Source organism: Pleurodeles waltl, chromosome 10, assembly GCF_031143425.1.
Source record: "Pleurodeles waltl isolate 20211129_DDA chromosome 10, aPleWal1.hap1.20221129, whole genome shotgun sequence".
Lineage (NCBI taxonomy): Eukaryota > Metazoa > Chordata > Amphibia > Caudata > Salamandridae > Pleurodeles > Pleurodeles waltl.
This window is the reverse complement of record NC_090449.1, coordinates 46,216,998-46,287,649: the sequence shown is the minus strand read 5'-3', so window position 1 is coordinate 46,287,649 and position 70,652 is coordinate 46,216,998. Positions and strand designations below refer to the sequence as shown.

General features: G+C 47.1%; 1 protein-coding gene across 1 annotated transcript; it reads right to left on the bottom strand.

The window, feature by feature from the left end:
• Positions 1-27,602: 27,602 nt before the first annotated feature.
• Positions 27,603-31,459, bottom strand: LOC138262351 (olfactory receptor 5F1-like). The gene is made up of 3 exons (XM_069212249.1): positions 31,449-31,459; positions 30,007-30,106; positions 27,603-28,559 (listed from the first exon to the last, which is right to left on the bottom strand). The coding sequence occupies exons 1-3, from the start codon at positions 31,457-31,459 to the stop codon at positions 27,603-27,605; spliced, it is 1,068 nt and encodes a 355-aa protein (XP_069068350.1).
• Between the last annotated feature and the right edge of the window lie 39,193 nt (positions 31,460-70,652).

Here is a 70,652-nt window from a genome sequence, read left to right as displayed (position 1 = left end):
AAGCATTAGGTATGCCGAAGGACATGGTAAGATGGTTGAGGTTCATTGGAGAAACAAACATGAGTGTCACAAAAACAAGCAGTTGTGGTTTTCCATGTTTGCTTGTGGCAAAGTAGAGCATATCTGTACTTCTCTGTGGCTGGGTGCCTGGATGAAAAAACGCAGCAGAGTAATATGAGACTGCAAACATATTACATACTAATGGATTGTTCAGGTGTTATGTGATGAGAAAACTGTGCCCCCCACCAAATGCCTCATCCAAAGTCAATTACTTTGCAATATTTTCCAATTTCATATTCCCCTGTCGTTCTCTTAACCAGCAACAAACAGAACAGACACTTCCTTTTTGTAATGTTTGTAATGTGTGTGCTCCAAGCAGAAAGTAGAATGAAGGAAAGAAAAGCCTGATGTATTTATAAAAGGGAATAAAAAAAGAACATGGGAGATGTATAGATTTTATTTTTGGAATGTTAGAAAAGGCTAATTTTGGGGTTGGACATTTAAAAAACTTTGTTTTGTAATGTAGTTTGTAGAAGAAACAAGGTAAAACAAGTTAATTACTCAATTTTCCAGCCAAGCTAACCTTCCAAACAATAGTCTATCTTTCAGCTGCTAACTTTCAACAGTGCAATATCATGACTCTAAATGTGTTGCTTCAATAAAGCCCTCTTTGGCCACTTGATGCTCAGCATTCTCCCGCTCATAATATTGAAAAGGGGATGCAACCAGACCTTCAAATTAGTCAAGGAATTCTCCAACCCACCAGCCGCAGAGAATATCACCCACCGTTCCCAATAATTCTGCGAATCCTTCTCAGAATACGTATACACCAGGTTTCCTTAACCAACAATTTTGACCCCAACCCACATCTCTCATCCTCAACCACCTCAACAAACCAATGCACACCAGCAGAATTATTACCACCTTGTCTCCGCTCACCACTCAGACCATCATGGCCATCATGTCTTACATCCACTCTGGTGCGCCCATTGACCCCTGTCCCCATGGCTCTTCAACCTTGGGACCATCCTAATCAGCACCAAACTCACCAGCATCATCAACATCTCCATCTCCATGGCAGCCTTCCCGGACAGATGGAAACTCGCAGAAGTCAGACCCCTTCTAAAGAAAATCTCTACCGACCCTAGAGATCTAAAAAATTATTGATTAATTTTTCCGCTCCCCTAACCATCCAACATTCTCAAGAAAGCCATCAACCAATAACTCACTAAACACCTGGAACAAAACCACCTACTTGGCACCACACAATCAGGTTTCCATGTCAACCACATCACTGAGACCACGCTGACTGCTACCAAGGAAAATATTTGTGCCCCGATCCTCCTTGACCTCTCTGCTGCATTTGACACCATCTCCCAACACACCCTCATCATCAGACTCTACAACATCGGCATACAGCTAAATGCCCTCAAGTGGATCGACTCTTTCCTTACAGGTCGCATACAGAGCATTTCGCTTCCTTCCTTCCCCTCCGAACCAAAGGATATCATATGTGGCATACTCCAAGGATCTTTCCTCAGCCCCACCCTATTCCTCACCTATATAACTCCCCTCGCAGACATCATCAGATTTCATTAACTCAACATAATCTCCTACGCTGACAACACTCAACTAATCCCATTGCACACCGAAGACCCCTCCAAAGCTAAAAACAACTTCCATGACACCATGACCAACGTAGCCAACTGGATGAGAGACAACGGTCTCAAACTCAACTCTGACAAGACAGAAGTACTGATCTTGGGGAACAGCACCTCCACTTGGGACCACAGGTGGTGGCCAGCAGAACTCAGATCAACACCCATACCCACAGGCCATGCACGCAACCTAGGCATCACCCTCAACAACAAACTGACGATGAATCGACAAGTCAACTGAGTTGTCTCCTCCTGCTTCCACATGCTCTGCAGAATCTTCCGATATATCCCAGTCAACAGCGGAAAAACCATCATCCAGGCCCTCGTCACCAGCTTCCTCGAGTAGCCACATCTCCTCCCGTCTCCACATAAGAATCCAGACCATACAGAATGCAACAGTCAGACTCATCCTGGATCTTCCCAAACAGACCCACATCACCTCCCTTCTCAGAAATCTCCACTGTCTCCATATCCAGAAGAGTTGCCAGTTCAAGATCCTCATGCACGCCTACAAAGCTCTACACAATCACCGACCGTCCTACATCAACCATAGCCTGAAGTTCCATCTACCTTCGAGGCACCTGCGCTCCTCCTTAACACACTGCTGAATGTTTTTCATGCATATTCACAGAGGATAAAGTATGAATTGAAGTAAATAAAGATTTCAATTACAATGCTAGAAGAGTTTTGATATTGACAAAAACTGAGAATGAATGACCCTCAAGGGTTTGAGGCAAAGTGTGCCGAGGCGCAGGCACTAGATGGGACTCCCTGCCAGCACATGCAATAGTATCTGTTTGTTTACCACACCAGGTGCTCTAAAGAATGATAGATGAGTCAGATAGGTTTCCCGCATCTGCCTCACATACGGCTGACGGGAACTTTAGGACAGCTCCTATATTTTCTAAAGTTATATTTTTGTTTAACATATTTTCTGATACCATTAAGTGTGATATTTTTAATACTACTAATATTAGACAAAAGTGTGGAGACATGAGCTATTGATCAAAGTTTTCCAAAGTGAATATGGTGCATTACATTACCAGTGGGTTTGGAAAGCCTAACGTGAACTTTCTACAGAAACTAATAATCTGTGAGTATCACGCCTCTGCAGTGAATGGTGGTGGTGGTGGATACTAAGATAAGCATATAGCATGTCGACTAGCTGGTGAACGACTCCTCTTACATTCATTACTTTAAATGTACAGGTCCTCAAAGCCCCTGTAAAAAAGGAAAGCATTAGTGAAATAGTTACACTCAAAAATGTAGAAATAGCATTGGTCCAGGAAATCCATCTGAAAAGTGAAGATGTTGTACGCCATGGATCATGCTTGGAACCTAAACTGTTCCATTCTAATTCACTCAATATGCCAGAGGCACTTCTTTTCAACTTAAAGAGAACCGAAAGCATAAAGAGGCTACAGCAGTGGGAATTAGAGGAAAACCTGGGAATGTATCCTTAACCTTATTCGCGGTATCTGTTTTCAGCTGAAGGCAGGGAAAGGTTTTACAAATGACAGTATAAGATCTCTGCGCAGTGGATATGTTAATGCAACTTTGAGCCCCAAATGGGTCCTATCACTACATGGGACATTGTCCCAGGACCCCAAACTTCCTCACTCAAGAGGCATATTTAAAATATATCTGCAAAATACTTGAAGTACTCAGCAGGTACATGAAAGAGACTATACTATTAAAATTGTCATAAATACGTCGCCAGGATACTCTCTGTTTTGATAGGTGATACTCTCAGCAGTTTGGCTCTAGAAACTGAGATCAACCCTCAGGCTCTGAACATTCATTCTTTCTTTTCATCAAGATCAATGCTGCAGACAGAATCAGTGCTTACTTTGTAACAATCCACCACCAAACACCTTTATCTCACTCCTGTGGGCTCCTGTCTTCTTCCTTCTTTTACGGTATGTGTGGTATCCCCTTTCCTGTTCTCGGGGAATGTCAGATAAGGAATAGTGAGCGCCCACCGGCATAAAAATGAGTGCCAGTGTGACCCACTGGCGGTCACCGGGACAAATTAATCACTGGCACTGCTAGTGGGGAACAGAAGGGACTCCAGTGGGTCTTTTTGGCTGAGCAGGGAAGGGTCTTCTTCCTGTAGGTGGCTATGTGTGACTTGAGTGTAGCGCCGCATATTCTGTAGATTGATTGAAGAAGCAGCTTAGTTCATGTGTGCATGGACTTTCATGCAAATGATGTACTAATGTGAAGGTCACTATCATGCAGGTGCATTTGATTATGTTAATTACTATTTAAAGGTGTATTTATTTTTTAGCAGTCTTTGAGATAATCTTCTCCCTAGTAAGGTTCAGTTATGACTCAGCCACATGGATGCCTCCTGCAAGAACTAAGGGCCTGATATGCATGAGGGAAAGCGCGAATATTGAGTGCAAACTGTTGAGTGACTATTTGCATCCCACCGTGCAATGCGACCTGTGTGCACATAGCTTATGTCACAAAATGCCCATTCGCAGAGGGTTGCAAAATAATAATTAAGAAGATCACTCTTTGCAACCCTCTGTGATTGGCTGAGAATATAGGTATTGTGGTATGCTGGGGAAAGCAAATCTTCATTACTGCATTTGCGTTCCCAGATGGGAAACATGTTTAAACCAACCTTTGTCTGTTAAAGAGATAGGTGCTGCATTATAAAAATGTTTCCGCTTTGTGAATCCATTAACACCCCATCTTTAGAATCTGTAACATTTCAATGGTTTGTGACCACAACTGAGGTCACACACAACTGACACATTTCATTAGGAACCTTAAGGGGGGCAGCCAATCAACACCTCCTCTAATCAACTTTCTTCACATCACTGAGTACATTAAACTTTACAGTATGGATCCTGGTGTTTAAGCCTCTCTAGCGTTTTCTGCTTTTGTTGCCAGGTAAGACATATTGAATATGATGGCATAACAGCTTTAACATCCAGTCAGCAATTTAAGTGATCCATCAGGGTGTCACTCAGATGTGAATCTCACTGTTGTTTACAGATATGCTTTATCAGTGGTGCAGATACACATGTAGCAGTACAAAAAGTGATATGGAGTTGGAGGTACTAGCAACTTATTCTACTAGAACAAGTGTGTCAAAAGACAAATGTCACATTAAAAGCTTTTTATGCATGTTAGTGTAGGCTGGCAGTTGGAACTAACTTACTCAGGCTACACATTTTATTGTAGTTCCCAGTTTTCTGATTTGTTACCTCCTCCGATTCCTAATTCTTCTCAAATCACTCTGATGCGCAGTGATCTTGTGTGATGTGTGGTCTCTAGTGCTGAGTTAGATTAGCCTTCTCTTCTCTAGTCTCCGGGAGGCATCTGAGATAGATGGTTTGCACTTCTCCTTTAGAGTACATGGCATCTTATGGATTTAAGGAGAGAGGCTTGATCATAGGCAAGAAGACATTTGGTGTCTCCTCTCTTCTTCCATGTTCTTTGTATAAGTGTGGCCCAAAGGATTTATGGTATAATCCATCATTAGGAGAGAGAGGTTTACAGGCCTCTTAGAATGTCACAATTGAGGGAGCACAAATCACACTGCTCTCTTATAGTATAAAAGGCCTCTTTATTGAAGCAAGATGAGCTCATATCCTGATAAGCATCCTTAGGCTTAACGACACAATCAAAATATTCCTCTGTCAGAACTAACATCAACAACTCAGTATCCCTGGTTACTCTACAATTTGCCCACTCTTCAGCCTACTAAAGCTCTCAACATCTTATTTCTTATTCTGCCTCGCTATGTAGGACTAGGACTTCCTCCTATTCTTCCCTATTTAAACCTGACTTCCTCCTGCATGCGTGATCCAAAGATCATCTTTGCTACCACTCTGACTAGTGTGTCCTCTCTGTCTTTGCCTGATTCCAGAGGCAACATACAAAACATGGTCCCCACCCATCAAGTGTTCAAACAGCACCACTTAGGTACCATGGGAGCCGCTTACAGACAGGACAGGCTTCAACGCTGGTGGGGCTGTAGGATGTCAGACCACTTTACATCACACACGCATTATACAAAGACAAGGAATGTGTGAACCAGTCAATAGGAAATGTTACTTAAAACAATGAGGATTACAAGGTGTAGGAATTACATGTCATCCATACTAGAAGGCAGTGTTTTTTGGTCTGGAAAAGTACAATCTCAGGATTTAACAAATATCACAGAGATTGGGGAGGGGATGGCTTTAATAATAAGAATGTATATCTACCCAATCAAGCAATTTTTATCAGCATTATGATACTAAAAGAGAGGGGGAAAACATAGCTTTCTAGCCTATATCATGCAGTTTCCATGCAGCTGTTTGATGACTGTTCATAGATCTTTGTGCAGTGTTAGAATTGTAACTTAACAACTGCAAGTAACAAAAGGACCTCTTCAATAAAATTGGTAGCCTACTGAGCTATCCACATAAAATACAGCTTTGTGATCTGCATGGTACCCATTCTTTGCAGCAGGCATTTTAACCCTTTGGACTACTTTAGGATGTGTAAAAACCGTTGCTAGGCAAAACCCCAATCTCTCTCCAGCAGGAACTTAAATTACTTGTGTTATATTATCTTTATATTTTTATTGTTGCCTGAAAACTGCTGGACACACAAGGAACTCTAAGGCAGATGCTTTTAAACTCATAAGTTATTTCTAAACATAGTGCCCTCTGAGCTCAGTGCCAGGTGCAGTTGCAACAGTCACACCACCCTAAAGCTGGCCCTGGATACAGATGGAATTCAATGGCCAAAGGTGTGAATGCACATGACAGCATGCAAAATGGCAGTGCATTAGGTGGCAACTGGGGGTGTGCAAAATTCACATAATTTGTTTTCATGTAATCTGACAAAATTTTGTCCAAATTACAATAATTAGTCAACATGCACGTCCTTCATTTCACACTGTAATGATATACTCGCCTACATTTTTAGATGTGCGGGTGCATTTAACAAAAACACTGGAAACAACAGCTGTAAATGGTGCATTTTATGGTACATTTCTACCATTAATGGTGCATAATTATGTAAAGTGGCATAAGGGTGTAAAGTGAAAGTCACAAAATTTTGAACAGTACACCAGCATAATTTAAATTTCACCCAGGCATAGTGGTGACATGTCCCTCATGCCCCACAATCTCCCTGTTATGGAGGGTGATATTGTCAACACCAGGTCAGTGCGCGCTCTACGGGCATCTAGAATGCAAAAACCCAACACTTGCAAGATAAAGTAATTTATGCATTGTGATGATATGTTATTGTTTAACCTTTTGCATTGCAGAATTCCATCCAAAAGATTAATTTTTAAGGTGCTTATAAATACTGTACATTTACAATGTATTGCTGAAGACATTCAGAGTGTGTTAGGGTGTGGTCCCTTTCCAGGGCCTTCTGGAGACTTTCCCTGCAACATGCCTGGGCGTGGTTCTAGGCTGGGCCAAGACTCTATAAAAGAGAGTCAGCCCAACTTCCAGTGCTCACTATTCAGAGGTCCCGGTGCAGAGCAGCAGCTTCTTCCTGAGCTCCTGTCCCGGTGGCCTATTTGGATTTTCTAGTCTTCTGCACTCATCTCTCATTGGTGATCACTGTTTCCAGGCGGTAAGACGGTGTTTGGACATTTCCCAACACCGTAATTGAGAATCTTCATATTCTTGATTTTAATTCTTAAATGAATAACAGATCACTTGTGCGCTGCCATTTTTTGACATTTGTATAGTGGTTTGCAAATAGGGAGGACACGCAATTTATTCCATAAAGATTTGACTTCGTTATTACATTATTGTTCATTGCGCGCTGATATTTCTTGACATTTACATGATGTTTTACGAGTTGGCAAGACGTGCAACTCGTTTCATGAGCATTTAACTTTGTTGTTCATTGCGCGCTATCTTTTCTTGACATTTACATGGTGGCATTCGAATCGGCGAAACACGCGATTCACTTCTCGTGTGTAATTCATGCTGTTCATTGTGCGCTATCATTTTCTGGCATTTACATGGTGGCATTCGAATCGGCAACACGCGCGATCCTTTCCTTGAGTGTTTTTTCATGTTGTTCATTGTGTGCTACTATTTCTTGGCATTTTTATGGTGGCATTTGAATCGGCAAGACGCGCAATTCTTTCCTCGTGTAGAAATAATGTAAGTTACTGTGCGCTACCATTCTAAGACATTTTCTTGGTAGCATTTCAAGTTGACACGTCGCGTGATTTATTCCTTGAATCTACGTTATGTGATTTCATGGTGCACAAACCCTTATGGTGTTTAATACTCATATAAAAATCTGCAATGTGCGCAATTTACTTCCAAATGTTTTTTCTGAGATGAACACAACAATACCAGAATTTTAGATGTAATGCTGTGTGTTCCTGATATGTATTCATAAAAGGAGATTCATATGGTTGTTTAGAAATTGCTCAGAGTGTTTCCTGATTCTCATGCTAAAGAAAGTACTTGAATCTGAAAGTCCTATTTTACTTTTCCTGTTTCCTCCTCAGGTATTCGGTCATCTAAAGCCTAGTCAGTTTTAGGATTATTCCAGGGTTGTTCATGTTTTTTCGGAAAAGACGAAGCTTAGAGTTGTAGCATGGTACTGATTTCATGAGATGTAATTTTGATGTTGTGTTTTAACCTTTTGCTTCCTACAGGTCTCCTTCCCAGCTGTTCCCGTCCTAATCCCCTTTTCCCCACTTGGACTCTCTTAGACTCTGTGATAAATCTAATCAGAGTATTGGAGCTGTCTTGTGGTGGAAGTGTTGGGAACGTGCACGGACCCCGAGGATCTGGTGACTCTGACAGAATAGTGAGCCCACAAATTATTATCCTCCTGGTTTGTGTATGTTCTCAGCATGGCCACACTGGACGAGCTAGTCATGGCTATCACCCAGCTCCAGTCAGAAGTGGTATCATCAAAGGATTTGACAAATAGTCTAGCTGAGAGGGTGAGTCAGTTACAGAATAAGGTTGAGAATAAAGAACAAAGTCCCACAGGTGTGTCTTGGCCAGGTACTTCTTCTCAGACTTCTGGAGGTAGTCTGACTAACATTTCCCTCAATGTTCTGTCAGCCATTCCTTTAGCTCCCCCAGAAAGCTTCTCAGGTGATCCCTTGAAAGCGCAATCGTTTCTGGTTCAAGTGGAACTTCACTTCACCTGCAGACCACATACTTTCCCCGATGCCCAGTCTAAAGTAGCTTTCTTGTTGTCATATCTGTCTGGAGATGCAGCTTCTTGGGCTATTCCTCTTGTGCGTAAAAATAGTCCCCTGTTGTACAACTGGAAAAATTTTGTTCGTGAATTTGAGAGAGTTTTCGATCGTAGAACTGTAACACAGTCAGCAGATCGTGAATTATTAGACTTACGCCAAGGGAATCAGGACTTAGGGGGTCATTCTGACCCTGGCGGTCATCGACCGCCAGGGTCGACGACCACAGAAGCACCGCCAACAGGCTGGCGGTGCTTCCTATTGTACAGCCGCGGTCACCCAGCTGGGTCCGGCGGTTTCCCGCCGGATTACCCCCGGCTGGGAGAATCCTCCATGGCGGCGCTGCTTGCAGCGCCGCCATGGGGATTCCGACCCCCTTCCCGCCAGCCTGTTTCTGGCGGTTTTCACCGCCAGAACCAGGATGGCGGGAACGGGTGTCGTGGGGCCCCTGGGGGCCCCAGAAAGATTTTCACTGTCTGCATTGCAGACAGTGAAAATCGCGACGGGTGCAGCTGCACCCGTCGCACCCCTACAACTCCGCCGGCTCCTTTTGGAGCCGGCTTCATTGTTGCAGGGCCTTTCCCGCTGGGCCGGCGGGCGCTCCTTTGGCGGGCACCCGCCGGCCCAGCGGGAAAGCCAGAATGGCCTCCGCGGTCTTTTGACCGCGGAGCGGCCAAGTGGCGGTTCCCGTTTGGCTGGCGGCTACTGCCGCCAGCCAAACTCGGAATGAGGGCCTTAGTGTCATATTTAGCCAACTTTAATCGGCTGGTCGCTGAGACATCCTGGCCTGATAAAAACAAGCGGTCTTTTTACAGGGGACTCAAAGAGGAGCTAAAAGACATCTTAGCGCAAATCGACCCACAACCTGCAAACTGTCAAGATTTAATAAACCTTGTCTTGAGGCTTGATCATTGTTTAAATGAACGAAAAGGAACGCGTAATAAGACTGAAAAACATTCTTGGCATGCTCATGATAACAAAGACCCAAGAACTCAGAGAGAAAGAACGCCGGAACCGATGGAAATTGGAACCATCAGGAGACCTGTAGGAAGTTGGCTCTGTATGTGCTATTTCAAAGTAAGGAATAGCATGCACAGAGTCCAAGGGTTCCCCTTAGAGGTAAAATAGTGGTAAAAATAGATAATACTAATGCTCTATTTTGTGGTAGTGTGGTCGAGCAGTAGGCTTATCCAAGGAGTAGTGTTAAGCATTTGTTGTACATACACATAGACAATAAATGAGGTACACACACTCAGAGACAAATCCAGCCAATAGGTTTTTGTATAGAAAAATATCTTTTCTTAGTTTATTTTAAGAACCACAGGTTCAAATTCTACATGTAATAGCTCATTCGAAAGGTATTGCAGGTAAGTACTTTGGGAACTTCAAATCATCAAAATTGCATGTATACTTTTCAAGTTATTGACAAATAGCTGTTTTAAAAGTGGACACTTAGTGCAATTTTCACAGTTCCTGGGGGAGGTAAGTTTTTGTTAGTTTTACCAGGTAAGTAGGACACTTACAGGGTTCAGTTTTTGGTCCAAGGTAGCCCACCGTTGGGGGTTCAGAGCAACCCCAAAGTTACCACACCAGCAGCTCAGGGCCGGTCAGGTGCAGAGGTCAAAGAGGTGCCCAAAACACATAGGCTTCAATGGAGAGAAGGGGGTGCCCCGGTTCCGGTCTGCTTGCAGGTAAGTACCCGCGTCTTCGGAGGGCAGACCAGGGGGGGTTTTGTAGGGCACCGGGGGGGACACAAGTCCACACAGAAATTTCACCCTCAGCAGCGCGGGGGCGGCCGGGTGCAGTGTCGAAACAAGCGTCGGGTTTGTAATGGAAGTCAATGGGAGATCTAGGGATCTCCTCAGCGCTGCAGGCAGGCAAGGGGGGGGTTCCTCGGGGAAACCTCCACTTGGGCAAGGGAGAGGGACTCCTGGGGGTCACTCCTCCCGTGAAAGTCCGGTCCTTCAGGTCCTGGGGGCTGCGGGTGCAGGGTCTCTCCCAGGCGTCGGGACTTTAGGTTCAAAGAGTCGCGGTCAGGGGAAGCCTCGGGATTCCCTCTGCAGGCGGCGCTGTGGGGGCTCAGGGGGGACAGGTTTTGGTACTCACAGTATCAGAGTAGTCCGGGGGTCCCTCCTGAGGTGTTGGATCGCCACCAGCCGAGTCGGGGTCGCCGGGTGCAGTGTTGCAAGTCTCACGCCTTTTGCGGGGAGCTTGCAGGGTTCTTTAAAGCTGCTGGAAACAAAGTTGCAGCTTTTCTTGGAGCAGGTCCGCTGTCCTCGGGAGTTTCTTGTCTTTTCGAAGCAGGGGCAGTCCTCAGAGGGTGTCGAGGTCGCTGGTCCCTTCGGAAGGCGTCGCTGGAGCAGGATCTTTGGAAGGCAGGAGACAGGCCGGTGAGTTTCTGGAGCCAAGGCAGTTGTCGTCTTCTGGTCTTCCGCTGCAGGGGTTTTCAGCTGGGCAGTCCTTCTTCTTGTTGCAGGAATCTGATTTTCTAGGGTTCAGGGTAGCCCTTAAATACTAAATTTAAGGGCGTGTTTAGGTCTGGGGGGTTAGTAGCCAATGGCTACTAGCCCTGAGGGTGGGTACACCCTCTTTGTGCCTCCTCCCAAGGGGAGGGGGTCACAATCCTAACCCTATTGGGGGAATCCTCCATCTGCAAGATGGAGGATTTCTAAAAGTTAGAGTCACCTCAGCTCAGGACACCTTAGGGGCTGTCCTGACTGGCCAGTGACTCCTCCTTGTTATTCTCATTATTTTCTCCGGCCTTGCCGCCAAAAGTGGGGCCTGGCCGGAGGGGGCGGGCAACTCCACTAGCTGGAGTGTCCTGCTGGGTTGGCACAAAGGAGGTGAGCCTTTGAGGCTCACCGCCAGGTGTGACAATTCCTGCCTGGGAGAGGTGTTAGCATCTCCACCCAGTGCAGGCTTTGTTACTGGCCTCAGAGTGACAAAGGCACTCTCCCCATGGGGCCAGCAACATGTCTCGGTTTGTGGCAGGCTGCTAAAACTAGTCAGCCTACACAGATAGTCGGTTAAGTTTCAGGGGGCACCTCTAAGGTGCCCTCTGTGGTGTATTTTACAATAAAATGTACACTGGCATCAGTGTGCATTTATTGTGCTGAGAAGTTTGATACCAAACTTCCCAGTTTTCAGTGTAGCCATTATGGTGCTGTGGAGTTCGTGTTTGACAGACTCCCAGACCATATACTCTTATGGCTACCCTGCACTTACAATGTCTAAGGTTTTATTTAGACACTGTAGGGGTACCATGCTCATGCACTGGTACCCTCACCTATGGTATAGTGCACCCTGCCTTAGGGCTGTAAGGCCTGCTAGAGGGGTGTCTTACCTATACTGCATAGGCAGTGAGAGGCTGGCATGGCACCCTGAGGGGAGTGCCATGTCGACTTACTCGTTTTGTCCTCACTAGCACACACAAGCTGGCAAGCAGTGTGTCTGTGCTGAGTGAGAGGTCTCCAGGGTGGCATAAGACATGCTGCAGCCCTTAGAGACCTTCCTTGGCATCAGGGCCCTTGGTACTAGAAGTACCAGTTACAAGGGACTTATCTGGATGCCAGGGTCTGCCAATTGTGGATACAAAAGTACAGGTTAGGGAAAGAACACTGGTGCTGGGGCCTGGTTAGCAGGCCTCAGCACACTTTCAATTGTAAACATAGCATCAGCAAAGGCAAAAAGTCAGGGGGCAACCATGCCAAGGAGGCATTTCCTTACACAACCCCCCCCCAAACGAAAGAGGATGAGACTAACCTTTCCCAAGAGAGTCTTCATTTTCTAAGTGGAAGAACCTGGAAAGGCCATCTGCATTGGCATGGGCAGTCCCAGGTCTGTGTTCCACTATAAAGTCCATTCCCTGTAGGGAGATGGACCACCTCAACAGTTTAGGATTTTCACCTTTCATTTGCATCAGCCATTTGAGAGGTCTGTGGTCAGTTTGAACTAGGAAGTGAGTCCCAAAGAGGTATGGTCTCAGCTTCTTCAGGGACCAAACCACAGCAAAGGCCTCCCTCTCAATGGCACTCCAACGCTGCTCCCTGGGGAGTAACCTCCTGCTAATGAAAGCAACAGGCTGGTCAAGGCCATCATCATTTGTTTGGGACAAAACTGCCCCTATCCCATGTTCAGAGGCATCAGTCTGCACAATGAACTGCTTAGAATAATCTGGAGCTTTGAGAACTGGTGCTGAGCACATTGCCTGTTTCAGGGTGTCAAAGGCCTGTTGGCAGTCCACAGTCCAGTTCACTTTCTTGGGCATTTTCTTGGAGGTGAGCTCAGTGAGGGCTGTCACAATGGATCCATACCCCTTCACAAACCTCCTGTAGTACCCAGTCAAGCCAAGGAATGCCCTGACTTGAGTCTGGGTTTTTGGAGCTACCCAGTCCAGAATAGTCTGGATCTTGGGTTGGAGTGGCTGAACTTGGCCTCCACCTACAAGGTGTCCCAAGTAAACCACAGTTCCCTGCCCTATCTGGCATTTGGATGCCTTGATAGAGAGGCCTGCAGATTGCAGAGCCTTCAAAACCTTCCTCAGGTGGACCAGGTGATCCTGCCAGGTGGAGCTAAAGACAGCAATATCATCAAGATAAGCTGTGCTAAAGGACTCCAAGCCAGCAAGGACTTGATTCACCAACCTTTGGAAGGTGGCAGGGGCATTCTTTAAACCAAAGGGCATAACAGTAAACTGATAATGCCCATCAGGTGTGGAGAATGCTGTCTTTTCTTTTGCTCCAGGTGCCATTTTTATTTGCCAGTACCCTGCTGTCAAGTCAAAGGTACTTAGAAATTTGGCAGCACCTAATTTATCAATGAGCTCATCAGCTCTTGGAATTGGATGAGCATCTGTCTTGGTGACAGAATTGAGCCCTCTGTAGTCCACACAAAACCTCATCTCTTTCTTTCCATCTGTGGTGTGAGGTTTGGGGACTAAGACCACTGGGCTAGCCCAGGGGCTGTCAGAGCGCTCAATGACTCCCAATTCCAGCATCTTGTGGACTTCCACCTTGATGCTTTCCTTAACATGGTCAGACTGTCTAAAGATTTTGTTCTTGACAGGCATGCTGTCTCCTGTGTCCACATCATGGGTACACAGGTGTGTCTGACCAGGGGTTAAGGAGAAGAGTTCAGGAAACTGTTGTAGGACTCTCCTACAATCAGCTTGCTGTTGGCCAGAGAGGGTGTCTGAGTAGATCACTCCATCTACTGTACCATCTTTTGGGTCTGATGACAGAAGATCAGGGAGAGGTTCACTCTCTGCCTCCTGATCCTCATCTGTTACCATCAACAGATTGACATCAGCCCTGTCGTGGAAGAGCTTAAGGCGGTTTACATGGATCACCCTCTTGGGGCTCCTGCTTGTGCCCAGGTCCACCAGGTAGGTGACCTGACTCTTCCTCTCTAGCACTGGGTAAGGGCCACTCCATTTGTCCTGGAGTGCCCTGGGAGCCACAGGCTCCAGAACCCAGACTTTCTGCCCTGGTTGGAACTCAACCAGTGCAGCCTTTTGGTCATACCAAAACTTCTGGAGTTGTTGGCTGGCCTCAAGGTTTTTGGTTGCCTTTTCCATGTACTCTGCCATTCTAGAGCGAAGGCCAAGTACATAGTCCACTATGTCCTGTTTAGGCTCATGGAGAGGTCTCTCCCAGCCTTCTTTAACAAGGGCAAGTGGTCCCCTTACAGGATGACCAAACAGAAGTTCAAAGGGTGAGAACCCTACTCCCTTCTGTGGTACCTCCCTGTAAGCGAAAAGCAGACATGGCAGGAGGACATCCCATCTCCTTTTGAGTTTTTCTGGGAGCCCCATGATCATGCCCTTTAATGTCTTGTTGAATCTCTCAACTAAGCCATTAGTTTGTGGATGGTAAGGTGTAGTGAATTTATAAGTCACTCCACACTCATTCCACATGTGCTTTAGGTATGCTGACATGAAGTTGGTACCTCTGTCAGACACCACCTCCTTAGGGAAACCCACTCTGGTAAAGATACCAATGAGGGCCTTGGCTACTGCAGGGGCAGTAGTCGACCTAAGGGGAATAGCTTCAGGATACCTGGTAGCATGATCCACTACTACCAGGATATACATATTTCCTGAGGCTGTGGGAGGTTCCAGTGGACCAACTATGTCCACACCCACTCTTTCAAAGGGCACCCCCACCACTGGAAGTGGAATGAGGGGGGCCTTTGGGTGCCCACCTGTCTTACCACTGGCTTGACAGGTGGGGCAGGAGAGGCAAAACTCCTTAACCATGTTGGACATATTGGGCCAGTAGAAGTGGTTGACTAACCTCTCCCACGTCTTGGTTTGTCCCAAATGTCCAGCAAGGGGAATGTCATGGGCCAATGTTAGGATGAACTCTCTGAACAGCTGAGGCACTACCACTCTCCTAGTGGCACCAGGTTTGGGGTCTCTGGCCTCAGTGTACAGGAGCCCATCTTCCCAATAGACCCTATGTGTTCCATTTTTCTTGCCTTTGGACTCTTCAGCAGCTTGCTGCCTAAGGCCTTCAAGAGAGGGACAGGTTTCTTGTCCCTTACACAGCTCCTCCCTTGAGGGTCCCCCTGGGCCTAAGAGCTCAACCTGATAAGGTTCAAGCTCCAAAGGCTCAGTTCCCTCAGAGGGCAGAACTTCTTCCTGAGAAGAGAGGTTCCCTTTCTTTTGCTGTGTTGCAGTTGGTTTCCCAACTGACTTTCCTGTTCTCTTGGTAGGCTGGGCCATTTTTCCAGGCTCCAGCTCTACTTTTTCACCCTGTGCCTTGCATTGTGCTCTTGTTTTCACACACACCAGTTCAGGGATACCCAGCATTGCTGCATGGGTTTTTAGCTCTACCTCAGCCCATGCTGAGGACTCCAGGTCATTTCCAAGCAGACAGTCCACTGGGATATTTGAGGAGACCACCACCTGCTTCAGGCCATTGACCCCTCCCCATTCTAAAGTAACCATTGCCATGGGATGTACTTTTCTCTGATTGTCAGCGTTGGTGACTGTGTAAGTTTTTCCAGTCAGGTATTGGCCAGGGGAAACCAGTTTCTCTGTCACCATGGTGACACTGGCACCTGTATCCCTCAGGCCCTCTATTCTAGTCCCATTAATTAAGAGTTGCTGTCTGTATTTTTGCATGTTAGGCGGCCAGACAGCTAGTGTGGCTAAATCCACCCCACCCTCAGAAACTAGAGTAGCTTCAGTGTGGACCCTGATTTGCTCTGGGCACACTGTTGATCCCACTTGGAGACTAGCCATACCAGTGTTACCTGGATGGGAGTTTGGAGTGGAACCTTTCTTGGGACAGGCCTTGTCTCCAGTTTGGTGTCCATGCTGTTTACAGCTATGACACCAGGCCTTTTTGGGATCAAAGTTTTTACCCTTGTACCCATTGTTTTGTGAAGAGGCTCTGGGCCCACCCTCCTGTGCAGGTTTTTGGGGGCCTGTAGAAGACTCTTTACTATTTTTAGTTTTGGTTGTCTCATCACCCTTCTGCTGGGGAGTCTTTGTGACCCCTTTCTTTTGGTCACCCCCTGTTGAAGTCTTGGACACCCTTGTCTTGACCCAATGGTCCGCCTTCTTTCCCAATTCTTGGGGAGAAATTGGTCCTATGTCTACCAGATGCTGATGCAGTTTATCATTGAAACAATTACTTAACAGGTGTTCTTTCACAAATAAATTGTACAGCCCATCATAATTACTTACACCACTGCCTTGAATCCAACCATCTAGTGTTTTCACTGAGTAGTCAACAAAGTCAACCCAGGTCTGGCTCGAGGATTTTTGAGCCCCCCTGAACCTAATCCTGTACTCCTCAGTGGAGAATCCAAAGCCCTCAATCAGGGTACCCTTCATGAGGTCATAAGATTCTGCATCTTGTCCAGAGAGTGTGAGGAGTCTATCCCTACACTTTCCTGTGAACATTTCCCAAAGGAGAGCACCCCAGTGAGATCTGTTCACTTTTCTGGTTACACAAGCCCTCTCAAAAGCTGTGAACCATTTGGTGATGTCATCACCATCTTCATATTTAGTTACAATCCCTTTGGGGATTTTCAACATGTCAGGAGAATCTCTGACCCTATTTATGTTGCTGCCACCATTGATGGGTCCTAGGCCCATCTCTTGTCTTTCCCTCTCTATGGCTAGGATCTGTCTTTCCAAAGCCAATCTTTTGGCCATCCTGGCTAACTGGATGTCCTCTTCACTGGAGTTATCCTCAGTGATTTCAGAGTTGTTGGTCCCTCCTGTGAGGGAACCAGCATCTCTGACTATTATTTGTGGAGTCAGGGCTTGAGAAGCCCTGCTCTCCCTAAGTAGGACTGGAGGGGGGGAATTTCCCTCCAAGTCACTATCTTCATCCTCTGAGTTGCCATCCTCAGAGGGGTTGGCCTTTTCAAACTCTGCCAAAAGCTCCTGGAGCTGTACTTTGGTAGGTTTGGGGCCCATTGCTATTTTCTTTAGTTTACAGAGTGACCTTAGCTCTCTCATCTGTAGATGGAGGTAAGGTGTGGTGTCGAGTTCCACCACATTCACATCTGTGCTAGACATTATGCTTCTAAAAGTTGGAATACTTTTTAAGAAACTAAAACTGGTTCTAGAATCTAATTCAAACTTTTACAAACTTTTAAACTCTAAAAGAAATGCTAAACAGGATCTAACACAAGGCCCTAGCAGGTCTTTTAAGAATTTAGAAAACTTTTCAAATTGCAAAAATCAATTTCTAATGACAATTTTGGAATTTGTCGTGTGATCAGGTATTGGCTGAGTAGTCCAGCAAATGCAAAGTCTTGTACCCCACCGCTGATCCACCAATGTAGGAAGTTGGCTCTGTATGTGCTATTTCAAAGTAAGGAATAGCATGCACAGAGTCCAAGGGTTCCCCTTAGAGGTAAAATAGTGGTAAAAATAGATAATACTAATGCTCTATTTTGTGGTAGTGTGGTCGAGCAGTAGGCTTATCCAAGGAGTAGTGTTAAGCATTTGTTGTACATACACATAGACAATAAATGAGGTACACACACTCAGAGACAAATCCAGCCAATAGGTTTTTGTATAGAAAAATATCTTTTCTTAGTTTATTTTAAGAACCACAGGTTCAAATTCTACATGTAATAGCTCATTCGAAAGGTATTGCAGGTAAGTACTTTGGGAACTTCAAATCATCAAAATTGCATGTATACTTTTCAAGTTATTGACAAATAGCTGTTTTAAAAGTGGACACAGTGCAATTTTCACAGTTCCTGGGGGAGGTAAGTTTTTGTTAGTTTTACCAGGTAAGTAGGACACTTACAGGGTTCAGTTTTTGGTCCAAGGTAGCCCACCGTTGGGGGTTCAGAGCAACCCCAAAGTTACCACACCAGCAGCTCAGGGCCGGTCAGGTGCAGAGGTCAAAGAGGTGCCCAAAACACATAGGCTTCAATGGAGAGAAGGGGGTGCCCCGGTTCCGGTCTGCTTGCAGGTAAGTACCCGCGTCTTCGGAGGGCAGACCAGTGGGGGTTTTGTAGGGCACCGGGGGGGACACAAGTCCACACAGAAATTTCACCCTCAGCAGCGCGGGGGCGGCCGGGTGCAGTGTCGAAACAAGCGTCGGGTTTGTAATGGAAGTCAATGGGAGATCTAGGGATCTCCTCAGCGCTGCAGGCAGGCAAGGGGGGGGTTCCTCGGGGAAACCTCCACTTGGGCAAGGGAGAGGGACTCCTGGGGGTCACTCCTCCCGTGAAAGTCCGGTCCTTCAGGTCCTGGGGGCTGCGGGTGCAGGGTCTCTCCCAGGCGTCGGGACTTTAGGTTCAAAGAGTCGCGGTCAGGGGAAGCCTCGGGATTCCCTCTGCAGGCGGCGCTGTGGGGGCTCAGGGGGGACAGGTTTTGGTACTCACAGTATCAGAGTAGTCCGGGGGTCCCTCCTGAGGTGTTGGATCGCCACCAGCCGAGTCGGGGTCGCCGGGTGCAGTGTTGCAAGTCTCACGCCTTTTGCGGGGAGCTTGCAGGGTTCTTTAAAGCTGCTGGAAACAAAGTTGCAGCTTTTCTTGGAGCAGGTCCGCTGTCCTCGGGAGTTTCTTGTCTTTTCGAAGCAGGGGCAGTCCTCAGAGGGTGTCGAGGTCGCTGGTCCCTTCGGAAGGCGTCGCTGGAGCAGGATCTTTGGAAGGCAGGAGACAGGCCGGTGAGTTTCTGGAGCCAAGGCAGTTGTCGTCTTCTGGTCTTCCGCTGCAGGGGTTTTCAGCTGGGCAGTCCTTCTTCTTGTTGCAGGAATCTGATTTTCTAGGGTTCAGGGTAGCCCTTAAATACTAAATTTAAGGGCGTGTTTAGGTCTGGGGGGTTAGTAGCCAATGGCTACTAGCCCTGAGGGTGGGTACACCCTCTTTGTGCCTCCTCCCAAGGGGAGGGGGTCACAATCCTAACCCTATTGGGGGAATCCTCCATCTGCAAGATGGAGGATTTCTAAAAGTTAGAGTCACCTCAGCTCAGGACACCTTAGGGGCTGTCCTGACTGGCCAGTGACTCCTCCTTGTTATTCTCATTATTTTCTCCGGCCTTGCCGCCAAAAGTGGGGCCTGGCCGGAGGGGGCGGGCAACTCCACTAGCTGGAGTGTCCTGCTGGGTTGGCACAAAGGAGGTGAGCCTTTGAGGCTCACCGCCAGGTGTGACAATTCCTGCCTGGGAGAGGTGTTAGCATCTCCACCCAGTGCAGGCTTTGTTACTGGCCTCAGAGTGACAAAGGCACTCTCCCCATGGGGCCAGCAACATGTCTCGGTTTGTGGCAGGCTGCTAAAACTAGTCAGCCTACACAGATAGTCGGTTAAGTTTCAGGGGGCACCTCTAAGGTGCCCTCTGTGGTGTATTTTACAATAAAATGTACACTGGCATCAGTGTGCATTTATTGTGCTGAGAAGTTTGATACCAAACTTCCCAGTTTTCAGTGTAGCCATTATGGTGCTGTGGAGTTCGTGTTTGACAGACTCCCAGACCATATACTCTTATGGCTACCCTGCACTTACAATGTCTAAGGTTTTATTTAGACACTGTAGGGGTACCATGCTCATGCACTGGTACCCTCACCTATGGTATAGTGCACCCTGCCTTAGGGCTGTAAGGCCTGCTAGAGGGGTGTCTTACCTATACTGCATAGGCAGTGAGAGGCTGGCATGGCACCCTGAGGGGAGTGCCATGTCGACTTACTCGTTTTGTCCTCACTAGCACACACAAGCTGGCAAGCAGTGTGTCTGTGCTGAGTGAGAGGTCTCCAGGGTGGCATAAGACATGCTGCAGCCCTTAGAGACCTTCCTTGGCATCAGGGCCCTTGGTACTAGAAGTACCAGTTACAAGGGACTTATCTGGATGCCAGGGTCTGCCAATTGTGGATACAAAAGTACAGGTTAGGGAAAGAACACTGGTGCTGGGGCCTGGTTAGCAGGCCTCAGCACACTTTCAATTGTAAACATAGCATCAGCAAAGGCAAAAAGTCAGGGGGCAACCATGCCAAGGAGGCATTTCCTTACAAGACCTTTGACCAAGGACGAAAAGGACCTACGCAGAAAAAATGGGCAATGTCGCTTTTGTGGGCGGAAAGGTCATTTCGCCAAAGATTGTCCAATCAAAACAAAGAGCAAGCGAGGCCCAGTTCAGAAAGTTGCGACCAATGCATCAGTCGAGTTGGAAAATCAAAAGCACCCAAGTGGCAGAGAAGGGTTGCTCTTGGGTGTCACCGTGGATCCTTCACAATCCAAACATCTAAAATTGGGAATAAGAGTTCAGGTCAAGAAAAAGACCTAGTTCAAGAAGGCTCTAGTCGACTCTGGGGCTACCGGAAACTTTGTTGACGCCCAATTGGTTCGTGCATGGGGGATCTCATGTATTGAAAAGAAGACTCCAGAAACCATCCAGGCAGTTGATGGAAAACTCTTGACTGGAGGTCCGATAACTCTTCAGACTGTCCCCTTGACAATAATTTGTGAAGGTAAAAATCAAAGAAAGAAACATAAAGAGGAACTCATCCTTGGCGTGATCCATGCTCCCCAGTATGGGATCATCCTTGGCTTGCCATGGTTAACTCATCACAATCCAAAGATTAATTGGGCTGAACGAAAAATCATGTTCTCATCAGTGCTATGTAAAGAACATTGTCTCCAAAGGACTCAAGAATCGGAAGTTCACCATTCTTACATAGCTACCACCGCAGAGAAAGAAGTTCAGTTGCCCAAACAGTATTCGTCTTATGAAGATGTATTTGATGAGAAGGAAGCAGAGAACTTACCTCCTCATAGATCTTATGACTGTCAAATTGATCTAGTCCCAGGGGGGATACTTCCCAACTGTCGTGTGTATGCCCTGTCAGAATTTGAAAATCAACATTTACGAAAATACTTGGATAAATTCTTAGAGAATGGTTTCATCCGCCCCTCTAAGTCTCCTACAGCTTCTCCTTTGTTTTTTGTTCCAAAAGCGAACGGAGTGCTTCGAACTTGTATCGACTATAGGGGCTTGAATAAAATCACCATCAAGAACAAATATCCTTTGCCTCTAATTCCGGTCTCACTGGAACAAGTAAAGAAAGCAAATATCTACACGAAGCTTGATCTTCGAGGTGCTTACCATTTGGTCAGAATGAGAGAGGGTGACGAATGGAAAACGGCATTCAAAACAAGATATGGCCTTTTTGAATACACCGTCATGCCTTTTGGTCTGTGCAATGCTCCAGCAGCATTTCAATTTTTCTTAAATGACGTTCTTAGAGAGTACCTCGATATCTTTGCCATAGTTTACATTGAGGACATTTTGATCTACTCAGACAATGAGAATGAACATGTTCAACATGTCAAGAAAATTTTGACAGCCCTTCATAAACACCATTTATATTGCAAGCTAACCAAGTGTGAGTTTCATGTTACCACAGTTGAGTTTTTAGGGGTTATCCTTACCCCTCAAGGTATGGTGATGGCAGAAAGGAAAGTAAAAGCCGTATCTGAATGGCCCATCCCAAAGACTGTTCGTGATGTACAATGTTTCCTGGGCTTTGCAAATCTTTACCGGAGGTTCATCAATCATTTCTCCCAGACAGTAACTCCAATTACTAAGTTATTAAGAAAGAAAGAAAAATTTGAATGGTCCCCAGAAGCAGACCAAGCCTTTTCAACTTTGAAAGAAGCTTTCTCCACTGCCCCAGTCTTGACTCATCCAGATGCGGATCGACCTTTCATAGTGGAAGCTGATGCTTCAGATGTGGCGATAGGAGCAGTCTTGTCACAACGAAACAAAGACACTGGTCAGCTTCATCCTGTAGCTCACATGTCTCGGAAGTTGAACGAAGCCGAACAGAACTATGTCATTGCTGAAAAAGAGCTTCTGGCGATTCGTGACGCCTTTAAAGAATGGAGACATCATTTGTTGGGAGCTAAATATACTGTCACAGTATATACTGATCATCGCAATCTTCAATTCATGAGTTCTGCCAGACTTTTGACTCCTCGGCAATTACGCTGGATGCTGTTTTTTGCCGAGTTTGATTTTGTGGTAACCTTCCGGCCTGGTAATGATAATCGCAAAGCTGACGCCTTGTCCTGCCAAGAGTCTACCACATTGCCTGCAGTTCAAACCTCCAGAGCTATCATTGCTCCTGACAAGGTCCTATGTATCATAAAAACAGAAGATTTCTTTGAAGACATCCGCTATTCATTCACTGTTGAAAAATGGCAGGCGTGGGCCCAAGCAGATCCGAAAAGATCAATCAAGCAAGGATTACCCTTTTACGATGCTCGTTTGTTCGTGCCCACTACCAAACTTCGCAAGATAGTGTTTGATTGGTTGCATGTTATACCTACAGCAGGTCACCCTGGTACTCCTAAAACTCTTGAACTAATCCAACACTATTTTTGGTTGCCTACCTTAACAAAGGATGTAAAAACAATGGTAAACAACTGCGAAGTCTGTGCTCGCCCTAAAACAAGTCATTCAAAACCAAAAGGGTTGTTACACCCACTCCCAACCCCAAGTCGTCCGTGGGAACACATCTCTTTAGACTTTATTACAGGTCTGCCAGTGGTTCAACAGCATTCAGTAATTCTGGTGGTAGTAGATAGTCTCACGAAATATGTACATTTCATTGCCTGTAAGAAATTACCCACCTCTAGTGAACTGGCAACTATCTTACTGAACAGAGTGGCTCGTTATCATGGACTGCCAAAAGTGATCCTCTCCGTTCGGGGATCGCAATTTGCCTCCAACTTCTGGAAGACATGGTGTAAAACACTCCAAGTGACATCTACCCTATCTACTAGCCACCATCCTCAAACAGATGGTCAAACGGAGAGACTAAGGGGGTCATTCTAACCCTGGCGGTCCAAGACCGCCAGGGCTAAAATGACGGGGGCACCGCCAACAGGCTGGCGGTGCCCCGCTGGGCATTCTGACCGCGGCGGTTTTGCCGCGGTCAGAAGTGGAAAACCGGCGGTCTCCCGCCGGTTTTCCGCTGCCCATTAGAATCCTCCATGGCGGCGCAGCTCGCTGCGCCGCCATGGGGATTCTGACAGCCCATACCGCCATCCTGTTCCTGGCGGTTCTCCTGCCAGGAAAAGGATGGCGGTATGGGTTGTCGTGGGGCCCCTAGGGGCCCCTGCAGTGCCCATGCCAATGGCATGGGCACTGCAGGGGCCCCCGTAAGAGGGCCCCACAAGGAATTTCACTGTCTGCATTGCAGACAGTGAAATTCGCGACGGGTGCAACTGCACCCGTCGCACCTTCCCACTCCGCCGGCTCAATTCTGAGCCGGCGTCCTCGTGGGAAGGGTGTTTTGCACTGGGCTGGCGGGCGGCCTTTTGGCGGTCGACCGCCAGCCCAGTGCAAACCCAAAATACCCTCAGCGGTCTTTCGACCGCGGAGCGGTATTTTGGAGGGGGGAACTCTGGCGGGCGGCCTCCGCCGCCCTCCAGGGTGAGAATCACCCCCTAAATCAGACTTTGAAGCAATACCTACGTGCTTACGCTGAAAAAGCACTTAATTCATGGACATCAATGCTCTGGTTAGCTGAGTTAGCCTACAACAACTCCTTCCACACTTCTACTGGCGTTACACCCTTCTTTGGTTTGTTTGGCTATCATCCTGACACCTTGCCCATCACAATTCCTCAAGAAAGCTCTCTCACTCCAGCTGTGTCAGAAATCATTCAACATTTGCATCAAACTCAGAAATCGATTCAACAACATTTAGAAAAAGCCAAACAAAAATACAAAAAGCATTATGACAAGAAACATTGTGAGGGACCACAGTATCAACCTGGTGACAAAGTGTGGCTTTCCACAAAACATATAGACTTCAAGACGAAGCACATGCTCAACCCCAAATGTATAGGTCCTTACACTGTTCTTCAGCAAACCAATCCTGTGACCTATAAACTACAATTGCCAAAATCATTACGGATTCATCCAGTGTTCCATACTTCCCTCTTCAAAAAGGCAGTCCAAAAGGTCCGCCCTCATCCAGCTCCTGTTCTAGTACAGGGGGAAGAAGAATATGAAGTCAAGAAAGTGTTGGACTCTAAACTGAGAGGGCGTAACCTATGGTACTTAATCTCATGGAAAGGTTATGGCCCTGAAAGTAATTCATGGGTTTCCGCATCTGATGTTCATGCTCCAGTACTTGTGAGACGCTTTCATCATCTCAATCCAGATAAACCAGGCCCTAGATCGCGCCTGGGAGAGGGGAGTACTGTCAACACCAGGACAGTGCGCGCTCTACGGGCATCTAGAATGCAAAAACCCAACACTTGCAAGATAAAGTAATTTATGCATTGTGATGATATGTTATTGTTTAACCTTTTGCATTGCAGAATTCCATCCAAAAGATTCATTTTTAAGGTGCTTATAAATACTGTACATTTACAATGTATTGCTGCAGACATTCAGAGTGTGTTAGGGTGTGGTCCCTTTCCAGGGCCTTCTGGAGACTTTCCCTGCAACATGCCTGGGCGTGGTTCTAGGCTGGGCCAAGACTCTATAAAAGAGAGTCAGCCCAACTTCCAGTGCTGACTATTCAGAGGTACCGGTGCAGAGCAGCAGCTTCTTCCTGAGCTCCTGTCCCGGCGGCCTATTTGGATTTTCCAGTCTTCTGCACTCATCTCTCATTGGTGATCACTGTTTCCAGGCGGTAAGGCGGTGTTTGGACATTTCCCAACACCGTAATTGAGAATCTTCATATTCTTGCTTTTAATTCTTAAATGAATAACAGATCACTTGTGCGCTGCCATTTTTTGACATTTGTATAGTGGTTTGCAAATAGGGAGGACAAGCAATTTATTCCATAAAGATTTGAGTTTGTTATTACATTATTGTTCATTGCACGCTGATATTTCTTGACATTTACATGATGTTTTACGAGTTGGCAAGATGTGCAACTCGTTTCATGAGCATTTAACTTTGTTGTTCATTGCGCGCTATCTTTTCTTGACATTTACATGGTGCCATTCGAATCGGCGAAACGCGCGATTCACTTCTCGTGTGTAATTCTTGCTGTTCATTGTGCGCTATCATTTTCTGGCATTTACATGGTGGCATTCGAATCGGCAACACCCGTGATTCTTTCCTTGAGTGTTTTTTCATGTTGTTCATTGTGTGCTACTATTTCTTGGCATGTGTATGGTGGCATTTGAATCGACAAGGCGCGCGATTCTTTCCCTGAGTGCTTTTCATGTTGTTCATTGTGTGCTACTATTTCTTGGCATTTTTATGGTGGCATTCGAATCGGCAACACGCGCGATTCTTTCCTTGAGTGTTTTTTCATGTTGTTCATTGTGTGCTACTATTTCTTGGCATTTTTATGGTGGCATTTGAATCGGCAAGACGCGCAATTCTTTCCTCGTGTAGAAATAATGTAAGTTACTGTGCGCTACCATTCTAAGACATTTTCTTGGTAGCATTTCAAGTTGACACGTCGCGTGATTTATTCCTTGAATCTACGTTGTGTGATTTCATGGTGCACAAACCCTTATGGTGTTTAATACTCATATAAAAATCTGCAATGTGCGCAATTTACTTCCAAATGTTTTTTCTGAGATGAACACAACAATACCAGAATTATAGATGTAATGCTGTGTGTTCCTGATATGTATTCATAAAAGGAGATTCATATGGTTGTTTAGAAATTGCTCAGAGTGTTTCCTGATTCTCATGCTAAAGAAAGTACTTGAATCTGAAAGTCCTATTTAACTTTTCCTGTTTCCTCCTCAGGTATTCGGTCATCTAAAGCCTAGTCAGTTTTAGGATTATTCCAGGGTTGTTCATGTTTTTTTCGGAAAAGACGAAGCTTAGAGTTGTAGCATGGTACTGATTTCATGAGATGTAATTTTGATGTTGTGTTTTAACCTTTTGCTTCCTACAGGTCTCCTTCCCAGCTGTTCCCGTCCTAATCCCCTTTTCCCCACTTGGACTCTCTTAGACTCTGTGATAAATCTAATCAGAGTATTGGAGCTGTCTTGTGGTGGAAGTGTTGGGAACGTGCACGGACCCGAGGATCTGGTGACTCTGACAGATATGCCCTCCAGCCATGTCCCCATGTCTGACATTTCTCAGAGCTAGAATTCTGTTGATTAATATATCAAATGGAGAAATAGAAGAAAGTGTGTATATGGACAAACAACAGAGTGAAGGTGACTGGTGAATAAAAAGAAAGGACAGAAATAGGGACACAAAATTTATAATGTGTACTGAGAAGTAAATGGATTTAAATGAAGAAACATGAGAGCAGGATATTTCATGTTAGTAAAACTGTATGGCAAACACATATATAATGATTTGTTCTGTGGAAGTGGGAAAGCCTTTTTAAATGTATAGATAGTCTGAATAGACATAGACAATTATTTATGGCCATCCTTATATTTGTTATGATTTTTTTTCATAGAGCTATTAAAATTGGTGTAAAGCATTACAGTAGATGTATATGAAAAACAAGATGTATATGAAAAACAGTTGAATTTTGTATAAATCTCCACCTGGCCTAGCATAAGTGTCTTAATAAAAGCTTGTGACACCATTGGTTAAAATGGAAACTATGTAGATTCATGTGCATAAACACTTAAAATGCAAGTGGTTAAATATCTGGATGATATGTTAAATAGTTAATCTTGCTTAGCCTCACTGATTGGTAGGGGTGGGTGAAACTGATGAAGTTTCAGTCTGTGGAATTCCACAGAGTACATTAAAACTCTGTGAGATTCTGAGAAGTTCTGCGAATGGGCAGAAATCTGCACACTGCACTGCTTGCGCTGATATTTGAGCAGGAGCTCAATCCACAATAAAAAATCAGTACAAACTGCAACACATGGCATGCCATAGGGTGCTGCTGCTTGAGTTGACTTTGCTGCGCCCGAGTAGATTGTCTACTTGAGCAACAGCTTTCTCACCACAGTAAATTGCGAACTTCTGCTTTGTAAAAATCTCGCTCAGTGCGCTCTTGGTGCCAAAAATTGTACTAGAGGATGCCAATTCTTACTTGTGCTCACAAACTTACCATTGGCAAGGTGCGCACAAGAAAAACTCCCTCATGCAGTGGTTGGCAGAAGTTGGCCAGAACTCCATGTTACAAGCATAATACGAAGTGGCCAAAATTCCCCTAATTCAGCAGGCAGAGCAGAATTTAACTCCCACCCCTACTGATTCTGTGTTACTGAAAAAATGAAGAAGTCAGGGAATATAATTGTGAGTGCTTTGAATACAGTATCTGAAGTCAATTGAGAAAAATGCAGTGGCACCACCTCTATAGTCTGCATTAGGTATCAATTTTTTGGGGAAAATGTTTTTCTCTGGATAAGTGCTCTAATTGCCCCTTTGACCTCCTTGTTTTGGAGGCAGTAGATAATTGGGTTCAGCAAAGGAGTTATCACTGTGTAAATAACACTCAAAATCCTGTCATAATTTAGTGCATAGCGAGAGGTAGGTCGGAAATAGATAAAAATGACAGTCCCAAAGAATAAAAAGACTACAGTCAGATGAGAACTGCAAGTGGAGAAAGCCCGGCGCTGGCCTTCTACTGAGCGCAGTTTAATTATAGAAGAGATGATACGAATGTAGGAAACTACGACAAACAAGCTGGGGACCACGATTACCATTGTCCCTTCAGTGAAAATTACCAGCTCATTTTCTGATTTATCTCCACAAGCAATCTTGAGAATGGCCGCTATGTCACAGAAGAAATGGTGGATGTGATTGTCCCCGCAGTAGGGCATCCTGGAAATAGGGATGGTGTGCAGCAGTGAATGGCACCAGGCAATGACCCAGGATCCAGCTATTAATCCAATGCGGGCACTGCGGTTCATCACCTGATGATATCTCAGTGGGTTGCAGATGGCCACTTGGCGGTCATAAGCCATGACTGTGATGATAAAAATCTCAGTAATGCCAACAGCCACAGAAAAGTACATCTGGCTGAAACAGGCCAGAGAGGAGATGACCCTTTTCTTGGTGAGAAGATCTGACAGCATCCGAGGCACTGTGACTGTTGAGAAACAAATGTCTATAAAAGACAGGTTGGCCAGGAAAAAATACATGGGTGAGGATAGTCTGGAGTCTTGTTGAATTACAATGATTATAACAATGTTTGCCATCAAGGACAGAGTGTACACTGTGAAGAAGAACAAGAAAAGGCTAACTGACTCCTGTTGAAAGTCGGAGAATCCCAGAAGCATGAATTTCACTGTGTGGTTCTTCTTTTCCATCCAATAAATGGGCGGAATCTGAAAAAAGTAGAAAATGTGATATCAATAAACAGCTATAGGTTGCTTTTAAATAACCTATGTAGAGATTTGGGTGTTTGCACAGGTCTTTATTCTCATCTTACTTACAGACAGCTTTAAGCACACTACAGCCTCATATAATGTTCCGAAGGGGACGATAGGCATGATAAGAAAGGGTTTTAGAATTGCTAAACTCTTGAAATCAGTAAATCAGTAGGCTTGCGAATGCAAAAAGTAAGTTTTATTGCGCATTAAATGCATTTAGCTACTCTGAAAAGTATTTCTGAGCCTGTAAATTGTATTTAGAAATTGATTCCGAGTCCACATTTGGAAGGCTTGTGCTGTAGGCGTCTCTTCCAACTAATGAATTAGTATGGGGTGTTTTAATGATTTAGACAAAAATCTAGTCACAAAACATTGATATTTTACTGACATCGCAAAGGTGGAGGTAACCAATTCACAAAAGGGAAAGAGTCCTCTTTTACCTATTTCCCTTTCTGAAAGTAGAAACAAAGTTTGGTTAAGAGTATGCAGTGGTCCAATAGCCCATTGCCTCCTTTTAAATAAACTAAATAACAACTTTCTTTTTAAACACAGTCCTATTTTAAATGTGAGCCGCATTTAAAAAAAAAAGGAATCACAGACATGTTGGTCAGATGACCACAGCAGGCCACCATCCCTGTGATAGCTGCAAATCGTAATGGGTCGCTACTTGCTAACCACCTTATTGATATTCATAATAGACTGATATTCATAATTACCTTATTCTGTGACTGGTTGACCTATACGAAATATGGCCTGTACCCCAAACGTCTCTGGCCTATCCAGGAACAGCAGGTGGCAAATGTCTGGGTTCATGAGTAGTGAAAATGTTGCAAACATATATGAATAATAATGAGGCCTTACTGGTCTCTGAACAGTTCATCATGGGACCTCAGCATGCTCTGAGAGCAAACTGGCCTGCCCTGTTTGCTAGGTTCCTGAGAAGATCCTGAGAAGATCCTGCATTGGCCCTTCGGCACGGTCTAGGGTGAGGTGCCAGAGGAGCAGTGTGTAGTGCATGTTGGAAAACAGCATTCAGACACTGGCTATCTGGGGGCCTACTGAGGCACACCCAGTGCCTCTCACTGTCAGACTCAAGCTCAATCGTGCCAATGCCCCTACCAGCAAAGGGAAGTTCCCCAGCAAAAGTAGTCACTCCCTACTTTAAGGTTCTTCAGGGAGTTACTTTCCTGCCCTTCCACACTTCCAGACACACTGCGGCTGAGCCTTTGTCCCCAGTCCTTTCCTCTGGGCTTTTCCGAGTGAGATATTGTTAGGTCTTGTGTCTAGATATATCTCAGGAGAAATTAAATTCTCAGTGGTTGAATTGGGTGTAGTTTATATAAAAAGTGCAGTAAAAAATATACCCTTTCTTTCCCTCGCAGGAAGTTCGAAGAAGCGTCACCTGCTGGACTTTCCAGTACTCCTCCAAGTCTCTCAGCTGTGTAGATGCATTATTTGAGCCACCTTTTTCCTTTGTGTCTTGAAGAAAGCAGAGAAATTCCCTGAAAGAAAATAAGAAAAGACAAAACCAGATTAGCTGAAACCTGTCTAAGAACTGAGCAAACTGTAGACCCTTAGGTCATAAAACATTTGAAAAGTGACCTAAGAAAAAGAGGCCTAAGTGACAACAATCCATTTTGAACCTACACCTTTCTGTTATAGTCAGTATTATTTTTTCAGTTTTGATCCTATTTCATCTCATTTCCCCGGCCATTCGGGAGGGCTTAACAAAAACACCACAAACCACACACAAAAGACAGTTGGCACTGAGACACAGGTAAGATAGTGATTTTTATTGATGACAAGTCAATTGTACAATAAATTTACAGAAACTAAAAGTGCACAGTATGCAAGACAAGACACTGCCACAGCAAGACACTCCATAATCATAAATTTGGCACAAGTCATACCCATGATAAGAGACTCTATGGTAAACTCCAGTAAATTCAAGTTATTTTGTGTGACGCTCCACGCAAAGTAGTTTGCTTCTTGAATACACATCATCCTAGGAATGGATTTACCAATAACTGCCCTTTATGGTTTGTTGTGGAGACAATACAGAGAGGGGGTATAAACGGCCAATTTTGGGCTACATTAACCCCAGCCCATTGTATTCCACCAACTCTTGGGAGATCACCCTTTTCTGGAAGATTCCTCCAGCTGCACACAACAAACACATATTTGAAAAGCTATTATCCTACCAGTATCTTTAAGTTTCTTTCTCTGTGGTTTGATCTGGTATTAAAGAGGTCTGTACATATAGCGTGATATGTCAATTCTTTTGGAAGCCTGTAATGGTAAATCCATCTAAATCAACTCTTCCATTATGCAGCATTGACATGATAAAATAAATATGACAGATGTTTGTCAGGATACACACCTCATACTAAACCAACTAGTTCTTAAATTTATACTCAAGATTATTACTCAATATAAAATCATAATAAAGGTCAGCCACTCACCTTAATAAAATAAAAGTCACAAAAGCACAAGTGCTTGAATTTAAAGCAAAAGTATTAAACACTCTTTTTATAGTTCTCTCAGGCCCTACATGCCATAAGCATAGGGGGAACCAGTCTCCCTTACAGGGAACCAAATATTAACTTTGCACTAATTTTTAGCAAACCCAAAACAAAAAATGAGCAAAATGTACACTCAATCACTTACACAAATCATGTCTGACTCTGCAGAACAAAACAATCAGCTTCTTTCTGTTTATTGGTAATGCATTAACGCAAATGGGAGCAGGTATTGTTGACAAATGTGCTGTGGAGGCACAGAGGGCTGCATGAGCAGCACTCCCCAGATCCCCAAGGTCTCTGGACACAGTGGACTCACAATTACCTGCTGCCCATGGTGACTCAGACACAGAGAATAGAGCACAGATAAGGGATTCAGCTGGAAACTGGAGATAATGGGGACGGGCGGTTATAATTGTAATGGTACTGAGGGTGGCAGCCACACTGCAATGAGTCCCAGCTGTGGTGCTGATTTATAGGCACAGTTGAATCCCGCTATGTTAAAAGATAGAACATGTCACATATGGTGCTAATGCAGCAGAGCCATGGCCTACCTTCTCTGTGCCAAACCATAAGGCGGATATGGTCCCTAAGACTATCAAGATCTCCCATTAAGGTCAAGAAGTAAAGGCCTGCTCCTCACTGACACGTCATGGTCCAGACCACTGGAATGTGATACCAACCACCATCAAAGGATGCTAGCACTAGCAATGGGAATGCTGACGAACGCAATGCTCTTTCTGCAAGAAGGTTTAAGGTGCATTCAGGTACGAGGCTGATGACCATCCGTTAGAGGTACTGAGCACCTGACCCTGTATCACGCAGGCTCTACAGGCCTATCTCAATGAGTCATCGTTAGGTGCACTGCATGCATGCTGAGTGCTGGTGGCCATCTGTCATTCATACAGTCACAGTGGTGGTTGGCTCATTTGAGGAATTCACTGTCACATATATGACTAATTTTCACTGACAAGCTGAAATGACTTGTCAGCAGACAGTGGCAGTGAGACTAAGATCGATCCCTAAACAAGTTTGCATCCATCTCCTCCATCTCAAATTCAGGCCACCAACTCCCCTTCATGGAGACAATTACGGGAAAGCAGTTGAAAGTTCCAAAGAAAGAGGATAGCATGCACAGGACTCTGCACTACGAGCCATACTCAAAGAAGTAGTGGCCCTCAGGACCACAGTTCTTTAAATATATAAGAACAACTCCAAAACACTACAGGAAATTGTTTTGATAAGGGTGGATCTCACAGCTTTTAACTCCCAATTTACAGACACAGAGCACTGACTTACCATCGTGGAGCAAACGCTAACCACTGTAACCAACTGGGCACAAAAGCACTGGACAATGTAGGTAAAAATGATGGAACTGGAGGACAGAGACAAAAGATATAACCTATGTTTTTCCGGCAACCCTGAGAAACTGGGAGGAATAGTATGGTGGCCTTTATGCTCCAATTCGTTCCGTCCATAACCAAGATGGCTTTCCAACCACCAGTGGAGCTTCAGATGGGTCACAGGATGAAATTGTGACACAATAAAGACACCCCTTGTCAGGTGATTGCTTTTTTCTTGTGTCACCAAAAATGAGAGAAGTGATCCAACTAGCCAGAAAAGAAGGTAATTTTTTTTTGAAGAGCATAAAGTATATGTGAATTAGAACTTTTCCTATAAACCCATGCATGAACAGAATAATTTTCTATCTCTAAGGTCTTGCTTGAAATGTATGGACATTCGTTTTCACATAGTAGATGAAGCGAGAATGCTGATCACCAAAGTCAGGCACACAAAAGAATTAGATGATAAACACAAGAAAATTCTTAACACTGTGTATTTGGAAGACATGGACACGACTCTCCCTACAGAGCAGAGGTTGCCGCCCATGCAGAGGAACATAGATGCAGTGGATAACTCTGCTCAGCAGGAGAGAGAACGATTAGAGTCTTTCATCAAGAACTGGTCATCTGGTTTGGAACATAAGTGTAGGAACTGGCCACCATCTGCAAGAGATAAGTCTAGATAAGCCCCCTCTTAAGAAAGACTAATCAATTTCCATGCTTTCTTACATCTAGTGAACTGGCCCTATTCAAGATGATCATACCAAATGTTACTTTGTCCAGCTGACTCTGGGGATGCCATAAAGCAATGGGGTTATTTAAAAGGGTTCTGGAGGATGGAAATGTAGATCACGATCTTGGATTAGCATACAGACTCATCTCAATTACATTTTTCAGTTAGCGCTGAATCAACGTGGTAGGACAGTGGGAAAGGCCTTTACAACCATTCACTTTTACAATGTTCTTTGAAATTGAATATTACTCCATCTAGCACAACCATGGCTTCTTGCCACATATAGTTCTACTGTATCTCAGTTGCTGTATATCTGCACCCACGAATCTTACCTATCGGCTATCCAGCAGTGATACTACTATCTTGACACTGTTTGCCCCTTGACTACCAGAGCTATAATGTTGTTTCGGAGATTCCATTGTAAAGCTCTCCGAGTGGCATCTCTATACAATGTAGCTGAAACCTCAAGGTAATTTCCCTTATCATTAATGAGCTTAACCATTTCATAAAATGGAAAAAATCCTGTCCTTTTTGCACACTTGCTGCCCAAACTCAGCACTCATCCAAGAAATGTACCTCTCTTAAACAGAAAGCAAGAAACTCCGATGAGAATGGGCTAGCATGGAATACCTTGCCTGCAAAGGCTAGAGAAAGGGGGGTGAGACAGCATCAGCTAGACCCTATTGCAAAGGAGGGGTGGCGATTTTGGTTTGGAAGGGATTGCCACTGAGAGCAAATAAAACATTGACTAATCCAGAGGGATACTATATACTTATTAAAGATGGCATCTATGGTCTAACACTGGTCCTCAGCTGCATATACTCCCTGACAGGGGATAAGAAGAGCTTCTTCAGAGCACATGATCACATCCTCTCCATGTCCATGAACAAAGTGCTCTTAGGAGTTAACTGGAATTTAGTCTTGGACCCTGTGCTGGATAAATCTGACTACCATGTGATTTCAATGCGCGGGATAGGCATATCTTCATCGTCAATATATGACCACTCATTGACGAATCCGTGGGGAATTTCTTATCCATCCAGCCATCATTACACAATCACCTCTGGGGCACATGGCACTCACATTAGGATTGACTATTATACCTCTACACAGGGAGCCTGATTCACAAAGGAACTTACGGCTCATAAAGTTACAGGTACGGAGTCTCCGCACTTGTGGTGGAATCTCTGCACTCATGGTGGCCTCACTGAGCACTTTATAAGTCATAAGTCTGTTTGTGAATTGGGCCCTCACCCTACTACCATATATTGAAGAGGTGGAGTTTACCCTGGACAGCACTTCTGATCATGACTTGATGCAGCTCCAACTCAAAATAGGTATTCTAATACTCCAAACCGGACATCTCTAGATAGCCAAACATAAAGTGCAAGCCCTAACATTTACAGGCTTGAAGGAAAATCACCATTCCTTCACATGTGCTAAGGGAATGGAGATGAGATGGTGAGTCTATGGAAAGAGCTAATGCGAGTATCATGTTTTGCGAAAACCCAGGCACTTGCAGCCCAACAAGCACTAGAAAGTATGCGTAGTCTATCTCACCACACGTTACAAAATATCTCACTCCAAAAATAGCTTCAGAGAACTTCTGCAGAAGACGTCTGAATTTAAAGGGTCATACTCTTCTTAAGCAGAAAAATCCCTTGTTATTTTGAAGCAGAGGCACCATGTGAGGGGTGAATACGTCGGGCACCTACTGGCTTTATCACTGTGACAGCTAGAGGTTTCTTACCTGCTCGCATTATTTAGGAATAACTCAGGCTGACATTATACAGGTCAGCTGCTCTTTCTGTGAAACACTCTATACGTCAAAAAGTCTGAAAACTAAACAAGTGGAAGGCACATTGATCTCCAATATAGCTACAACGAAGCTGTTCCCTGAGGTCACTGGTCAGCGTGAGTATGAATCACTGAAGTTCAGATAGGCCTGGTTATACATAAACTTCCCACTTTTAAAGCCCAGGGAGTGAACAGCTGTCCAGCAAAATACTACAAAATTAACAAGAAAATGATGATTTTCCCCTCGGTGTATGGTGCTTAGTGAAATTAAGGAAGGCTCATTCCCTTCTTGAAGGATGCTAGCACAGTGAGAGTAGAAGCTCTCCTCCAACCTGACAACGACCACTATGTATTTGTGAGCTGCAGGTCGATCTCTTTATTCGATATTGAGCTTAAGGACTTAACAAAGGTTTCAGCAGATAGACTGAAGAATCAGTTACCATCACTGATACACGCTGACCAACTGGGATTTGTTCATTCAATGGCTGGCCTCAGTATCTCACATTGGCACGTGTATTTTAGGACGTGTGGTTTGACATAGGATGAGAAAATTGTAGTTTCACTTGATGCCAAAAAAGGCCTTTGACGGATGGAATGTGGACACTTATTTAGACGAGTGGATTACATGGGTCAGGGATCTGACCAAAGGGGAAAGTTCTCTAAAAAAAAACACAGCTGTGACCTCCTGCAATGGGCATATCTCACAGCCCTTCTAAATCAACAGAGGAATGAGGCACGGATGCCCACTCTCTCCATCGCTCTTCATTAACACTCAAATCAATACTGATCACTATAAGAAATCACTGACAGATTCAAGGTATTCCAATCCCCGCCACTGAGCTAAAGGTATTTCTTTTATGATGACAACATCCTACTAGCTTTATCCACACCTGCAACATCCCTCACAAACCCAATGGGCCTTATTTCAAAATTTTCTGACTTTTCACGCAACGTTAATCAGGGGAAATGCGAGGAGGCTATGCTGCTGACTCGGACTTTAATAAAACCATACTACGACCACACCATTTCAGATGGAAACCAGCTAATTAAAATTCCTAGGAATCTTGCTAAACCCAGGTATTTATAATGTTGTAGAGATAACAGTAATCCTCTGCTTACCTAGATTCTACACAACACAGAAAGATGGGCTGCCCTCAGCTTATCTCTATGGAGCAAGGCGCAAGTTGTTAACATGAATGTAGCACTCAAGGTCAGCTACATGTTTGCAGTGCTCCCCATAATGATATTGAAAGCAATACTCACAGATCTCTCTTGCATGACTAAATTGTTTCTTTGTGGAGGGAGAAACCCTGGTTGAAAATGGACAAGTTACACTCCAGCACAGAATGCAAGGGCCTCAGACTAACACACCTAGAATCCTACTGGCCACTGTTTGAACTGGCACAACTCGGTTACTTCTTCATACCACTCTAGAAAAAGAGAGTTGGGTTTCTATTGTTGATAAACTGCTTGTTAAAACAGGGATGATAGGTACACTGTATGGCCACCCAGTGTTACCCGCCACATGTCACACATGGTGGATGGCACACACACCTCTTGTTGCAGGTATACGAAGTGTTACATGAAGAAGCCCCATTGTGGGGCGGTACAGTAAAATTCAGATAGGTAGTCACAAACACATATTTTCAACTTTGTAAGCAAGGTGGTCGCTGCGATAGTCCAACTCCTGATAGAAAATAGGATAATGTATTTGGAGGGGCCCACACATCATGGTGCTCTTGTCACTGCCTAGCTGCAACTTTGGGTTCACAGTCATCATCCAATTTAGGTCACCCATGAGGTCCTACCTACAAACATGGGAAAACTACAAGGGAATGGTCTCAGGGCCATACAAAATACTAATCTATTCCTCTTTCTTGTCTCCAACACCCACTTAGCTCAAAGATTGATGGTCCACTCGACTATACCTAGAATACGGCAATAATGATTGGTCAGAACTTCTCATGACATAACAAATATTTGCGAGAGGCCAGATTAAAGCTGGGATTTTATAATGCTTTACATGAGTAGCACTGGTCTCGTCACAGATTGATGAGGAGGGAATCTCCAACAACTCGATCTGCTGGTGACGTCATTGACCAGACAATGCTATTGTCCACGATGTTTGGGAAGGCCAGAAGCTCGGGTCCTAATGGGACAATGTCTGGACAAAATGTAAATGAAATACTTGTCTAGGATTACAGGGGGCTTGGTGAGCACGGCAGTCAAGCTTCATGACCTCTCATCATACCCAGAGGGTACCCCACAGTCTGGTTGCTGGTTTGCCACTGCCTTAAGAGTTGCCAAACTATGGGGGTGAATCTCACCCTGGCGGGTGGCGGAGGCCGCCCGCCAGAGTTCCCCCCTCCAAAATACCGCTCCGCGGTCGAGAGACCGCGGAGGGTATTCTGGCTTTTGCACTGGGCTGGCGGGCGGCCGCCAAAAGGCCGCCCGCCAGCCCAGTGCAAAAGAGCCTTCCTACGAGGACGCCGGCTCAGAATTGAGCCGGCGGAGTGGGAAGGTGCGACGGGTGCAGTGGCACCCGTCGCGTATTTCAGTGTCTGCAAAGCAGACACTGAAATACAAAGTGGGGCCCTCTTATGGGGGCCCCTGCAGTGCCCATGCCATTGGCATGGGCACTGCAGGGGCCCCCAGGGGCCCCACGACAACCCATACCGCCATCCTGTTCCTGGCGGGAGAACCGCCAGGAACAGGATGGCGGTATGGGCTGTCAGAATCCCCATGGCGGCGCAGCGAGCTGCGCCGCCATGAAGGATTCTAAAGGGCAGCGGAAAACCGGCGGGAGACCGCCGGTTTTCCGCATCTGACCGCGGCAAAACCGCCGCGGTCAGAATGCCCTGCGGGGCACCGCCAGCCTGTTGGCGGTGCTCCCGCCAACCCTGGCCCCGGCGGTCCATGACCGCCGGGGTCAGAATGACCCCCTGTGTGTCTTCCACTTTTGGAATACTGAGACCATTCCATCTGTTGATGCATGGCTTAGGGGAATGTTTTATTGGCATCTTGCGAGCAAGTCATCTAAGACTACGTGCCTATCTTCGATAAAATGTTGTTGCAATCTTTTTCAGGCAGAAAGGTGATTTCCAAGTTGTAAGGGTGGAGGCATATTAGGTTGCTTGTTCGACCAACAGTGTTTTTAATGGTTTACCAGTGGTAATGGACTATTTGCTAATCGTACCACGAGACCCCTCATTCCTCATTATGAATTATTTAATGGCTGATATGAACATTGTTGAAACATTATTGATCATGACAGCTGGATTTCATATGAGACACAATCTACTTCTTATTTCTTGCTGGTTACAGTTGCGTGGACAGAAAGGAGAGGGGAACATAGGTGGGCAGCGGAGAGAGGCTTATGTGATTGACTTGCTACCGAAGGTTACCGTGTAATGCTAATTTTAACATGGATTGCCGGCTTCTGAACTTGATGATTTTCTGGCTGTGAGTCCAAGTATGAATGTTTATTTTTGGACCAATGACAGGCACCACAAGCTGTATCTTATGTGTCTGACTATTTTGAGATAAACTGGTTGTAACAAAAGTGACTGCATCCGTGCAATCACAAGATTGTTGACCGCTTGTTCATTTAGTATGGTTTGCTATTCAATAAAAAAAAAAAAAAAACAATGATGTATTTAAATGCTTGACATCTGCTTAAACAGTGATCACTTGGCTTGTAACAAAAAAAATCATCCAATGTGTCTTGGACCTTTCCTCTGGCTAAAGTAATTTTGTTTCAGACCATTTCTCAAAAATGTTCACATATTTTGAAATCTTACATTTCATTAGAGATGCATAGGGATTTGTCTTTTACAGGAGGTATGGGCCATAGAAATATTTTTAGAACTCGATTTAAGACCTACAGTGTCCCTAGTGTATAAGCACCAGTAGAGAAACTCCAGAAAGTATCCTTGTTCAGTTGACTATTACAGTGATTTGCGCTGTTATGGAGTTGCCTTTTTCAGCTCCAGATATTCAAGGGCTGTGATGACTCCTTCTATAGGAATACCTCTTTTATTAGTTACCTCTACAACAGGAGTTCTGGTACCCAGAAGGAGTCTCCAAACATTCACTCATTGAACGTGATCTTGGCTTCATATATCAGATCCCACTATGTTATTGTTGCAGGTGACCAGAACTTACCCTATGAACCAAATACCATTACCCAGGATTTGTGTTCTGATAAAGAAGCATTTTGAGGAATTCCCCAGTTAACATCCCTGTTAGAAATGGGGTCTCTCGTTGGCAGTCAGTTTACACCCTGTCCAAGTAGGGACCATCACTCTAGTAAGGGTAAGGGAGTCACACACCTAGATAACCCCTGCTGACCTTCTCGATAGCTTTGCACAAGCAGTCAGGCTTATCTCAGAGGCAATGTGTAAAATATATGCACACACACACACACACACACACAATAAAACAGTGAAAACACCACATAAGTACTCAACAGCAGTTTAGAAAAATAGCCAATACTTTTCTGAGTAAAACAAGACAAAAATGACAAAAATCCAACATGCACAAATAAAGTTATCACTTTTCAAACTTTTAAAAGAGTCTTTGGCCCTCATTATGAACACGGCGGTCCAAACAGCGCAGCCGGAGGTGGCGGTAAAAACCGCCAACAGAGGAGCTGTCCAGACCGCCAAATAATGAACCAACTGAAACACAGGCATCCTGAAAACCACCCACTGCCAGAAGAGGAGTGCCGACAACGACAGCAGAGTCCGCCCACAGGCCAACAGAAAGGCCCAACTCGCCCATCAAATAATGAACCACTAGTCCGCCGTCAGTTCCGGGGCGGGAACCACCGCCACACAAAGCCAGGCAGAAACGAACCAAATATAAAGAAACGCTCACCGGAGGCTTACACAGCACGCCGAAGCAGACATGGATAGAGAGCTGCAGATCATGCTAGCCCTGCTCCTTGCCATATACCTTCACGACCGAGACCGCCGATGAAGACGATGATGGTAAGCACCGCAACCTACGAAACAGGGGAGGAAAGGGCACGGTTACATACCCACCCACTCCACCCACCCTGCAACGCCCCCACAACCCTTCACAGGTGCACACGCTTAGGGCAAGACGGGGTGGGCCAGTGGGTTGGAAGAGGTCAGCACGGGAGAGGAAACGTTTTTTGGGAGCATTTGGGTAGGGCCTAGAGGAGGGTGTGGGAGTGGAGGCAGAGGGTGTGGACGTAAGTGGTGTAGGGGTGCATGTTGTGGGTACAGGTGATTGGACAGTATGCTGAGGTGTTGTGGATGTGTGATGGGTGGGTGTCTTGGTGCGTTTGTCTGTTTTTGGAGGGGGGATGGACACAGTGGGAGAAGACAGGCTGCCAGTGTGGATGTATGTTGTGTGGGTGTCTGCAAATCTGGTGAGTGAGCTGCATGTTTCAACTACAGTAGTTTTGGTGAGTGCAGGTGTGGTGTCTGGGGTGCATGTCTGGATGTGTGCTATTGTGGTGAGTGCAGGAATAGGCTCAGCAACAGTGACTGAAGGTGCAGTGCCTGGGGGTGTGCATGTAGAGGGGACAGACAGGGAGGTGGAAGAGGTGGGCACACTAGAGGAAGTGGATGTTGCTGTGTGTGCATGTGTATGTTGGCTGTGTGAATGCTTGTGGTGGGAGGTGTGATGCTTGTGTGTTGAGGTCCTTGACTGCGTGTCAGTTTGTGTGCTTTGGACGGGTGAAGGGAGTGGGGTGCTGTAAGGGGTAGAGGAGGTTGGAGGGGGGATGGAATGACCAGGGAAACTGGCTGCTGTCAAAGAGGAGGCCAGAGCCTGAAAAGATCTCTGTAGGCCAAATACGGCACAGTGAATGTCATCCAGATAGGCATTGGTCTGCTGCATCTCTGATGCTAGCCCCTGGATGGCATTGACGATGGGTGTCTGCCCTACAGAGATGGTTCTCAGGAGGTCAATAACCTCCTCCGTGAGGGCAGCAGGACTGACTGGGGGAGGGGAAGAGGTGCCTGGGGCGAAGGAGATGCCCACCCTTCTGGGTGAGCGGGCACGGGAAACTCGGTGGGGAGCAAATGGGAGGGCAGTGATGGCATGGGGGTGGCAGAAGATGATGCTGTATGGGTGTGCCCACTAGGGTCCGCCACCGCCAGGGAGCCCCCATCGGAGGAGATATCGGAGTCACTACCTCCAGTTGTAGTTGCCTTCCCTGTGGTACTCCCCTCGCCCTCCAACCCACTGGTCCCCTTGGCATCGGATGATTCTGCCTCCGAGGATCCGTGGGCAGCTGCATCCCCACTCGCCGGTGCCTCAGCTCCCTCGCCAGATGATGCTGATGTACACAAACAAAACAAGAGAACAGGGATGGGGAGACAAAACAGGAGAGACACTTGTAAATAGCTGAAAGGAGTGAACATAGTGGCCAGACATACACCCACTCAGAAGACCCTCCAACAGGCAGCACCTTTCACTATGCCCATGGCCATGCCCCTGACTAGTGACCAGAACCCTGCTCTACACCCATCCCCTGAACTACCTAAGGACCCAACGTGTAGGAGACCTGACCCAAACACCCCTACACCCTATGGGGGCCATCATATGGACGGACATCAGTCAGAGCCCCTGCAACTAAGCATCATAAACCCTAATGCACACACAGACATCCATCAAGGGTTAAGATTGTGATATGTGTACTCACCCCCTTGTGACTGATGTGCAGCCTTCAAACACCCATTCAGGTCTGGGTACGCCACCGCCAGATTGCGTAGCATGAGGGGGGTCAGTGCCCGATGGGCACCCCTTTCACGTTGGGAGGACTTCCCCAGGTGGGCCTCCCAGATTTTTCACGCCCAGTGCCGCAGGTCCTCCCATCTCTTCCTGCAGTGGGTGCTCTGCCGGTTGTAGACCCACAGGGTCCGCACCTCCTTGGCGATGGCATGCCAAAGTGCCCTCTTCTGATGGGTGCTGACCTAAAAGGGACACACAGAAATTTAACACAGAGGTCAAGCACTTGGAAAATATGTACAGCTGGCTATACGTCCACTATGGGACGGACAGTACTAACAGACTTACAGGACATACGCACGCAGCATGTCATGAACCATGGCCCATGCAGGGTCAGAGGTGCACACATATGTACATCCAACACCATCCATTACACACCACCATTGCCCCCAATCCCCCGACTCACCTGTACCTCTGGCCGTCCATAGAGCTTGGCATATAGGGGCATGACCCCATCCACTAGCCTCTCCAATTCATCCTTGTAGGAGGCTGGACTGGCTTGTAGTGAGTACCAAGGGGTACTTGCACCTTGCACCAGGCCCAGTTATCCCTTATTAGTGTATAGGGTGTCTAGCAGCTTAGGCTGATAGATAATGGTAGCTTAGCAGAGCAGCTTAGGCTGAACTAGGAGACGTGTGAAGCTACTACAGTACCACTTAGTGTCATATGCACGATATCATAAGAAAACACAATACACAGTTATACTCAAAATAAAGGTACTTTATTTTTATGACAATATGCCAAAGTATCTTAGAGTGTACCCTCAGTGAGAGGATAGGAAATATACACAAGATATATATACACAATAGCAAAAATATGCAGTATAGTCTTAGAAAACAGTGCAAACAATGTATAGTTACAATAGGATGCAATGGGGAAACATAGGGATAGGGGCAACACAAACCATATACTCCAAAAGTGGAATGCGAACCACGAATGGACCCCAAACCTATGTGACCTTGTAGAGGGTCGCTGGGACTATTAGAAAATAGTGAGAGTTAGAAAAATAACCCTCCCCAAGACCCTGAAAAGTGAGTGCAAAGTGCACTAAAGTTCCCCTAAGGACAAAGTAGTCGTGTTAGAGGAATAATGCAGGAAAGACACAAACCAGCAATGCAACAACTGTGGATTTCCAATCTAGGGTACCTGTGGAACAAGGGGACCAAGTCCAAAAGTCACAAGCACGTCGGAGATGGGCAGATGCCCAGGAAATGCCAGCTGCGGGTGCAAAGAAGCTTCGACTGGACAGAAGAAGCTGAGGTTTCTGCAGGAACGAAAAGGGCTAGAGACTTTCCCTTTGGTGGACGGATCCCGCTCGCCTTGGAGAGTCGTGCAGAAGTGTTTTCCCGCCAGAAGGACGCCAACAAGCCTTGCTACACACAAATCATGCATTTGGCGTTTTTGGATGCTGCTGGGGCCCAGGAGGGACCAGGAGGTCGCAAATTGGACCTGAAGAGAGAGGGGACCTCGAGCAAGACAAAGAGCTCTAACTGAGGCAGGTAGCACCCGGAAAAGTGCCAGAAACAGGCACTACGAGGATGCGTGAAACGGTGCTCGCCGAAGTTGCACAAAGGAGTCCCACGTCGCCGGAGACCAACTTAGAAAGTCGTGCAATGCAGGTTAGAGTGCCGTGGACCCAGGTTTGGTTGTGCACAAAGGATTTCCGCCGGAAGTGCACAGGGGCCGGAGTAGCTGCAAAGTCGCGGTTCCCAGCAATGCAGCCCAGCGAGGTGAGGCAAGGACTTACCTCCACCAAACTTGGGCTGAAGAGTCACTGGACTGTGGGGGTCACTTGGACAGCGTCGCTGGATTCGAGGGACCTCGCTCGTCGTGCTGAGAGGAGACCCAAGGGACCGGTAATGCAGCTTTTTGGTGCCTGCGGTTGCAGGGGGAAGATTCCGTCGACCCACGGGAGATTTCTTCGGAGCTTCTGGTGCAGAGAGGAGGCAGGCTACCCCCACAGCATGCACAAGCAGGAAAACAGTCGAGAAGGCGGCAGGATCAGCGTTACAGAGTTGCAGTAGTCGTCTTTGCTACTATGTTGCAGGTTTGCAGGCTTCCAGCGCGGTCAGCGGTCGTTTCCTTATCAGAAGGTGAAGAGAGAGATGCAGAGGAACTCGGATGAGCTCTTGCATTCGTTATCTAAAGTTTCCCCAGAGACAGAGACCCTAAATAGCCAGAAAAGAGGGTTTGGCTACCTAGGGAGAGGATAGGCTAGCAACACCTGAAGGAGCCTATCACAAGGAGTCTCTGACGTCACCTGGTGGCACTGGCCACTCAGAGCAGTCCAGTGTGCCAGCAGCACCTCTGTTTCCAAGATGGCAGAGGTCTGGAGCACACTGGAGGAGCTCTGGACACCTCCCAGGGGAGGTGCAGGTCAGGGGAGTGGTCACTCCCCTTTCCTTTGTCCAGTTTCGCGCCAGAGCAGGGGCTAAGGGGTCCCTGAACCGGTGTAGACTGGCTTATGCAGAATTGGGCACATCTGTGCCCAAGAAAGCATTTCCAGAGGCTGGGGGAGGCTACTCCTCCCCTGCCTTCACACCATTTTCCAAAGGGAGAGGGTGTCACACCCTCTCTCAGAGGAAGTTCTTTGTTCTGCCATCCTGGGCCAGGCCTGGCTGGACCCCAGGAGGGCAGATGCCTGTCTGAGGGGTTGGCAGCAGCAGCAGCTGCAGTGAAACCCCAGGAAGGGCAGTCTGGCGGTACCAGGGTCTGTGCTACAGACCACTGGGATCATGGGATTGTGCCAACTATGCCAGGATGGCATAGAGGGGGCAATTCCATGATCATAGACATGTTACATGGCCATATTCGGAGTTACCATTGTGAAGCTACATATAGGTAGTGACCTATATGTAGTGCACGCGTGTAATGGTGTCCCCGCACTCACAAAGTTCAGGGAATTGGCTCTGAACAATGTGGGGGCACCTTGGCTAGTGCCAGGGTGCCCTCACACTAAGTAACTTTGCACCCAACCTTTACCAGGTAAAGGTTAGACATATAGGTGACTTATAAGTTACTTAAGTGCAGTGTAAAATGGCTGTGAAATAACGTGGACGTTATTTCACTCAGGCTGCAGTGGCAGGCCTGTGTAAGATTTGTCAGAGCTCCCTATGGGTGGCACAAGAAATGCTGCATCCCATAGGGATCTCCTGGAACCCCAATACCCTGGGTACCTTAGTACCATATACTAGGGAATTATAAGGGTGTTCCAGTAAGCCAATGTGAATTGGTAAAATTGGTCACTAGCCTGTTAGTGACAATTTAAAAGTAATGAGAGAGCATAACCACTGAGGTTCTGGTTAGCAGAGCCTCAGTGAGACAGTTAGGCACCACACAGGGAACATATACATGCACACCTATGAGCACTGAGGCCCTGTGTGACAGGGTCCCAGTGACACATACATATAGGCCACAAACCTATGAGCACTGGGGTCCTGACCAGCAGGATCCCAGTGACACATAACAACCATACTGAAAACATAGGCCCTCATTCTGACCTTGGCGGGCGGCGGAGGCCGACCGCCAAAGTCCCGCCGTCAGGTTACCGTTCCGCGGTCGAAAGACCGCGGCGGTAATTCTGACTTTCCCGCTGGGCTGGCGGGCGGTCGCCTTCAGACCGCCAGCCAGCCCAGCGGGAAAGAGGCTTCCACGATGAAGCCGGCTCGGAATCGAGCCGGCGGAGTGGAAGCTGTGCGACGGGTGCAGTTGCACCCGTCGCGTATTTCACTGTCTGCGCAGCAGACAGTGAAATACATTTAGGGGCCCTCTTACGGGGGCCCCTGCAATGCCCATGCCACTGGCATGGGCACTGCAGGGGCCCCCAGGGGCCCCGCGACCCCCCCTACCGCCATCCGGATCTCGGCGGTCCGACCGCCGGGATCTGGATGGCGGTAGGGGGGGTCGGAATCCCCGCGGCGGTGCAGCAAGCTGCGCCGCCGCGGAGGATTCAATGGGGCCGCGGTACACTGGCGGGACCCCGCCAGTGGTGCCGGTCCGACCGCGGCTTTACCGCCGCGGTCGGAATCCCCATTGGAGCACCGCCGGCCTGTCGGCGGTGCTCCCGCGGTCCTCCGCCCTGGCGGTCAAAGACCGCCAGGGTCAGAATGACCACCTTAGTGTTTTCACTATGAGCACTGAGGCCTGGCTATCAGGATCCCAGTGAGACAGTGAAAACAGTGACAAACACCCTGACATACACTCACAAACAGGCCAAAAGTGGGGGTAACAAGGCTAGAAAGAGGCTACCTTCTCACACTCCTGGGTGAAGGCCGGGTCCTTTTCCCCTGCAACATGAGCCATTTCCATGACCAGAGGCAGGACACAGCAGTACACTCAGTGGAGTACCTGCTCGCACGAGATCAGGGAGTCAAGTGAAGTTGGGGTGACGAATTCGCATAAATACCGCGGCGGTGTGCACCGTCACCGCCGGCGGCGATCATGATATGCCAGGATTCCCCATTGTCATCAACGTTAACCAATGACTGTGCAAATGGCAATAAACACGGCCTTACGCTGTTACTTCAACCGCTAGCAGTATGAGGTCACTTCCACCACAACAGTTCTGGATTACAGGGGGCAGACATTTTGGCCTTAACTACGCATGAATAAAAATGATATCTGCACAATGCAGGTCCTATTGTTCACCTAACTCACTCTATGCGTGTGACCATTAACAATACCACACACGACAAACCCTGTTCACTCATTATGGTCTAGATGAACATTTAGCTTTTGAGTCCCTACAATCAAGTCAGCAGTGCTCAATGAATGACAATGTGTGCCTATGTATGTGTGTTCCTCACACGTGTTTCAAATGCCTCCTAGGTACCGACCCTTGTGGCGAGGATGGGCCCCATCGGTGTACAGACCACTTGTTGATTTGCGGACAATGTTGGAGCGACACATCATAATCAATTACAGACTCACCCGTGCAACTATTCTCGAACTTTGTGCTTTACTGGATCCTGCACTGACTCCAGCAAATCGTTATCAGCATGCCATCCCTGCTGAAGGGCAGGTGCTCTCTGCACTCCATTTCGTGGCCACGGGCTCATTTCAAGTGACAGTGTGAATGGGTGCAAAATTTTCACAGCCAATGTTCAGCATGATACTGACAAGATCTCTAAATGCATTTGTCTGACACCTGCAGTCCTATGTGAGGTTTCCCCAAAGTACTGACCTCCCTGCCATCAAGTCTGACTTCTATGCGTTTGCAAACATACCCCATGTGCTAGGTGCCATCGATGGCACCCACATACCTATAATACCCCCAAGAGTCAGTGAACAGGTGTACAGAAAGAGAAAGAACTTTCCCTCCATGAACATCCAATTGGTATGTTATGCTGACCAGTACATCTCACATGTGAATGCCATGATCCCCGGTTCAGTCCATGATTCCTTTGTGCTGAGGAACAGTAGTGTGCCACACAAAATGGAACAAATACAAGAGGACAGAGGGTGGATCATAGGTAGGTGTTTCTGTCACTAACTGCCACCTAGCAGACAGCCAGGCTGTCTGACTCAGAGGCCCGACAATGGTTGTCAGAAACTGGAAAGCAGTTGTTGGAGGCTGGCTTCTGGTGCCTCAACAATGCTCCCTCTGTACCTGGCATGCTACTCCAGAAGCCCGGCTGGAATCTATCAAATACTAGCATGTTAGATGGACATCGTTGTTTCAGCAAGACTTTATGGCCCTCATTCTAACATTAGCGGTAAGTACTAACATCCGTCCACCATAATATGACCACATCTGTATTTCTGCGACAATAAGTGCGGAAATCCAGCTGTGCCCATGCTGGCGGACGGTGTTAAGGTGGCGCTGCTACCACCAGCAGCGCCATGCCAGTAGACTGCCACCAGCCATATTATGAAAAATAATATGGCCTGGTGGTGTTCTGTTAGCAGGCGCTGCTGGCGGTAGCAGTGCCCTATCCCGTCTCCTGTCGGAAGGTGCCCTGAATTCAGGTAAGTCGGGTTTACAACAGGGGAGGGTGGTGGGAGGTGGGGGGTGTTATGTGTGTATGTGGAGGGGTGTGCATGAATGTGTGAGTGTGTGTGTACATGCAAATGAGTGTGTAGTGTTACTTGCATGTGTGTGCATGTGTGAGAATGCGTGTATGAATGCAAATGTGAATGCGTGTCTGCTTGTAAGTTTGGATGTGTGTATGGATGTGTGCATGAATGAATGGATGCATGCGTGTATGAATGCGTGTCTGCTTGTATGAGTGAGAGTGTGAATGTATGGTGTATGCCTGCGAGCGTGCATGTATGGGGGGAGGGTTGGAGAGGGGGAGCGTGGATGGAGGGGGGAGTGGGTTGTCTGGGGAGCGTTAGGAGGAGGTGGGCCTCCTACCAGTGACAGGGAAGGAATTCCCTGTCACTGGTAGGGCCTACCTAGGGTTTTTGTGGCGTTACGAATGCCACGAAAACCATGGTGGTAGGCAGGGGCATAATACCACCGGCAGGAAAGGAGCGGCCGCCGGGATGGAGATTCTTATCTCCAGCCCAGCGGCTGCTACGGCCATGCCGGTCGGTGTGGTACATTGGCGGGTTGGCTCTAGCCAACTCGCCAATGTCATAATTTGGCAGTGTGTACCTCCAGCCTGTTGGCGATACTACTGCCACATTTCCACCGACCGCTGGGGTCATAATGACCCCCTATATCTGCTGCATTGCCACTTTTGGTGGCTTCAATGCTCAAGGACATGAAGGCCTATGTAGAAATGTATCTTGTTTGTCTTCAAAGAAAGTACTATAATTCTCCACTGTAAGGCATTCTTCAACTCATTGTTGTGCCCGTCAAGATGCTTCCACTGTCTATAGACTTTATTGCAGCACTCCCAAAATCCTATGCTTGGCTTTAAACAATATTAATCATAGGTGACAACCTAGCCAAGGCTATGCATTTTGTTCTTTTGCTATTTATACCCTCAGCAACGATCCTCAGTCCTATTATATGTGCCAAAGGGTTTAGCATGTGTGCTTATCAAAGTTCGAGGGAGCCAATTTTTATCACAAGTTTGGACAGCCTGCGTGACAGCTTCAGTATAGATGTCCTGTTATTATCTAGTTATCCTCTGCAGAGAGATGACTAGGCAGAGTAGGTTAACCTCAATCTCGATAGTGCATCTTTCTTTCCATTACAGAGAATGGGGACCATTTTATGGGTATCTGAATTTACCAACAAGGTGGACCATCCCACCATTGGCTTGTTAGCCTGGTAACCCGGTTGTGATCTGGGTTACCAACCTAAGAATACTCCTTATGATTTACTGAGACAAAAGCATAGAACCAACTTCATATGAACATTATATATATTGTCATGCTCTTTTGGCCAATCTCTGTTTTCATTCAGCACAAACCAAGGAGGCATACAAGGCACAAGCAGACAAACATTATTGTTTTAAACCTACTTGTTAGACTTGGCATCCTTGGTGTGGTCTCCCTAACTTTTTGCCTCTGTTTACCAGGTTGTTGATGTGTGCTGGACTCTGTTTTTGCTGTTTTTTTACTTTGGGCACTTTACCACTGGTATCCAGTGCTAAAGTGCAAGTGCTCCTATGTAAAATGTATGTGTAATTGGCTTTCCATGATTGGCATATTTGATTTACTAGTGAGGCCCTAGTAAAGTGCACTAGAGGTGCCCGGGGCTTGTAAATCAAATGCTACTAGTGGGCCTGTAGCACTGGTTGTGCCACCCACATTAGTAGCCCTGTAAACATGGCTCAGAGCTGCCCATGGAGTGTCTGTGTGTGCAGTTTAAACTACCAATTCGACTTTGCAAGTGTACCCACTTGCCATGCCTAAACCTTCCCTTTTCTGACATACAAGACACCCCTAAGGTAGGCCCTAGGTAGCCCCCTGGGGAGGGTGCAGTGCATGTTAAAGGTGGGACATGTACTTATGTGTTTTATATGTCCTGACAGTGAAATACTGCCAAATTTGGTTTTCACTGTTCTAAGGCCTATCTCTCTCATAGGTTAACATGGGGGCTGCCTTTAAATATCCTTAAAGCACAGCTTCCCTTTGAGAGCAGATAGACATGTGGAGTTTGGGGTGTCTGAACTCACAATTTAAAAATACTTTTAGTGAAGTTGTTTTTTAGATTGTGTGTTTGAAAATGCAACTTTGAGAAAGTATTGTACCAAACAACATTGATCCATCAGGAAGCAAAATACCTCCATCTCTTATCTAATCCAAAAAATAATTTGCCAAAAGAGATTTACAAATATATATCTATATCTATATATTAATATCATGCAGCATAGATACAAAAACCATTAAGAATCCATCCTTTATTTTATATACACAATTCCTTCTATAATCTTACTCAATATTCATAAAACCCCCTACCATAAAAACACAAAGGAAAAGAAGGACAGAAAAAGTGTAAGAAATCAAATGTTCGTGATTAGAAACACAAAAGGTGACAATAAATAACCCACATATCCATTAGCAAAACTAATTATACAACAACCTGTTTGTTAACCATTCTTCTCATTGAGTCAACAGTTATTTATGTCTGGGTTCAAATCCCCATCTTTGTCCTTCACTCCATTCCCAAAATAACCAAATCCAGGCTATAGCATTATCGTCAACGTTTTGACCCCCTCTAGCTCTTCAGCCAATTCCGAGCTCTACAACGGGTCTTCCTCAGGACTAATAGGTAGGGAACATCTAAAATTCACTCAACCTCTCAGCCAAAATCTTCTCAATTATTCTCTGTCTGGGTTTGACAGTTGGGCACCTCTCCAATAGACAGTAACACAAAGGGAGCTGGGGTGTAGCCTGCATTTCCTGATGGGCCATCTGGGCTGAGGGGAGGGGAGGAGTGCTCACTTACACCTAAATGGGCTGTGCCTACCTTCACACAATGCAGTCTCCAACCCCCTGGTGTGTGTCTGGGGCCTGGCCTGGGCAAGGCAGGATCTTGAAAACAAGACAGACTTTTCTTTGAAGTTTGCCTACTTCAAAGGCAGAAAGGAGTATACGAAGAGGACCCAAACCCCCTGAAAATTAGATCACTTATGGATTCAAGAGGAACCTCTGCTAAGGAGAAGAGCTGAAGAGCTGAGGAGAAGTGCAGCCCCTTCCTGTGACTGTGCTTTGTTGGGCTGCTGCTTCTGCCTGTGAAAGCGGGCAAAGACTAGAATTTGCTGTGCATTCCTGCTTGAGAAGAAGCTCCAAGGGCTTGGACTGAGCTTGCCTCCTGTTGTTGAAGTCTCAGAGCCATCAAAGACTTCCCCTACCAACACCTGGACTCTCTGCTGAGACTCCTGCCATGCGAAGTGGTGCCCTATCCAGTCCCTGGGCCCTTGAGAGGTGAAGCTGTCAGCCAAGAATTGAAAATGCACGCACAGACCACTGTGCGGGGAAATTTTCAACGCACCTTCCGTGTCGCGGCTGAAAAGCGATGCACAGCCGGCTTCGCAGCTGAAATCAATGCTCCACCTGCATTGCGGCTGGAAGATTGATGCAACACAGCTGGAGAAACGACAGGCAAAAAACGCTAAGGGAGGCTGATAACGACGCAAACCACACGCAGTATCGTTTTCCCACACTGTGTGACCAGATTTCGATGCAACATCTCTGGGCATGAAAGATCCACGCAAAGCCTGCTGGGACCCGAGGTGCCCATCCGAAAATCGACGCATCGCTCTGTTGTAAGGGAGAAAACTACGCATTGCCGACCCGACTGGAGAAGGAAACGATGCACAGTCTCACTGGCGAGTAAGGAATCAATGCATCTTAGCCCTTTTCCGGCGCATGTTCGCCCATGCGGCTTTATTTGTGATGCTAACCAGGTACTTTGTGCAATAACAATGTTCTCACTGTTTTCTTAAGGATTAAGGCCCTCATTACAAACCTGAAAGTCAGTGATAAAGCGGCGGTAATACCGTCAACAGGCCGGCAGTAATAAATATGAAATTATGACCACTGCGGAAACCACTCAGACAGACAGCCACTTTAATACACTGACAGCCAGGGCGAAATCAACAGGCACCGTGGCGGTAACCGCCAACAGCCAGGCAGAAGACAATGTACCGCCCACAGTAATATGACACACCTGTCCACCACCTTTTCTGGGGCGGTACCAACAACATCAAAATCCTGGCAGAAACACTGCACAGAAGGTAAACAACTCACCTCTGGACACTAAAGAAGGAACCACGTAAAAAGGCTGCGATAAGATAAATATAGGTGAAATTCATACATCCAAATCAAAAAGTATATACATATTTACAATGCAAGGGACACTGTCCAGTCCTCAATGTCCTTGGGCCACAGGGCCACATCACAAAGTCCAAGGCCCAACCTCACTCCTGCAACAGCATGGAGAGAACACTGCAGGGGCATCAGGTCAAAAATAGGCACCTCAGGGGGACGGGGAATGGGGGGCACCTCAGCCGGAAGATGGTACAATGCCACTGGTCCGGAGAGGGGGCAACATGCCATTCACTCTGTACTGGGGACTGCAAGGCCACAGTGTCTCAAGTGGGTGACTTGCCCACTGGCTCTGGAGGGGGCAAAATGCCCTGTGCTTGGTCCTGTGGAGTGCAAGGTCACAGTCTCTCAAGTGGGTGATTTCCCCACTGACTTGTCCTGGGGAGTGCAAGGCCACAGCCTGTCAAGTGGGTGACTTGCCCACTGACTCTGGAGGGGGCACCATGACCTGTGCTTGGTCCTGGGGAGTGCAAGGCCAGAGTCTCTCAAGTGGGTGATTTGCCCACTGACTTGTCCTGGGGAGTGCAAGGCCACAGCCTGTCAAGTGGGTTACTTGCCCACTGGCTCTGGAGGGGGCAACATGCCCTGTGCTTGGTCCTGGGGAGTGCAAGGCCACAGTCTCTCAAGTGGGTGATTTGCCCACTGACTTGTCCTGGGGAGTGCAAGGCCACAGTCTCTCAAGTGGGTGACTTGCCCACTGGCTCTGGAGGGGGAAACATACCCTGTGCTTGGTCCTGGGAAGTGCAAGGCCACAGTCTCTGAAGTAGGTGATTTGCCCACTGACTTGTCCTGGGGAGTGCAAGGCCACAGTCTCTCAAGTGGGTGACTTGCCCACTGGCTCTGGAGGGGGCAACATATCCTGTGCTTGGTCCTGGGGAGTGCAAGGCCACAGTCTCTCAAGTAGGTGATTTGCCCACTGCCTTGTCCTGGGGAGTGCAAGGCCACAGTCTCTCAAGTGGGTTACTTGCCCACTGGCTCTGGAGGGGGCAACATGCCCTGTTCTTGATCATGGGGAGTGCAAGGCCACAGTCTCTCAGGGGTTGTTTTGCCCACTTGCTCTGGAGGGGACAACACGCCCTGTGCTTGGTCCTATGGAGTGCAAGGCCACAGTCTCTCTAGTGGGTGACTACTTCTACTGGTTTTGGATGGGGCATTGTGCCCAGTGTGCTTCATCCTGGGAAGGATGGGGTGAGTGAATGGCTTCTCAACTGGTTCTGGAGGGGACATTGTGCCCAGTGTGCTTCATCCTGTGAAGGATGGGTTGAGTGGATGGCTTCTCCACCTGTTCTGGAGGGGGCATTCTGCCCTGTGATGCAGGTCTTGGGTAGTGCAAGGTCACAGTCTCTCAGCTGGGTGTCAGACCCACAGGATTTGCAGGGGCCTGGCCGCACAAAAGCCCATGGATGCAGGACTACACACTGTCCGCCGGCGGTGACGGCTGATCAGTGGTGGCAGTGGCGGTGCAGGTGTCGGTGCTGGCAGTGGTGGGGGGAGGCTCCAGCCCTTCCCTACAGCCTCGGACGGCTGCCCACTGGGGCTGCTGCTGCTGGCAGTGGTGCTTGTGGCGGTGCTAGCAGTGGTGGAGGGAGGTTCCAGCCCATCCCCTGCATGCTCGGATGGCTAAACCACCATGGTTGGTGGTGGGGGCTCCGACTGAGTCCCAGCACCAGGCCTCTTGTCCTTTTTGCCTGCTGGTGCAGGCCCCTTGCCCCTCCTGTCAGCAGCTGGTGATGGCTCCTTTCTCCTTTTGGCAGCAGCTGGGGACTGCTCCTTGCCCTTCCTCTCAGCAGCCCGGGATTGCTCATTGCCCTTCCTTTTACCAGCTGGGGGTGCCTCCTTGCCTTTTTTTGCAGCAGCTGGGGGTGCCTCCTTGCCCTTCTTTGCAGCAGCTGGGGGTGCCTCCTTGCCCTTCCTTGCAGCACTTGGTGCAGGCACCCTATCAGTGTGGCTGCCTGGTGCCCGGGATCCTCTCCCACCTGGTATAGCTGTAGACACTACTGTGCCCCTGGATGGCAGAGGTGCTGGGCTGGGTTCTGACCTTCCTGGCCTTCCGTGAGGGACGGGGGGAGGGCTAGGGAAGAGGTCAAACGTGGAGAGGAAAAGCTTCTTATGGACATTGGGGCGGGAAGAGGGAGATGGTTTGGGAGTGGCGGTAGAGGGAGTGGTTGTAGGAGGTGTCTGTCTGCTGTGTTTGGGTGCAGGTGCGTGGGCTGGATGCTGTTGTGAGGTGGATGGCTGTTGGGTGTCTGAGTGCTTGCGTTTGTGTACTTTGGGAAGAGGGTGCACAGACACAGTGTGAGAGGACACAGGGGATGTGTGCATGGAAGTGGGGGTGGTGACTGCCAGTGAGGGGCGTGTGCTGGTGATGGGTGTAGTGGATGAGGATGTAGTGCATGCAGGTGTGAGTGTAGACGCAACTGGGAGGAAGGTGGACGAGGAGGAGAAGGGGGCCACAGTGGAGGCAGTGGATTTTGGTATGTCTGCATCTGGATGGTGTTTGTGTGAGTGCCTGTAGGATGAAGTGTGGTGCTTGTGTTTTCCATGTCCACTCTTGTGTGTTGTCCTGGGTGCATGCTCGTCTGACTGTGTGCTTGGGACAGGTTGGGGTTGAGGGGAATGGGATTCAGTAGAGGAAGTTGGAGTGGGTGGCTAGAAACAGGGACAATGGCTGACATCAGAGAGGAGGTCAGAGCCTGGATTGATCTCTGTTGTGCCGTCATGCCAGTGTGAATGCCCTCCAGGAATGCACTTGTCTGTTGCATTTGGGGCTGCCAGCCCTAGGATGGCATTCATAATGGTTGACTGCCCAACAGAGATGGATCGCAGGAGGTAAATAGCCTCCTCACTCAGGGCAGCAGGGCTAACTGGGGCAGGGCCTGAGGTGCCTGGGGTGAAGGAGATGCCCACCTTCCTGAGTGAGCAGGCACGGGAAACACTCTGAGGGGCTGCTGGGAGGGCGGTGCTGGTACGGGGGTGGCGGATGTACCTGTAGCTGGGATGAGCACAGAGGTGTCTGCCACCACTAGGGAGCTCCCATCGGAGGAATCCATGTCCGAACTGTCCCCTCCTGTTTCCGCCATGGTGCTCCCCTCGCCTGTCGTCCCTCTGGTGCCCTCACCGGCGGTGGATTCGGCCTCCTTGACCATGTGGGATGCAGATCCCTCCGCCAGATGATCCTAATCCACATAAGGAAAGGGTGACAAAACAAATAGGGAGGGGAAGAGACAAAGGGTACACTTGGTCAATGGTGGCAACAACACCACAGTTGGTGTACATGACACACACACACACACACACAGGTAACAGCCCTACGCACTAGGAAATGCACTACCAGTCACAATCCTAGTCACCAGCCCATGGATAGAGACACCTAACGGCAATTGCAGCATACCTGAGACCCACAGACCCCTGCCCAGTAGTGGATGCCTACTAGCTTGGTTGGAGGTATTTTACATCAGAACCCTGCCCAACATGATACCTACTCTGCAATGTCAGGCCTGGCCTAGGGGTACCCACAGGCCCACATCCCCCACATGGATATCACCCCACCAGGTGCAAGTTGGATATTGGTCACTGTACTCACCCCCTTGTGGTTGCTGTGATGCCCCCTTACGCCCATCCAGCTCCGGATAGGCCGCTGACAGTATGCAGGCCATGAGGGGGGATCAGGGTTTGACGGGCACCCCTTCCTCGTTGGGAGGCCATCCCCAGCTGGGCCTCCACCGTCTTCCATGCCCAGAGTCTCAGGTCCTCCCACTGTTTGCAACAGCGGGTGCTCCGCCTGCCGTAGATCCCCAGGGTCCTCACGTACTAGGCGATGGCACGCCATATACCCTTTTTCTGATGGGCACTGACCTGCAGGGAAATGGACACAGGGAAAGATATTAGTCTGACCGTCGTGTCTGTTACACTCATGGCCCACCATGCCCCTTCCCATCCCCATTAGCACAGACATGGCCCACCATACATGCAGCATGCTGCCCAGGGCCCATCCACCAACCCCCCCCTACTTGAGGCCTTCACACACAGCACTCCACGCATTCATGCCCCATGCATCGTACTCACAGTGTACTCACCTGTTGGTCTGGAGGCCCATACTGCATTCGGTACTGGGGTAGGACCTCATCCACCAGTCGCTCCAACTCCGCTGAGGTGAAGGCAGGGGCCCTTTCCCCAGTGACTCGAGCCATGGTCAGTTCCAGACACAGGTCAAAACAGCACTTGTAGTGTAGGACCTCTCCTGTGAAGGTCAGGTAGCAAGTGAGTGAACAGATAGAAAATGGCGTTGACGTCAGCGCCGGTGCATAACGTCACCGCCGGCATACATCACCATTGGCAACTGTACCCCATAAGGCCCAATGTTAACCAAAGAGGAGTTGCACAGCGGTTTTTGACCACCTCCCGCAACGGTGCACAACGTCAGCGGAATTACCTCATTTCCACCTGTTCCTCCAAACAGGACAGGCGGACGCCATTTCAAGGGGGGATGCAGGCCATGGCTGCTAACTGTATCACAGTACACATATGCACCATTTGGACCTCTCTAACAAAATACTGTTACAATCACGACATGCATTTAAGCGTAGTGGTTGGAAATAAGAGATACTAACTAGCTGCTCACCATTTTGCCCCATAGATGGCAACAGCTGTGGATAAACAGGAGATGGAGACATCCACCCGTGTACAGACCCCTGGTGGACTTGGGAACAATGGAGGACAGGCACATTATTCTCACCTATAGACTGGACAGGGCCACAATCACAGAGCTGTGTGCCCAATTGGAGCCTGACCTAATATCAGCTATCCGTCACCCCACCGGGATACCCCCTCTTGTGCCAGTGCTATCAGTGCTCCATTTCCTGGCAACTGGCTCCTTCCATGTGACAGTGGGCTTGGCAGCAGGAATGTCTCAGCCAATGTTCTCAATAGGGCTGACCAGAGTGTTGTCTGCCCTGATTAAACACATGCGCAGCTACATCATTTTCCCCCAGGTGAAGGATTTGGCCACAGTGAAAGCTGATTTCTATGCAATGGGACATATCCCCAACATTATTGGGGCAATTGATGGTACACATTTAGCGTTTCCACCCCCAAGCAAAATGAACAGGCCTTCAGAAATCGAAAGAGCTTTCACTCCATGAATGTGCAGATGGTGTGCCTGGCGGACCAGTACATCTCCCACATCAATGAAAAATATCCTGGGTCTGCGCATGATGCCTTTATCCTGAGGAATAGCAGCATCCCAGATGTGATGGCTCAACTCCAGAGGCACAGGGTGTGGCTAATAGGTGAGTCCTGGTTCCCACCCAGTGGATGTTGGTGTATGGGTATGGTGTGGGCCCTAGGGGTTGGTGTGTGGATAACAGTTGTCGCTCGATATTCGCAGGTGACTCTAGTTACCCTAACCTCTCATGGCTACTGACCCCTGTGAGGAATCCCAGGACAGGGGCAGAGGAACATTACAATGAGGCACATGGGCGAACAAGAAGAATTACAGAGAGGACCTTTGGCCTCCTAAAGGCCAGGTTTCCTTGCCTCCATCTAATATGTGGATCCCTGCACTACTCACCCAAGAAGGTCTGCCAGATCATCGTGGCATGCTGTATGTTACACAACCTTGCTTTACTTTCCCAAGTGCCTTTTCTGCAGGAGAATGAGGCTGGATATGGCTGTGTGGAAGCAGTGGACCCTGCGGACAGTGAAGATGAGGAGGCAAAGGATGAGGATGAGGACAACAGAAGTGCAATAATTCGTCAATACTTCCAATTACACACAGGTAAGACAGTGTAACTTCACATTTTATGGACAGGTTTGTGTTTGACATTGTCAATGGCAGGCTGATTTTCCAACTTCTATGTCCACTCACTGTAGCCTTTGGCATCTCTATTTGCAGATATTTGTGCCCCACTATTGCTACTGGTGTGTTGACTGCAGCCAACTACAGGTCATTCCTATGTATACATTTCTGTACAGTTGATTTTCAATGTTTTACCGTGTTAAACGAATACATACTTAAATAATTTGACATACTCCATACTTGTATTTTTTCAAAGGGTGTTTATTTAAGTGCTAAGAGGTAGAGGGGGATGTGCAGTGGTATGGGGGAATGATGGAGGAAAGTCCAGGTTGGAGTCCAATCTATTTGTATCACAGGTGCATTTTCCAAGGGGGCATAGGAAGGGGAGTAATGGCAGTTCAAGGTGGACAGGGTGACAGAATGGGACACAAGGGTGACCATCAGGAGAGTCTTATTTCCTGGCGGGGGTCTTGGCAATAGTCTCTGGCTTCTGCCTGGATTGCAGGGAACGTTTGCGGGGGGTTCACCTTCTGCAGGGAAAGGGGTGCTCGTGGCCTGTTTTTCCTGTGGGGGGCCTCCTGTCCACTAGCGGCAGCGGAGGTGGAGGGCTGTTCATCGGTTTGGCTAGTGGCAGAGGCCCGGTAGGGTACCACTGCCTCCCTCATAGTGTTGGCTATGTCTAACCAGCACCCCTGCAATGGAGAACAGGGTGGTGTTGATGTCTTTCAAATCCTCACTGATCCCCAGGTACTGTCCCTCCTGCAACCGCATGTTCTCCAGCAACTTGTCCTGTATCTGGCCCATCGCCTCATGGGAATGGTGGTATGCTCCCAGGATCACGGTGAGTGCCTCCTGGAGAGTCGGTTCACTGGGCCTGCCCTCCCCCTGTCGCACTGCAGTCCTCCCAGCTTCCCTGTTGTCTTGTGCCTCTGTCGCCTGAACTGTGTGCCCACTGCCACTGACCCCAGGTCCCTGATCATCCTGTGTTTGCGGGGTGGCCTGGGGTCCCTGTAGTGGTGGACACACTGCTGATTGACGTGTCCTGGGGACAGAGGTATGGGCCCACTGGGTGGGTGCTGTTGTGGTGTTTCCTGAGGGGGAGGCTCTGTGGTGGTGTGAGAGTGTGTCTGGGTAACCGACGGTCCGGAGATCCCTGATGGGCCAGGTTGGTCATCCATATCCAGGCAAGCAGAGCTGCTGTCATCACTGTGGGCCTCTTCTGTTGGGGGACTGGATGTTGCTGGCATCTCTTCTCCGGTGACATTGGCTGGGGGACCCGTGGGGATGCAAATGCAGTGTTATTGTTTCTGCGTGTGACTTTTGTTCATGGGTGTGTTGCCCTCTATGGTTTTTGTTGCCCTGGCAGATTTGCCTTTGAGTGTGTAGCTATTTGGTGGGCTAGGTGATTCTCTCCAGTGTGCATGTAGTGGTGATAGGTGTCCATGCAGGTCTGTGAGTGGTCTCCATGCATTGGTGTTACATGCAGGGCTTGGTATTGGGATGAGTGTGTTCTGATGGTGGGGTATGTGGGAGGTGGTGAAGTGATGGGAGTGAGGGTGAGGGTGGGGGTTTGTGATGCCATGCAGGTAGGGGGGTGATAGTAATAGAGATTTGACTTACCAGAGTCCAGTCCTCCTCCTACTCCTGCCAGGCCCTCAGGATGCATGATTGCCAAGACTTGCTCCTCCCATGTTATTAGTTGTGGGGGAGCAGGTGGGGGTCCACCTCCAGTCCTCTGTAGAGCTAGTTGGTGTCTTGCTGCTGTGGAACATACCTTTCCCTCTGGGTCGTTCCGCCTCTTCCAGATGTCGTCCCTTGTTCTAGGGTGTTGTCCCACAGCGTTGACCCTGTCCACGATTCTTCGCCATAGCTCCGTCTTCCTAGCAATGGATGCCTGCTGCACCTGTGCTCCAAAGAGCTGTGGCTCTACCCTGATGATTTCCTCCACCATGACCCTCATCTCCTCCTCAGAAAATCTGGGGTGTCGTTGTGGTGCCATGAGTGTAGTGTGAGTGGTGTGGGTGAGGGTGTGTGGGGTGACGTGATGGGGTGTGTGATGTAAGGTGCGTTGATGGTGTATAGGTGATGATGTTATGTGGCTCTGGTTGTGTGTGTGCTCTTGCTGTCTCTCTCTGGTGGCAATTCTTTCTAGTCGTAAAAAAGTGTGGGTGTGTGTTTTATAGTGGTGTGGGTGAGGTGTGTGTGTGGGTGTCAGGTGTGTGTAGTTTGAATTGTCCAATGTGGTGTAGTTTTGTTTGAGTGTGTGTATTTTGAGCTCAGCGGTATGTACCACCAATGGTTTACCGCCATTGAATGTCCGCTGCGGTGATTCGTGGGTCATAATGCTGTGGGCGTAGTTCTGTTGGCGTAACGGTGCGGGTTTTGCTACCGCCAGTTTATCACTGACCTTTGGGCTGGGGCACTTGTGTGTGTGGCTGTATAGTGACGGATTGGTATGTATGTGTCATAATATGGTTGCGCATACCTGCGTTATGTTAACGACAGTCGGCATGGAGATAAGCGGGATTTACTGCCAATATCATAATGAGGGCCTAAGACTCTTATTCTTATTCATAACTTGACTTGTCTACGTTGGATTTTTGTCGTTTTGGTCTTGTTTTGTTTAGATAAATATTACCTATTTTTCTAAACCTGTGTTGCGTCATTTTGTAGTGTTTTCACTGAGTTACTGTGTGTGTTGGTACAAAGACTTTACACATTGCTTCTGAAGTTAAGCCTGCCTGCTCGTGCTAAGCTACCAAGGAGGTGAACAGGGGTTAACTGAGGGTGATGCTCCTTTACCCAGACAAGAGTGAGCGTCCTTGCTTCGACAGGGGGGAACCTGACTGCCAACCAAAGACCCCATTTCTAACATTGGTGATCAGCGGTGAGGACTGGACTTGTATTTGTACCTCACATACAGTGATTAAGTGTACACTACTGTTTCCAGTGCAGACTATTACGTGACCACATACTACTTGTCTTTGTGATTTTAGCTTTTTTCTCTTTTTGGATTCTTCCCTACTTCCATATTTTTGGTGATCATTTTATTGACTCTTTGAACTTCATTGGGAACTAATTTTCATGCCTTTGGATCTTTGCACTTTTAACTCTTCATCATGTCTCAATCTGGAGAGGCATCAGCTGGAGCTGCTTTTGATTTAGGAAAACTGGAGAGCTCTGCAGTTGTCCAGATGAGGCAGTTCTGCAAAAACCTTGCTCGTCCCATTAAGGGCTCCACCAGGAAGGAGGAGCTGCAGAAGTCACTGAGGGCCTGGATAACAGCCAGGCAAGCTGAGGGGCACAAGAGGGGGAGGAGGAGGAGAAAGAGCAATCCATCCACCACGGTGTAGTGGGTGGGCCCCTTATGTCCAGGGAGAGGGTCTCCAGGGCAGGTAGCAGTGTGTCATCCAAGGGTCTGACTCCTGAAGATGGCTTGTGAGCTCAGCTTAAGGGAGATGAAAAAGAGGAGACAGTCTAGTAGGGATGGTGGCAGCAATAACAGTGCACCCTGAGAGGAGGGTGCACATTTCTAAGGACCTTGTGAAGGATTACAAAAGGGAGGATGACATACTGTTGTGGTTCAAAGGATATGAGTCTGCTCTCCATATGAATCTGGTCCCTGAAGCTCATTGGGAGGTGAGTCTGTGGGAGCTCTTTGAGGTAGAAGGGAGGGATACTCTGACATCCTTAGGGAATCCTCGGGGGCTCACCTACCCTATCATGAAGGACACCCTGATCACAAGGTGTGGTCTCACCCCTGATCAATATAAGGACAAGTTTAGGTCCTACAAGAAGAAGGAATCCCAAACATGGTTGGAATGTATTGATTCTTTTTGCAGGTCACTGGATGGTTGGGTAAAGGGCAGTAAGGTGAAAACATATGAGGGGCTTTACAATTTGATTGCTTGGGAGTACTTGTACAGTTTATGTTTTCCAGAGCTGCGCCAGCACCTAATTGACAGCAAGCTGACTGACCCCAGGAAGCTTGTGCAGGAAGCGGACCATTGGGAGAGCACCAGGGTTCAAAGGAGGTATGGGGGAGACCACGCTAACGCTGGGCAGAGTCCCTCTCAGAAGAAGGGGGGGATAAGGGTAAACAGGGGGAGTTCTGTAAAGGGCCCCAGCCTATTTCCCAGGGTAAGGATTCCCAACCCCCTCGTGAAAAGAAGCCATGATTCTCCAAACTGTGGAAGGAGGTACCCCACGTAAGTGCTATGCATGTGACCATTTGGGTCACGTGAGGGGGGGGACCTCAAATGCCCCAAGAGTACACTGGCATCCACTGGTACTCAGCTCCATGGTTTGGCTAGTATGTGCTTGGGAAGGAGTTGATTCCAGGTGGGTGGGAGCCAGCTGAGATGACGCTTGCCCCACTAGGGGGCAGTGAGATGGTCCAGAGAACCCTAGTGCCTGAGAACACTAAAAAGTACAGGCAGTGGGTGACCATCAATGGACAGAGGGTGGAGGGCTCTAAGAGACACAGGAGCCAGTGTGACTACAGTGAGGAGTCACCTGTTGTATGAGGAGCAGATAGATCCCTGTGTACTTCACCAAGTAGTTGCAGTAGACAACTCAGAGTGCCTGTGAGGAATGGCGGAGGTTCCCTTTGAATGGTCGGGACTCAGGTTCCTTGAAGGTAGCTGTGAGTCCAATCACGCCTGTAGATTGTTTGCTTGGCAGTGACCTGGAGGGTTCCCTTTCAAAAAAGGTGGAACACTGGTCACACTTGGAGATGTTGGGTCTGCCTGGGTGAGTATGCGTATCCATCAGGTCAATGGCAACCTGTCAGGATGGTCAGGATCCACTGGAGCCTGAAACAGTGGCCCAGGGGACTGCCAAAAAGAGGAAGGGAAAGGCACACAGGAAAGCGGCCCCACAAGTTCCCACGGTCTGGGAGGAGGTGGAGCCTGAGGGTGACGCCCCAGAGCCTACATGGAAACAGGTGGCTGAGCTGGGGGTGGTCCCTGAGCTGTCATAGTGACAGCAGGAAGGGGTACCCACCAGGGAGGCCTTCTGTGAGGCACAGAGGACATGCCCTACTCTAGTGGGTTTGCAGCAGCAGGATGCAGGGAGAAGACAAAAAGGGGGGTTCCCTGATAGGATGAGTGTGGCTCGTGCAAGGAAAACTACTATAGAAGAAATCTAAAGGAACAAGCTACGGTAATTAACCTGTAGGATAAATATTCCTCAGGTACTGAATCACTATGAGAATTGATGACCACAGTGTTGTATGTCAAGTACAAACGATGATCTATGGATACACTATACGGCTGGACATCTAACGAAAGATAAATTAATACATTCTTTCAAAATAGTATAATTTTATTCAATAATTTTACAAAATGCTAAAACACGTGAAACCTAATGACACAAAAACAGTCAACATGAGGCCTGACTCAGACATACCACAATCATACCAGATCAGAGACAACGATGATAAAAAATATATACAACAAACTAAATTGAAAGAAAGGGACTCAAATGGTCCTATTAAGGAAAAAATAACACAATACCAGCAATGAGCCAAAAGCGACTATCAATTACATATCTGAATAACGAATAAAGAAAATACAAATCTGACAAAAAGGAACAACAAACTGTTCTCTAGTACAAACAAAATCTATTAAAAAAGAAAGGGAGAATAACGATGATGAAGTTATTCTATCGATGAAATACTACAGGAACAGAAGGCCTACGCGTGTTTCGGTGTTCCTCTATTATTGAGGTCACCTTCTTCAGGGCCGTTCCAAATGTTACAGTCTAGTGTTGATGTACCAGCAGGTTCTCGCATAAGTGGAAACATGATGCATGGCCAGATTGCCTCGGAGAACAGGTGAATCAACAGCTAGGCAGACAGCAGGTTCATCACATAGTGGTGATGTACTCTGTCCACCAGACTGTAAATAGATTTCAGACTGTGCCTCTTCATCTAGAATCTACACCTCTAAGGAGCCCACAAGTTGCATGATCCATGATCCAAACATGATCCATGGATCTGTATGATATCACCCATGTTGTAAATCATGGGTACTCACAAATATTTTCCCAGGGGCCGCACTGTTTGGTCTTTGATGTGACCGAGGGCCGCATTGCTGCCAGCATGGTGGCGGTCTGAGGGCTGGGGGTAGGGTGGGGAGGGATAGTGGTAAAGTGTGTGTAGGGCAAGTGAAGCATGTTCATCTAGCGTCTTAATTGCTCAATGTGAAACCGGAGACTTGGGTATAAATCCCGGCTTCTCCACTTAACCAAATTGTGTGATCCTAGGCAAATGTTTTATTTTACTTTACCTCCTTTTTTCGTTTTTCTTCATCATCACATATGATAACCTTGAAATATGTCTTCAGGGCGTATGCTGTATAAAACCTACTGTGTCTGATTTAATAAATTATAATGTTTTTCATGTTTTATAGAAACCCAGCCCTCCCAAAGAGTTCACATAACAACTGACTTGCCTTTAGCTCACAGTTCACATTGTTGTCAGGGTGTGGGGGATGGAAGGGGATGAAAGATACTAAATTAATGTTTGAAACTAAAATATTTATCAATGCAGTAATATAATGTTGTGTACTAAGGCGAAACGGTTCTGCAGGTTAATGAAATGCGCTGTTTGAATTTCACACAGATAATACTTTTATATTTTTGCTGCAAGATGTCATTAGTAATGAAGGTGTTTCTAAAGTTAAGAGTTCCAGAACACCTTAGTTACTCCTTTTCGTTAACTTCAAATAGACTCCAAATAAATACTTGCCCGTTTATTTAACAATTTTTAGTGCCAGTGCTGAGTCGAATAAACAGCAGCACAGTGCTGCTGTTAAACTGGGGGCCGTATGTAAATGTCAGGAGGGCCGCATGCGGCCCCCGGGCCGTACTTTGAGTATCACTGTTGTAAATGCTATGGCCATAAAACTTGAAACTCAATGGGTGCATCACTAGTTCCATGTTTCCCAGCTTCAAATAACAGCCCAGGAAACCCAACTTGTTGCATCACTCCTTCTTATCAATGTGAATAACAACCAACAATATGAAGTGCAATAAATATTATACTACCTGGAAAAAGGGAAAGGACCTGGCCTATTGAATCAATTCTGGGGACCAAGCTCATTACTACAGACTCCCCCACCAGCAAAATTAATTTCCCCAGTAAATAGAGGAGCTCCAATTTCATCCTGTCAAATCCATGTCCAACATCAACTCCCATCTACATGACTTCAATGGCCTTTTTGGAAAGTACTCAAACACAAGCTTCCCCGCTAGAACTTGCAACTGCAAACCAAAACCTTCAGTACCCTGGTATTCCAGAGACCTCTATGACAACAAACAGCCACAAACAGGAAAGTAAATGAAAGAAAAATAGAACCTCAAATTACTTTTGCCTTTGAAGTCTCTCTATGGTACATGCAGGTAATTCATCACATTAATCAAACCCACACACTACACAAACGCCATCAATGAAGTAACCTACAGAAGCACAACACTCGTAAATACAAAGAAATACTTTGTTACCTCCCTGCAAGGCTCTTCTATCCCACATTCCACAGATAGCTGCAATGCCATCAACCTCTTTTTGGTGAAAAAACAGAAATATCCAACACCACATCAATAACATATTAGATAGCAGAATCTAAGACCCTAAGAGGCTGCAGGCATGTTAAACATTTATTGCTTTGATATTAATATCTTAACAGTCAATAACGTAGATAAAACATATTGCCTAATGGTAGCAATTGGTTGTTGGCTGACTGGGGTATGTATGAGTCCTAGTCAAGCAGCAACCATAATCCAAGTCAGAGTGGCTGTCAAGCAACCCTAAATGAATTTGCGTTCAACCTCTGGCTTAACTCAGAGGCAGTGTGTTAAGTATTTGTGCAACACTCAAACAGTCGAATAGTAAAAACAGCACAAAAAAAGATTCTACACCAGTGTAGAAAAATAGATCAAAAATAGATCACAATTTAATAAATAAAACAAGACTAAAACATCAGAAAACAAATAAGTATAATTTGGACTATGAATTGTTAAAGAATAAACTGTAAAACAATGCTTAGAAGATAGATGCACCAACCAAGGATGTCTGGTCATGATGGAATGTGAGCCGGCTATAGGGACCTTGTTAGGTCTGCTAAAACAAAGTAGTTGCATAGATGCACATCGAAGATGTGTCACACAGCTGGGGTGATGAGTCAGTTACAAGATGTGGCGAGGCTACGGTGCAAGGTCTTGTTGCATCAACAATGAGAATCCTGTTGATGGGGTTTATGATGCAAAGGCTGGTGTTGAGGATGTGCTGCACAGTCAAAGCCATGCGTTGGTTCTAATCAGCGCTTGAGTTACAATGCAGATTTGCGGTCGAGGCTGCCTTTGAAGGCAGATGAAGGAGCTTGTGTCTGGAATGGCTGTTCAGTGGCGGTTCCAAAGATTATGCGTCAGTCCCAAGATGCTGGATGTGGCGGCGATGCAGGTCTTTTGGGACGGGTCCAACCCAAACAGCAGTGGCAATGCATCGGTTCTGCTCAAAGATGCATCACTCAGCAGAGAATCTGTCAGTTCCACTGGTGAAACACCTACGTCAACTTCCAAGGTTCCAAGACTGGGGTGGCACCACGTGGCAGGGCAGACTCACTTATTTCAGAGACCAGGTGCAGACGCATGGTGATTGGAAGACTTTTCTGTCCCTGAGATTCAAGTCAGGAGGTCCAGTCCCTCTCAATCAGGCACGAGGGCAGCAGGCAGCAGGGCCACACACCAGGCAGGACTTAGAGTGGCAGTCCTTCAGCAGCATAGCAGTTCTTCTTTCTGGCAGCATCTTCATAGGTCCAGAAGTGTACTGAAGTGGTGGTCTCTGTGCTCCAGTACTTATACCCAATTGTGCTTTTGAAGCGGGGGAGTTTTCAAACACATGCCTTTGAAGTGCAGAGGGTACTTGTCATTCCTGCCCTGGCACCAGGGGGTAATGCAACCCTTTGTCTGTGAACAGATCACAGCCTATTTAGATGTGAGGCTGTGCCCAGCTCCTCCCTCCCATCCTGTAAGAGATAACACATAGAGACACACCTAAGTTTCCATTATGTTTGGCTGTCTAGGAGGCATACACAAAGCCCAGCTGTCACCCATCCCAGACGCGGTCAGAGACAGGCAGCAGCCATCAAATGGATAAAGTAAGAAAATGTCAACTTTCTAAAAAGTGGCATTTTCAGAGTTGTACTTTAAAATCCGACTTCAGCATAAGTTATGATTTTAAATTGTGATTCTAGAGACATCAACCTTAAAAAGTAAATTTCTTTCCAGTTGGAAGTTATACTTTTAAAAGGTTATAAGGCAACTCCAAAGTATCCCATGGGAGAGATAGGCCTTGCAGTAGTGAAAAACAAATTTGAGAGTTTTCCTCTACCAGGATATGTAAAACTCAAAAGTAAATGTACAACATTTTAAATACACTGCACCCTGCCCTTAAGGCTGCCCAGAGCCTACTTTAGGTGTGCCTTTTATGCATTAAAAAGGAGGATGTATGTCTGGAAAACAAATTACTTTGTCAGGCTGAAATGACAGTTTATACCTCAACACACAGGCTCTTCAGTGGCAGGCCTGAATGTTTAGAGAGCAACTGAAGCCAGGAGCAGCTCGCGGTGCTCACGAGGGGAGGTGTGGCACGTGGGGGAGTGGGTGGGTATGGGGGTATTAAAAAAAATGAAAAAACCCACTTACCTGCATTGCCGCCGCCACCTCCGTGCCGTTCCTGTGCAGCAGCTGCAGGCACCCAGCCTGCCCTGCAGCCAATCAGAATGCTGCTGCCATGCTGCTGGCAGGATGACAGCAGTGTTCAGATGTCCCAGAGTGCCCAGCCAGGGTGCTCCAGGCAGATTGGCCGCCTGTGTCTGCTCTCTCCAGCCTGGCAACACAGTGCCAGGCTGGAGAGAGCACAGTGCGCATGTGTGTTTGGCTGGCCCTAGATGGCCAACCAAACATACATGCGCACTGAGGGGGAGTGCTGAGCACTCCCCTTTGTCCCCTTCATAGCCCGTGGCCCCACTCCTTTTACTACAAAATGATAATAAACATAGCTTATTATCATTTTGTAGTAAAAGGTTTGCAGCTGCTACTGCTGGCGTGGGCAGCATTCCTCCTCCATAGCGGAGGAGCCACACCTGACTGAAGTGGGTGGCACAGTCTGTGCTGCAGACCCACTAGTACCATTTAATTTAAAGACCAGGGGCACATGTAGTGCACTTTACTAGGGACGTATAAGTATATTAAATATGCCAACTGGGTATAATCCAATGTCATCATGTTAAGGGAAAAAAGAACAACCACTGGTTATCAGGGGTAAAGTACCAATCATGTAGGCCAAAAATAATGAATTCAGCAGAATCAGGTCTGAAGGCAAAAATTCAGGGGGGACTACGCCAACGATGCCAGGTCTAACACCTACGAATCTGACTGAAGGAGTAAAAGAACACCATCCCTAAATCTTTCTTCCACATACTACTGTCTGCCTGGAACATTGAGATTAAACAGTATTTATCCAAGTCTCTAAACAAGCCATGTTATAGCCTGATCACCACCAACTCCTTAGAATTTATTTTTTACCAACACCTAATTTCACAGAACAATCTGAGGTGAAAAAGACAAAAGTGTGAATACCCTGACCTGAGATGTTTCAAGAGAGGCTAAAATACGAATCCTCCTAAAAATCTCATTAGTGACTATGATCAAAGCCTTGATGTTTTCAGCATTCAGCTTTAATCAGCAAATGCCAATCCAGTCTCTGACCCCTATATTTCCTCTCAATCCTGAGAAGATGAACATGTCATTATCGTTTGTGCAAACCATGATCCCATAGACTGCATGAGACAGCTGACAGCTTGAGATAAATATTAAACCACATTACATAGTATTGGAGTGATGGCAGAACCCTGCAGCACCTGCATTCTGTTTTGAGATTTCTATCCAAACATTTGGTAAGAAACACTTTGGAACTAGTCAGCCAATAACGAATGAAACCAGTGAAGGGCAATGGCCATTAGGCAAGTGCTTTGTAATCAGCAGAGCAGTTTAGGAATATCAGTACTGTCAAATCTCACTGATACGGCCATCAAGATCAGGTTTGTCTAAATGCTGCATCATCCACCAATATTCGCAAATGCAATATCAGTGCAGAGGGCTCACTATAGTCTGCAATATTTATGACTCACTGAATCGCAATCATTTATGAGAGTAGAGGGTGAATGGGTGACAACCAAGTAGATCTAGAGTGTACCTCTGAGACTTTTAGAGCCGGAAGTCACATTTCCCTTTTTATTGCCTCATGTGCAATGTATTTAACCAGATGGGTAAAATGGGTGGTAAACCCTAGCTCACATAGACAGCTCATTGAGAATGTTCACATGGCAGGGGCTAAGGGTGAAACCTTTCTTCAAATTGGATTTGAAACTGCCACCAAGTCGGGAGGGGGTCATAGCATGGGAAGTGCAGGAACAGACGCTGCCAGAGGCGAGGGGACAATATGATTGAGAAAGTAATTCTCTGTTGCCTCAACCAACTAAATTGAAACACACCTGGGGTCAGATTTACAAGGCCCTAGCACCACTGGAGCGCGCCACTTATTGCGATGCTCCGTTGGTTGTAACCACTTCTCCATATTTACAAGGAGGTGTAATGCCACTTTTTGTGGCTTTACGCCTCCTTGTAAATATGGGCCCTTCCATCCCAGTTTTCTGTGGCAGAGGGACATGCAATGGGTGTTGCAGTGGTTCCCTTCCACCGCAACACCCAGTGCTTATGACGCTGCCCCAGATTTGCAAGAATTCGTAAATCTGAGGCAGTGCAAAAATCTAACGCCACCCCGGGGGTGACGTTAGCATGGCGCAACAAGGAGGAATACTTTTATCCATCCTCGTTTTTTGCTTTTTCTAGGTGTGCCGCATCCTTGCGGCACACCTAGAAGAAGCAAAATGCCAAGGGTGATTATTTATGTGCAGGAAGGGACACCTTCCTGCACATAAAAAATCACAGCCCTCAACACAGACACCCTTGCAGTATGGTGCAAGGATGCCTGCATTGGCGCAGGCTGCTTAATTTAGCGCCGGCATATGGAGAATAGCAGGGTGCTTCGTATTCTTGTAAATACTGCGCATCCCTGCGTTTCAAAACTGGCGCAACACTGCTAATTTTGGCGCAGCACTGCGCCAGTTTCTTGTATATCTGGCCCCTAGTGTTTAAGTACCACTGACAGTAAAAGTAGTTTGAGTATGTTTTAATATATTTCTAAGTTTCTTGAAAGCATCTGATAGGGCGAGTGCAAAGTAGTTATTCCTTTTGTCTTGCATCAGATTTTATATATACTCTTGGTTCTGCTGCCATGCCACAGAATGGCAAATGGCAAAATAAAATAAACTCGTAGGTCATGCCTCATATCTTCAAACACCTCTTGTTGTAAGCAGCAAAACTTTGCATTATAGTACACAAAACAAAGCTTCTCACATCATATATACAGAGGTTAAAGCCCTAAAGTGTGATTTCATTCGAATCTCACGTTTTACAGGTGAAAGCCTAAGAGTCAATTAAACTGTACAAGGGCGCTACAAGCAAACTGAACTGCATATGCACAGACAACGTGTGTTGGCCTGGAAGATAGATAAAACGTTTGCAGAAGAGATGTTGCATTCCATTTCCATTAAAAAAAATCTAAAAAAATAAGCAATTAGGATGCATGAACATGCTCCCTCATTAAAATGTGTACTAAAGTATGAAGTTACATTCTAAAGAAAATTACTGCCAAGTGATCCCACATCATAAGCATCACTATCAGCCAATCCTAGGGGCAAATTTACAAGCCCATTGTGCCTTCTTGCGCCACGGTAGTGTCAT

Excerpts from the sequence above, each read along its gene's own strand:
- LOC138262351 (XM_069212249.1), bottom strand. Across the intron at positions 28,560-30,006 it reads AGTACTGGAAAGTCCAGCAG|ATTCCGCCCATTTATTGGAT; the intron begins GTGACGCTTCTT and ends TACTTTTTTCAG.